The sequence below is a fragment of the Schistocerca cancellata genome, chromosome 3 (assembly GCF_023864275.1).
Source record: "Schistocerca cancellata isolate TAMUIC-IGC-003103 chromosome 3, iqSchCanc2.1, whole genome shotgun sequence".
Taxonomy (NCBI): Eukaryota; Metazoa; Arthropoda; class Insecta; order Orthoptera; family Acrididae; genus Schistocerca; species Schistocerca cancellata.
Window position 1 is genome coordinate 55,783,781 of NC_064628.1, and position 72,089 is coordinate 55,855,869.

Below are 72,089 nucleotides of genomic sequence, written 5' to 3' on the forward strand. Positions count from 1 at the left end.
AAATAGCTGAAATCTGGTGTCTATAAGATCAGCTGCCAAGACTGTGACAGGTTTTATATCCGTCAGACATTCGGGCTTTCAGAAACAATTAATGGTGACCCTCAACTACGTACCCTCAGACTCACAGCTGAAATATTAAAAGGTTTTGACTGGTTTCGTTGTCTAGGGGCTGGGATACGTAGTTGCTGCATTACAAGTCAAATACTGCTCTGCTGAGTCTACAGTATACCATATGAATATACACAAGAATCGAATGGTCGAAGGTTCCTATCACTCGACAATTGCGAATTTTGAATGTAACATAGAAATTTATAAATGAAAGATTGCAATTAAATAAATTCTGCAGGTACTATTTTAACGACTTTAAATGATGAGTGCGATAGCAGAAGTACGTTTAGGAATCCCGTTTACTACTGAAAAACACTTATTGGTGTCGATGGTCCAGCAATTAAATAAAATATAACTTGAATAACAGGGAAACAAAAGATTCCTACTTCACATAATTAGTTATGAACAACAACATAGCTCGTGAGATATTCACTTCTAAACGCATACTAAGTCTTCACTGCAGAAGCCACGGAAATCTCACAAGTGCACAAGTCCGCACTACGAAATATTTCTATCTCCTGCGAGCACTTGCAAACTGCTCAACACTCTCCATGTATTTCCTGCGACCGTCCGTTGCGCCTTCCCATCCAGCACTCCCTGTCCTACGCAACCCGATGCTGCCCCCCCCCCCCCCCCCACTTCCCAGCAGTCACTCCATTGACTTCGGTAGGGTTGGGTTGTTTGGGGGAAGAGACCAGACAGCGAGGTCATCGGTCTCATTGGATTAGGGAAGGATGGGGAAGGAAGTCGGCCGTGCCCTTTCAAAGGATCCATCCCGGCATTTGCCTGGAGCGATTTAGTGAAATCACGGAAAACCTAAATCAGGATGGCCGGACGCCGGATTGAACCGTCGTCCTCCCGAATGCGAGTCCAGTGTGCTAGCCATTGCGCCACCTCGCTCGGTTGACTGACTTCGGTAGTCGCCTACCGTAGTAACGAGCGCTGTGATTGGCTAGAGCGCTCCCAGCAAGTCTCCAAACCAATGCACACTCACTAACAAATTGAAACACATACGAAATACTGGATTTACATTTAAATAAATATTCCTACAGCTGGACCATAAACACGCTCTAACACACATTATTAAATATATAAACAAATCAAATTAACATATCTCAAAGGAATTGAAACAAACGTAGGCCAGCAGCCTAATGACACTGTGCTTTCTAAAACACAGTAAATATTTCACCAATTTCTTCATGAATAGTATATATCGGATATAAACAAAGTCATAGACGAATAAATATATTTATAAGCATGCTGCTACCGTTTTTTTTTGTGTGTGTGTTGTGTGTGTGTGTGTGTGGTGTGTGTGTGTGTGTGTGTATGTAACTGTGGAGTATTTATGGCCTGATGCGATCAATAGTAATTTGCCACTTTGACCTCCAATAACTCATATACTATTCAAGTTACATGCCTGTAATTTATACCAATTTAGGTTAACACTGATAGCTTTTTAAAGACATGTCGATCAACATAATCAGATGAACGGTTTAGATATTGGAAATTCGTTGCTGGGTGTTACTTGTATTATTTACAGTCAGATACTAAACTTTAGCCGGCCACGTCGGCCGAGCGGTTCTAGGCGCCTCAGTCTGGAACCGCGAGACCGCTACGGTCGCAGGTTCGAATCCTGCCTCGGGCATGGATGTGTGTGATGTCCTAAGGTTAGTTAGGTTTAAGTAGTTCTAAGTTCTAGGGGACTAATGACCTCAGATGTTAAGTCCTATAGTGCTCAGAGCCATTTGAACTAAACTTTGAACTACTAAAGATACTGAAAATCTGATTACACCATCAGAATCGTCGTGCAAATAATGGTAGTGTACTTGTTTATTTTTAAGGTATCATGATTCCTCTGGCTATTATTAATTTCTACATGAAGTGTGGAATGTCTGCCAGTATGGTTTCACAAGGTCCGCCATCTTTGGCACTCCCGGCATACAAATCTCCTTCATTGACACAAAGCTTATTCCTCGACACAGCGTCAACATGGAATTCCCAGCCACACGGCCGGCCTGGACCTCACGCTGGGACCGCCCCTCTTGCTCCGGCTAACGTTCGGCACCACGCGGTTGCTGACGAGCTCCAGTTTGCCGAGCGGCCCGTGCGGCCATGCCAACTCCGGAACTTAGAATATTTTCAGGGCGCCACAACTCGCCCGTTACCTCACAGACAGGAAGGAATTTCAAGACTCGTTTTAGAGAATGATGTGTTGGCAGATGTGCCAACACCTTGTAGTTAGAGGAGGCCGAAATGCACGCTATAATCTAACGCAGACTGGCGTGAGGCCTGGAACAGGATACGTAATGAATGCTATAAAGAAAAGTACGTAGCTGCTGGAATACTTAATTTTAATCCATCATTTGTATACAACATTCTGGATGATACAAGTGAGACTCTCTCTAGAAATGGTTAATGGCGCCTTGCTAGGTCGTAGCCATGGACTTAGCTGAAGGCTATTCTAACTATCTCTCGGCAAATGAGAGAAAGGCTTCGTCAGTGTAGTCGCTAGCAAAGTCGTCGTACAACTGGGGGCGAGTGCTCGTAAGTCTCTCTAGACCTGCCGTGTGGTGGCGCTCGGTCTGCGATCACTGACAGTGGCAACACGCGGGTCCGACATGTACTAATGGACCGCGGCCGATTTAAAGCTACCAAGTGTGGTGTCTGGCGGTGACACCACAGAGCATACGTGTAACTAAAATAAGAGCGCTTTCGGCACACTTTTAGACAGTGGAAAACATTCGGTAGGAAATACAGGGTTATTACAAATGATTGAAGCGATTTCACAGCTCTACAATAACTTTATTATTTGAGATATTTTCAAAATGCTTTGCACACGCATACAAAAACTCAAAAAGGTTTTTTTAGGCATTCACAAATGTTCGATATGTGCCCCTTTAGTGATTCGGCAGACATCAAGCCGATAATCAAGTTCCTCCCACACTCGGCGCAGCATGTCCCCATCAATGAGTTCGAAAGCATCGTCGATGCGAGCTCGCAGTTCTGGCACGTTTCTTGGTAGAGGAGGTTTAAACACTGAATCTTTCACATAACCCCACAGAAAGAAATCGCATGGGGTTAAGTCGGGAGAGCGTGGAGGCCATGACATGAATTGCTGATCATGATCTCCACCACGACCGATCCATCGGTTTTCCAATCTCCTGTTTAAGAAATGCCGAACATCATGATGGAAGTGCGGTGGAGCACCATCCTGTTGAAAGATGAAGTCGGCGCTGTCGGTCTCCAGTTGTGGCATGAGCCAATTTTCCGCGGGCTACGCGTGAAACTTGCCCGCACGCGTTCAACATTTCTTCGCTCACTGCAGGCCGACCCGTTGATTTCCCCTTACAGAGGCATCCAGAAGCTTTAAACTGCGCATACCATCGCCGAATGGAGTTAGCAGTTGGTGGATCTTTGTTGAACTTCGTCCTGAAGTGTCGTTGCACTGTTATGACTGACTGATGTGAGTGCATTTCAAGCACGGCATACGCTTTCCCGGCTCCTGTCGCCATTTTGTCTCACTGCGCTCGAGAGAGTGCGGCTTCAGCCGAACAAAACTTTATGAGTTTTTCTACGTATCTGTAGTGTGTCGTGACCATATCTCAATGAATGTAGCTACAGTGAATTGATGAAATCGCTTCAATCATTTGTAATAGGCCTGTACAACGAATTTTGTTTTTTGATGAACGGGAAACTCAAGAAGTTCTTTTTAATACCTTATCTTATGCGTTCAATATGCCATATGCCATATGCACGGCACATGTCAATGCAGTATTCACATTGTTCCCACACTGCAGCGAGCATGTCTTGAGTTACAGCTTCCACAGCTGCTGTTATGTGACGTCTCAGTACCTTCATTGTTGTTAGTAACGGAGTCACATAAACAGAGTCTTTTATAAATCCCACAAGAAATAATCACATGCAATCAGGTCTGGTGACCCTGTAGGCTAGCAATGTAAGGCTGAAACTTTTGGTCCCGTGTGACCGATCCATCGTTCCAGATGCCGGTGTGGTGGTAAATCAAGTGGTTCGAATCAGTCTCCATTTGTGGGAAAATAAAGTTCTCAAGCACATCGAGATATGTGCTTCCTGTAACAGTGTTCTCGACGAAGATAAATGGATCCTTACACCTTTCCCCGTGAAACTGCATAAAACACATTAATTTTTGGAGAGTCCCTCTCATGTTGTACAGCTTCATATGGCTGTTCCCGTACCCCACATTCTCACATTTTAGCGGTTCACCTTTCCATTTAAATGGAATGTTGTCTCGTCACTGAACACTGTTGTTGTTGTGGTCTTCAGTCCTGAGACTGGTTTGATGCAGCTCTCCATGCTACTCTATCCTGTGCAAGCTTCTTCATCTCCCAGTACCTACTGCAACCTACATCCTTCTGAATCTGCTTAGTGTATTCATCTCTTGGTCTCCCTCTACGATTTTTACCCTCCACGCTGCCCTCCAATACTAATTTGGTGATCCCTTTGTGCCTCAGAACATGTCCTACCAACCGATCCCTTCTTCTAGTCAAGTTGTGCCACAAACTTCTCTTCTCCCCAATCCTATTCAATACTTCCTCGTTAGTTATGTGATCTACCCATCTAATCTTCAGCATTCTTCTGTACCACCACCTTTCGAAAGCTTCTATTCTCTTCTTGTCCAAACTATTTACCGTCCATGTTTCACTTCCATACATGGCTACACTCCATACAAATACTTTCAGAAATGACTTCCTGACACTTAAATCTATACTCGATGTTAACAAATTTCTCTTCTTCAGAAACGCTTTCCTTGCCATTGCCAGTCTACATTTTATATCCTCTCTACTTCGACCATCATCAGTTATTTTGCTCCCCAAATAGCAAAACTCCTTTACTACTTTAAGTGTCTCATTACCTAATCTAATTCCCTCAGCATCACCCGACTTAATTCGACTACATTCCATTATCCTTGTTTCGCTTTTGTTGATGTTCATCTTATATCCTCCCTTCAAGACACTGTCCATTCCATTCAACTGTTCTTCCAAGTCCTTTGCTGTCTTTGACAGAATTACAATGTCATCGGCGAACCTCAAAGTTTTTATTTCTTCTCCAAGGATTTTAATACCTACTCCGAACTTTTCTTTTGTTTCCTTTACTGCTTGCTCAATATACAGATTGAATAACATCGGGGAGAGGCTACAACCCTGTCTTACTCCGTTCCCAACCACTGCTTCCCTTTCATGTCCCTCGACTCTTATAACTGCCATCTGGTTTTTGTACAAATTGTAAATAGCCTTTCGCTCCCTGTATTTTACCCCTGCCACCTTCAGAATTTGAAAGAGAGTATTCCAATCAACATTGTCAAAAGCTTTCTCTAAATCTACAAATGCTAGAAACGTAGGTTTGTCTTTTCTTAATGTTTCTTCTAAGATAAGTCGTAAGGTCAGTATTGCCTCACGTGTTCCAGTATTTCTACGGAATCCAAACTGATCTTCCCCGAGGTCGACTTCTACTAGTTTTTCCATTCGTCTGTAAAGAATTCGTGCTAGTATTTTGCAACTGTGGCTTATTAAACTGATTGTTTGGTAATTTTCACATCTGTCAACACCTGCTTTCTTTGGGATTGGAATTATTATATTCTTCTTGAAGTCTGAGGGTATTTCGCCTGTTTCATACATCTTGCTCACCAGATGGTAGAGTTTTGTCAGGACTGGCTCTCCCAAGGCCGTCAGTAGTTCCAATGGAATGTTGTCTACTCCGGGGGCCTTATTTCGACTTAGATCTTTCAGTGCTCTGTCAAACTCTTCACGCAGTATCGTATCTCCCATTTCATCTTCATCTACATCCTCTTCCATTTCCATAATATTGTCCTCAAGTACATCGCCCTTGTATAGACCCTCTATATACTCCTTCCACCTTTCTGCTTTCCCTTCTTTGCTTAGAACTGGGTTTCCATCTGACCTCTTGATATTCATACAAGTGGCTCTCGTTTCTCCAAAAGTCTCTTTAATTTTCCTGTAGGCAGTATCTATCTTACCCCTAGTGAGATAAGCCTCTACATCCTTACATTTGTCCTCTAGCCATCCCTGCTTAGCCATTTTGCACTTCCTGTCGATCTCATTTTTGAGGCGTTTGTATTCCTTTTTGCCTGCTTCATTTACTGCATTTTTATATTTTCTCCTTTCATCAATTAAATTCAATATTTCTTCTGTTACCCAAGAATTTCTACTAGCCCTCGTCTTTTTACCTACTTGATCCTCTGCTGCCTTCACTACTTCGTCCCTCAGAGCTGCCATTCGTCTTCTACTGTATTTGTTTCCCCCATTCCTGTCAATTGTTCCCTTATGCTCTCCCTGAAACTCTGTACAACCTCTGGTTCTTTCAGTTTATCCAGGTCCCATCTCCTTAAATTCTCACCTTTTTGCAGTTTCTTCAGTTTTAATCTACAGGTCGTAACCAACACTAAGCATGGAAAAAAAACTGTCACTCCTCATCTTGTCAAGAACGAAGTTACAGAACTCCACACATTGTTGTCTGTCATCTTCACGAAGAGCTTCTAGTAGCGGAATTTTGTATGGGTTTATTTGTAAATATCGACCCATCAGACGCCAGACGGACATCGGGGGCATGTCGAGCTGTCGAGCTGTCGAGCTGTCGAGCTGCACTGGGAACGGATTTCTGCGGACTCCATGTGAAACTGGCCGGATGCGATGAACGTCTGTGTTAGACACTCGGGGTCGGCCCGGCGATTTGCCTTTACACAAACAACCTGTCTCTCGGAATTGTTCGTGCCATCGCCTAATGCTCTGCGGTGTAGGAGGATCCACACCGTACCTAGTACGAAAGTCACGCTGAACAGCTTTAACTGACCCGCACTGCGCAAAATGTAGAACACAAGACGCTTTCTGTTTTCCCGACCCCATTTTTAGTAGAACTGGGGTGGACGCGCACTGCTGCTTCCTAGCGGCAACCATGTAAAACTCGAGAACAGTACACTGTTCACGCACAAATCTCACATAACATAGTACGAGGGCAGTTCAATAAGTAATGCAACACATTTTTTTTCTGAAACAGGGGTTGTTTTATTCAGCATTGAAATACACCAGGTTATTCCCCAATCTTTTAGCTACACAACACTATTTTTCAACGTAATCTCCATTCAATGCTACGGCCTTACGCCACCTTGAAATGAGGGCCTGTATACCTGCACGGTACCATTCCACTGGTCGATGTCGGAGCCAACGTCGTACTGCATCAATAACTTCTTCATCATCCGCGTAGTGCCTCCCACGGATTGCGTCCTTCATTGGGCCAAACATATGGAAATCCGACGGTGCAAGATCGGGGCTGTAGGGTGCATGAGGAAGAACAGCCCACTGAAGTTTTGTGAGCTCCTCTCGGGTGCGAAGACTTGTGTGAGGTCTTGCGTTGTCATGAAGAAGGAGAAGTTCGTTCAGACTTTTGTGCCTACGAACACGCTGAAGTCGTTTCTTCAATTTCTGAAGAGTAGCACAATACACTTCAGAGTTGATCGTTTGACCATGGGGAAGGACATCGAACAGAATAACCCCTTCAGCGTCCCAGAAGACTGTAACCGTGACTTTACCGGCTGAGGGTATGGCTTTAAACTTTTTCTTGGTAGGGGAGTGGGTGTGGCGCCACTCCATTGATTGCCGTTTTGTTTCAGGTTCGAAGTGATGAACCCATGTTTCAACGCCTGTACCAATCTTTGACAAGAAATTGTCACCCTCAGCCACATGACGAGCAAGCAATTCCGCACAGATGGTTCTCCTTTGCTCTTTATGGTGTTCGGTTAGACAACGAGGGACCCAGCGGGAACAAACCTTTGAATATCCCAACTGGTGACCAATTGTGACAGCACTACCAACAGAGATGTCAAGTTGAGCACTGAGTTGTTTGATGGTGATCCGTGGATCATCTCGAACGAGTGTGTTCGCACGCTCCGCCATTGCAGGAGTCACAGCTGTGCACGGCCGGCCCGCACGCGGGAGATCAGACAGTCTTGCTTGACCTTGCGGCGATGATGACACACGCTTTGCCCAACGACTCACCGTGCTTTTGTCCACTGCCAGATCACCGTAGACATTCTGCAAGCGCCTATGAATATCTGAGATGCCCTGGTTTTCCGCCAAAAGAAACTCGATCACTGCCCGTTGCTTGCAATGCACATCCGTTACAGACGCCATTTTAACAGCTCCGTACAGCGCTGCCACCTGTCGGAAGTCAATGAAACTATACGAGACGAAGCGGGAATGTTTGAAAATATTCCACAAGAAATTTCCTGTTTTTTCAACCAAAATTGGCCGAGAAAAAAAATGTGTTGCATTACTTATTGAACTGCCCTCGTAGTTACGATTTTTTCAAATCAGATGATTCTTTTTGATACACCCTGTACTGCCAGCTGGTATCCTCTGTGGAGTAATTCGTCGCCTGTGCTCCTTGCCGTTGCAAGTGTTGTTTGTGTAACGCTCTAGATATTCCGTCCGCGCTGTCGTTAACGTAGATCCCCCAAATCTGGTCTCCGAGTGATTGTGTTACATTGTCGTGTGTGTGTCAGTCGTATTTTCTATGAATAACGGTCGCAGTATAGAAGAAAGTGTCCAGAGGTCCCCCTGTCTGCACAGTCAAGGAAGAAAAGCAGCAGGAGAGGGACATCGTTCCAGGAAAAATGTTTCAGAATCTTCCATAAAAGTTGATACAAAAAGTTATTTTCGCTGATTAATGTCCGCTGTACAGTTTTATTACATCCACTTATATCATAAGCGTTGTGGAAAAAGTTACTAATGGATAACTGGTCGAACATTATTACTCTCCAACGTTTTGGAGATGTGGGTTGGGTTAACAACTTCCTAATGAGTAAAGACACATTTCTAGTCATGTGCACTGAATTACCAAATATTTTGTAACCAAAAGACACATTTCTAGTCATGTGCACTGAATTACCAAATATTTTGTAACCAATCATTGATCGTGTACGAGAGCCTTTGCAACTGAAAGCGAGAATGGGTTCAGCAGTTTACAAATCGGCCTGCTTAATAGGATGCACTTCGCATCGTTTAAATAAAGAAAATTAATAATTTCCTGGTCATTCCAGCACTTCTGCTTTTCCTTGACTTCACACAAAAACACTTTATCCACATAACCGAACCTTCTAAAAAGCACATGGCAACCAGACAACTTACACGACTGAAGAACGGTAGAACATTTACATGGAGCCAAGACCCGACTGTGGAAGGTGAAATCAGACATCCAGAACTGCTTTTCCACAGTCGTATTTAGGAGTCCCTCACATACGAAATGATAATTAAATTGACACCCTAGCTGCAAGCAGGCGTTGATACACTTCATTGGGGACATGTTGAAAATGTGTGCCCCGACCGGGACTCGAACCCGGGATCTCCTGCTTACATGGCAGACGCTCTATCCATCTGAGCCACCGCGGGCACAGAGGATAGTGCGTCTGCAGGGACTTATCCCTTGCACGCCCCCCGTGAGATCCACATTCCCAACATGTCCACAACACTACATTCGTAGTGCGCCTAATAGATGTTTGCCCATCATACTCATTACTCGTGGCAGATTAATCTACCAAGTCACATATGCAGCAACAGTCGATGATGATGTCTACTGAATGGGAGACCGTTCATCATGACTTATGCAACTGAAGCGATTCCCTTTGGGCTGGAGCTTAGGCACCTTTTCACATGAAAGGCACAAACCTTTGGCTCGAGCCAGGTTAGAGGCTTTATGAGTGGGAGGGGCAGGGGGGAGCGGGGCGGCAGGGAGGAGGGAGGAGGAGGCTCACCACCTGTAGCCGCTGCATTTCGCCCTTCAATTTCATAATAACAGCTGTGTTGTCGCTGTCTGATGATCAGGGTTCATCACTAAAAGTAAATGTCGTCTACGTGTGTCTAACGACGCAGACAGTGTGTAATGGGTACAAGTGCTGGTATTTTTATGTGTGGTACCTTAATATGCACACACATTAGTGTGTTGATTGTTTTTTCTCTGTGTGTTCTCACAGACACGTCACATAGTTTACTACCTGATGTTTTATTTATTTATTTATTTACATGTCAAGTTCCGTAGGATCAAATTGAGGAGAAAATCTCCAAGGTCATGGAACGTGTCAGTATATGAACATACAACATAAAAGTACTAACAGATAAAAATAAATGTTCATGAACCTGAAAGAAAATCAGTCCATAAGTTCAAGCAAACGCTATCAGCATTACAATGAGAATCAGCTTAATTTTTCAAGGAACTCCTCGACAGAGTAGAAGGAGTGACCCATGAGGAAACTCTTCAGTTTCGATTTGAAAGCGCGTGGATTACTGCTAAGATTTTTGAATTCGAGTGGCAGCTTATTGAAAATGGATGCAGCAGTATACTGCACACCTTTTTGCACAAGAGTTAAGGAAGTCCGATCCAAATGGAGGTTTGATTTCTGCCGAGTATTAACCGAGTGAAAGCTGCTTATTCTTGGAAATAAACTAATATTGGTAACAAGAAACGACAATAAGGAATATACATATTGAGAGGCCAGTGTCAAAATACCCAGACTCGTGAACAGAGGTCGACAAGAGGTTCGTGAACTCACACCACTTATTGCCCGAACCGCCCGTTTCTGAGCCAAAAATATCCTTCTAGAATGGGAAGAGTTACCCCAAAACATAATACCATACGACATAAGTGAATCAAAATATGCAAAGTAGACTAATTTACGTGTCGAAGTATCACTCACTTTCCATACCGTTCGAACAGTGAAAACGGCAGTATTAAGTCTTTGAACAAGATCCTGAACGGGGGCTTTCCACGACTGCTTACTATCTATCTGAACACCTAGGAATTTGAACTGTTCAGTTTCATAATCACATGCCCGTTCTGAGAGATTAAAACGTCGGGTTTTGTTGAATTGTGTGTTAGAAACTGTAAAAACTGAGTCTTACTGTGATTTAATGTCAGTTTGTTTTCTACAAGCCATGAACTGAGGTCATGTACTGCACTACTTGAAACCGAGTCAATGTTGCACACAACATCCTTTACTATCAATCTAGTGTCATCAGCAAACAGAAATATTTTAGAGTTACCCATAATACTAGAGGGCATATCATTTATATAAATGAGGAATAGGAGCAGCCCCAACACTGATCCCTGGGGCACACCCCCCCCCCCCCCCCTTGACCATACCCCACTCAGATCCCACATCACAGCCGTTATCAACATTGTGAATAATTACCTTTTGCTGCCTGTTGCTAAAGTAAGAGGTGAACCAGTTGAGAGCTACTCCCCTTATTCCGTAATGATCCAACTTCTGGAGCAATATTGTGAGATCAACACAGTCAAATGCCTTGGTTAAGTCAAAAAACACGCCAAGCGTTCGAAACTTTTTGTTTAGCCCATCCAGTACCTCACAGAGAAAAGAGAATATAGCATTTTCAGTTGTCAAACGACTTCTAAAGCCAAACTGTACATTTGATAGCAAATCGTGTGATATAAAATGATCAATTAACCTTACATACACAGCCTTTTCGATAACTTTTGCAAACACTGATGGCATAGAAATAGGTCTAAAATTATCTACATTATCCCTTTCTCCCTTTTTATAAAGCGGCTTTACTACTGAGTACTTTAATCGCTTAGGAAACTGACCATTCCTAAAGGAAAAATTACAAATATGGCTAAATACAGGGCTAACATGTGCAGCACAGTACTTTAATATTCTACTAGACACTCCATCATAACCATGAGAGTCCTTAGTCTTCAGTGATTTAATTATTGACTCAATCTCCCTCTTATCTGTATCACAGAGGAGTATTTCAGACGTCAATCTCGGAAAGGTATTTGCTAAGAAATTTATATGGTTTCCTGTAGAAACTAAATTTTTATTTAATTCACAGCAATGCTCAGAAAATGGTTGTTAAATACTGTACATATATCTGATTTATCAGTAACAGAAATATTATTACTGCGAACTGACTTTATATCATCAACCTTGTGCTGCCGACCAGACACTTCCTTCACAACTGACCATATGGCTTTAATTTTATCCTGTGAATTAGCTATTCTATTTGCATACCACATACTTTTTGCCTTGCTAATAACATTTTTAAGCACCTTACAATACTGTTTATAATGGGCCACCGTAACTTGATTGTGACTACTTCTAACATCCTCGCTTTGTTCTACATGATATCCTTATCCCACTAGTCAGCCAACCGGGCTGTCCATCACTGCTAGTACCCCGTTTAGAATGTTTTAATGGAAAGCAACTCTCAAAGAGCATGAGAAATGTGTTATGGAAAGCATTGTATTTATCATCTGTATTATCGGCACTATAAACATCTTGCCACTCTTGTTCCTTGACAAGTTTTGAAAAACTCCCTATTGCTGTTGGATTAACTTTCCTACGTAGTTTTTAATTAAATACGACGTTGGTTTGAGTACAAAAACCTTTTAATGTTAAAATTTGTGCATCATGGTCTGAAAGGCCATTGACCCTTTTACTAACAGAATGCCCATCTAGTAATGAAGAATGAATAAAAATATTGTCTATGACTGTGCTACTATTCCCCTGCACCCTAGTTGGAAAAAACACAGTTTGCATGAGATCATATGAATTTAGGAGATCTACCAACATACTTTTCCTTGCACAATCATGTACAAAATTAATATTGAAGTCACCACATATAACTAATTTCTGGTACTTCCTACAAAGTGAATCAAGAACCTTCTCTAGCTTAAGCAAAAATGCTCTGAAGTCGGAGTTAGGGGACCTATAAACAACAGCAATTAGAAGTTTAGTTTCACTAAATTCAACTAATGCTGCACAACTTTCAAATATCTGTTCAGTGCAGTGTCGTGATACGTCTATGTACTCAAATGAAATACTGTTTTTTACGTACAGAGCCACCCCCCCCCCCACCCCGCAAGGAACTCCTTGAGAAACAGCCAGCTAATCTGTAGCCTGGTAAAGGAAGCCTCTGAATTATCAAATTATTTAAGTGGTGCTCTGATACACCAATAATTTCAGAGTTAAAATCTATTAGCAGTTCACTAACTTTATCTCTAATACCTCTTATATTTTGATGAAATATGCTAATTCCTTCTCCAATTGAAAACATTATATCCTCTGAAGGTGAGCCGTTAGTTTGAGGGACTTCCTTTAAGCAGGTATACCTATCAGCTGACTTCAATCTAAAAAAGGTGCAGCTCTAACACTAACTACTACAGGAATTTTTCCATGAGCGACACCACTACCACCACCACCACCACCACCACCACCCACTACACTGTCACCTATAAGCTTAGCCAGCCTGCCCTTCCCATACCTATTGAGGCGCAGGCCATGCCTAGTGAAACCCCATCTACTGGTAGACCCAACTGGCACCACTGAGATGTGATCCATGCCATCCGCCATCAGTGCCCTCCCAAGCCCCACATAACGCGCCTAACAGCCGCAGTAAGGTGAGGCCGATCATGACCCTGAAACAGTTGCACGAAATGCACATTAGTGCCACCAGTTTGATTATCTATCTTAACCAAGTCACCACTGACATCATAGTCCCCGTCCCTATCGAGACTGTTCCCTGCTCCACCCACTATCACTACCTGATCCTCTTTCGTAAAATTCTTACATAACTCCCCTATGGTTTCAGTCACCTGAGCCAATCCTGCACTAGGCTTCACAATGCTGGTGACCTGGTACTCACTCCCCAACACTTCCTGCAACTGCTGGCCCACACCTCTACCGTGGGAACTACCTAGCAGCAGAACCTTCTTTCTGCTAGACTTTGCAACTAACCTAGGCCTCCTAATTACTGAGGACTGCTGCAAGTTACCTACATCTACGGCTACACGAGGCTCCTCTCCACTCAACTCTGATAGTTGGTCGTATCTATTGCATGTATGCAAAGTAAAACTGTCTGAATACCTCCTCTTCCTATCTACCTTCTTACCAACTGCCAGTTCCCATTCCCCACCACTCTTCACCCTCCTCAACCTATCTAGTTCCTCATTTGCGCATTGTAACTGCACCTGAAGGGCACAGATCTTGCGCTCCTGCTCCTCTATTAACTTGTTTCTACTACAGATTCTACATTCCCAGGAGAGGATCTCCCTAAAATGACCACTGGCTTCCCCACTGCATTCCCCCCAATGAAAATACTTTGAACAAATCCCACACCGTAATCCACTACTCACACTTTTCACTCATGGTAAAAATTTTACAGTTACTCAAAAAAACTATACGTGTACGTTACCAAAGTTAGTTACACCAGTAGAACTATTTAAGAACTAACAATAATGGTCTCGAAATTCTCTGCCTACGAAGAAAGCAGCTACTTGTATTAATACTACTACAACACACCCGATACCAATACCAGCAAAACTTCACAAAATTATTAGCTAAAACCAAAAAATTAAAACGACCACTGTAACACTAAGCGAAGTTAAAACACCAAATGAAAATTTTACTGAAATATTTCACTAGAGAGAATAATAAACGTCAGTTGAAAAGTAAAGCACGAAATTTACTAACGACCTCAACACACTGAAAACTATAAAACACAGCGAGCGAACGATTACAAAAGTTTATTAAGTCGTTATTTCGCCACAAACGGCACGCAACACCGCTGAAATCTATTAAATTTAATAACTGTATTACAGAGCACAAATAAGTTTGTCAGTACTTAGCTTATATCCGCTACAGCTGCAGTGCACGCCTCCCCAACTGCTGAGGCACGAGGCTTAGACAAGCGACGAAAGCAGACTCACAAATAATAGACCACTGCATAGTCATAACTGCATCACTAAGTGGACTACGCTTGTCAGTATAGAGTAACCGTTTTGCTTCCTGTGTCCACACTTCAACACCTGACCTGCTGCCCAGGAGAAAATAAGCGTTGAAGGTTTGTTCTTGCAAAATGTAGTTGGAGGTACTAGCCACCTTCAAAACATAATACTACTAACAGCCATAATTATTATTATGCAAATGAAGCAAACACTTATGTAATGTTGTTCAGTACTCTGTTCTTTTCTACAAATCTGTCCAGTACACCCTGTATAACAGATATTGAAGAGTTTTAGCAGTTAAGAGTTCTATAACAGACTAAGCAGTACTGTAAGACAGCTAATCATTCAAACAGTTTATGAAGAATAACTGGTCTTGGAATGAAACATGTAGAACATGTAGCAGAAGGTTTGGCACCTTGACACTTCAGCAGCAGAAAATCATCAACGACTTGCAAAAAAAGTTAATCTGTAGATGTTAAAGAAACAAAGCGTCATATTCAGGGGGAGACTTGATGTGTAGAATCAGCCATCCCTAAATGGGAAGCGTTTTTCTTTTCTTTTCTTTTCTTTTTTTTCACTACACACTATGTTCTCTTTCCTCGTAGTATGTGAGAGCTGTGTCTTACGTTTATCTGTTGGGTGTCAATGACTGTAATGGATGTTTGTTTTCTGTTGCCATGTTTATATGACGTAACGTTGAAGGAAGTGACAGACTGAAATCTGTTAGTCGTTTATAACCTCTAATCTTCAAAATCCAGCAGAGTGACCAGCTAGTTTCGACTCCCCATCCGACGAAAGGCACCTCACCTTTCCTTGCCAGGCAAATACTGATAGTGAAAATTGCTTCCACAAGCAGGATCCGAACTGGCTACTTCCGATTGAAGCGCCGCTGGACATGTATGCGCCTGCGACCTTCTCTGTGGAGGCAAATGTAGTTAGGTATTTACCGTGAAAAAGTCCAATACACTATACTGGAAGTATTTACGTGGCAAGTGTCAACATTGAGATACGTACGAATCACGTTAACTCAAACTACACAATTTTAACTGCACAATACTGAAATTTCATTTTTCCGTTTCTACTGAGGGAATAGTTCGCTAAATTATTATGAATACTTGTTATGCTACTCTGTCTTCAGTTTGCGACCAGGCCTGATTCTCGTCTTGTGAACATTCGCACGGTAGCGTATTTTTAGTATTAACAGCATCTCGAGCGTTGAGAGCATAGAGCAACTTTTTACTCTGTCTTCTGTAAACTTAAGAAGATACTGACAGATCTACGGAAGATGCACCCCTTTATGACCGACATTTTAAATCCTTTGAATAAGTACCGGTAACCTTGATCTAGATAGATAACTTTCACTCTTTTTCTCTAAAGATAAAACTGTTCCATCAAAATGACACGTTGTATTATTGAACATCTCGAATGCTTCATCCGCAATAAATAAAAAGACACATTTGGTTTAACAGAGCAGGCAGTGGGCGTGCGTTAGATAGATTAAATTTTCTATTTATTTTCTCTTCTAGAAAGTCCACGATGACACATATCGCACACCCTTCTACTTGTCCTCCAGTAGTAACGGCAGTTAAGCAGGAGTTATAGCTGCAAACGGCAAAGTAAGGTTGTGCTCGTAATTATACGTCACTGAATCACTATGTTTTGGACAAATAACTCTCACTCCAGTGCTTCAGTGAAATTTGGAAAATAGAGTGCTCCGAGAAACTATCAGCTATCGTACAATTTTGGTAAACATTTTTGGAATACAGTGATCAATAGATTATTATATCTTGACTAAAGTTCAGTCTTGATCACACCATTCATGTTTCAATGACATAGGTAACCGGTTTCGGTTATTTTTACATAACCATCATCAGACCCATGGCTCCCTTAGGATGGAAGGCGGAGCTCTCCTCAGCTGCTACGAAGTCAACCTATATCACTGAAACATAAATGGTGTGATCAAGACTGAACTTTAGTCAAAATATATCAGCTATCGCTTCCCACTTTTCTTCGTTCAGGTCCGGTTTATCGTTTATCACTTCCCACTGTCCACTATTTTCCAGCAAACGTAATGAGCTATTCCATAGATGCAATTTCTATCTGGAACACGTGATGCACATCATTAAGTTACTCTCCCATTCTTGTACATCGGTTAAAATAATACTTTTACCTAAAACATTAATGGTAACTGATATTTTTAGGGAATGATATCAAAAAGAAATAGAAGAACCTTATAGGATCACGGATGAGAGGTGTTAGAATACATTGTGTATAAGATACAGAAGTCCATCAGTTTTAATATCCAATAACCAAAACACACGTACCACACTGACATTATCAGATTTTTAAAAAATCGTCTGTTCGAAGAACTTCGAGTGCAAAAAATCCTAAAAATCCAAGGTCCCTCACAAGGCCTCACAACGGCTTCCATAGACTTACTCACTCCACCTGAGCCACGTACCCCTACCTTCTACCTATTACCCAAAATCCACAAAGAGAACCATCCTGGCCGTCCCATTGTAGCAGGCTTCAAAGCCCCAACCGAACGTATCTCAGCTCTGGTAGACCAGCACCTACAACCTACACCCGCAGACTCCCATCCTACATCAAAGACACAAACCACTTCCTAGAACGCCTCAAATCCATTCCCACTCCTCTCCCACCTGAAACCTTTCTTGTCACCATAGATGCTACATCCCTTTACACAAACATCCCACATACCCATGGTCTCTCTGCCCTTGAGCACTACCTCTCCCAACGCCCACCCGAAGATCTTCCAAAAACCTCGTTCCTTATCACACTTACCAACTTCATCCTCACCCACAATTACTTCACTTTTGAAGGTCAGACCTACAAACAAATCAGGGGAACGACCATGGGAACCAGGGTGGCTCCGTCCTATGCCAACCTCTTCATGGGCCGCATGGAGGAGGCTTTCCTGAAGACCCAACAGCTGCTTCCCCTGGCCTGGTATAGGTTTATAGATGACATCTTTGTGGTCTGGACTCATGGTGAAGAAACACTCCTTAATTTCCTCCATAACCTCAACTCCTTTTCGAATCTGAATTTCACCTGGTTCTTCTCCAAAACCCAAGCCACCTTCCTGGATGTTGACCTTCATCTTGTTGAAGCTCACATCCACACCTCTGTCCATATCAAACCCACAAACAAACAACAGTACCTTCACTTTGATAGCTGCCATCCGTTCCACATCAAACGCTCCCTTCCCTACAGCCTAGGTATTCGTGGCAAACGTATCTGCTCCAGTGACGAATCCCTCAACAATTACACCAATAACCTGACCAGTGCTTTCCTCTCCCGCAACTATCCTGCAGACCTTGTCCACAAACAGATTTCCCGAGCAATACATTCCTCCCCGTCCAACAACATTGTTCCTACCCCCAGACCACACAGAAGCATCCCCCTTGTCACCCAATATTGTCCTGGCCTCGAAAACATCAACAAATTACTCCGCCAGGGATATGACTTTCTCAAGTCAACCCCTGAAATGAGATCATCCCTTCACAAAATTCTCCCCACACCACCCAGAGTTGCCTTTCGTCGCCCCCCTAACCTCCGTAACATCCTTGTTAAACCCTACAATATTCCCAGACTACCTTCTCTACCCAGCGGTTCCTACCCCTGTAACCGACCCCGCTGCAAAACCTGCCCCATTCATCCCCCCACAACCACCTACTCCAGCCCCGCTACTGGTAAAACATACACAATTCAGGGCAGGGCCACGTGTTAAACTACACACGTCATTTATCAACTGACATGCCTGCACTGCACAGCCTTTTACATCGGCATGACAACAACTAAACTGGCTGAGCGCATGAACGGACACAGACGAACTGTCCGCCTAGGAGATGCCCAATACCCAGTAGCGGAGCATGCCCTCCAGCATAATTCTAGGGACCTAGGAACCTGCTACACCGTATGTGCCATTTGGCTTCTCCCACCCAACACCAGTCCCTCTGAACTGCGGAGATGGGAACTTGCACTCCAACACATCCTTTCATCCCGCCATCCCCCTGGACTGAAACTACGTTAAACAACCTCACTCCCATTCACTCTTCAGTCTTCTCCTCTTTCCCTTTCCTCTTTAGCCATTCACGCATCTTTTCATCCTACATAGTTGTGTTTATCTTTATACTATATACCTCTTTACTTCTGTATGCATCCTCTTTGGTTTGAAGCTGGCACAGTACTTACAGTAGAATATCTTTGGCTTACCTCTGACAACCATGCCTCCATCCTTGCTACCCTCCCTATTTTCCTTTACCTGTTGCTTCATAACCTGGGTTGTGAGTAACTGAATCTCCTTTCCCTTCTTCCCTTTCTTTCCCCTCTCTCCTCCCCGATGAAGGAACATTTGTTCCGAAAGCTAGGAACGTAAATTTTAGGTTCTGTTTTATGTGTATCTATCGGCTGTACTGAGCTGAGGTAAGTACTGGCCAGCCCCTCTATATCTTTGTTAAAATTTAATAAGGAAGCAGTATTGGGTGCCTACCACTTTATACACATTTTATATATTATCTACATGAGGCTTATAACACAACATTCAAACATTCACTTTCCAAGGGAAACGTATCCAGTTGAAGCAGCTAAACCAAGTATTCTAAGACAGGTGACTGAACCCATGGAGGGAATCACAGCCATCAACGCCATACGACATTTACATTTACCATTTTTAATCTGCTACGAGATCCTTTCCTGTGTAGAAAATACGGCAGTTCGTAGGCAATAAAATCAGGAACGCCAGGAGAGAGCTTATTACACTTGCGAGTGGTTTCCTGCTACCTGAATCTCCGCACCGGACAAGAAGTGGCTGCGCCCCGAGGTGATAAGTGCAGCCCTGCTCGTTAGCTAGCACCTGCGCGAGCGCCTGCGGGTAATTGAAATCCGCGCCTGCGCACAACGAGCGCCGCCAGCAGGTGTCCGCCGGCACTGGCTTCGCGCATGCGCACACCATCGATTCATCTGGGAACGGCGGGAGCAAATTAATCTCGCAGACAACCGGCCAACAGCTTTGCTGAGTCATTTGCGTTTACACCGAGATACTTCTTATTCTATCTACCTTACTACGTTTGACGATGACGCTTCGTCACGTGCATCTCGATGTCATTGATGAGGTTCCTTTACCTCCGAAACCCTTAGTTCATCGAAGTGCATTTACAGCTGACTATATTTTACTGACTCACCTTGACTGTAGTACAAATGCAATGTTATTGTTTTAGATCGATCAATCATTTCACAGTACCAATAGTATTCTGCTACTCTTCACGCAATGTGCTCATTTTATTGCCTCTATACACTGATGAGCCAAAACATTCTGCTTAATAGCTTGCTTGTCTGTCTTTGGAACGAAATACTTCACTGATTCTGCGTATCAGGGATTCGAAGGTTTCTTCATATGCTTGTGGAGGTATGTAGCATTAGATGTCTGCGCACAGGTAATGTAATTCGCGTAAATAACGGTCTGCTGGTTTGCGGACGCGGTGATGGCGCCCAACGCGACCCAGATCGGTTCTATAGGATTTACATCAGGAGAATCTGGTCGCCGAAACATCAATGTGAGTTCACTACAATGCTTCTCATACCACTGTAGCACGGTTCTGGCTCCGATCAACGGACAATTATACTGCTGAAAGATGACATCGCCGTAGGGGAACACATCAAGACTGAAGGGACCAGTCCCGTACCCAGCCTCTGTGCTGAGTCTGGCGAACCGCCACTTACCATCCGGCGGCAGCTCCTGCTGGTGCGCCAGGCTTGCAAGTTTCTTGCAGCTCCCAGCTCGCCTGCTCACCGTCTTGTTGCCCATCCACCTCTGGACCGCCTTTTCTCCCGCCGTCCCAGGGCTACGTTGCCATTTGGGATCCGTGTGCAACGTGTACTAGAGTCGCTTGATGTGGAGTCTATACAACCCCAAATCCAGGGTTTTAACCGCCTGCCACCCTGGTTACTGAAGAGGCCCAGAGTGATTTTAGATTTATTGCAGTACAAGAGAGATTGCACTCCTGCCACCGTTTGTAATGCAGCATTTTCTGCCATTTTATCTGAGCACCACGACTATGTAGCTGTTTTTACGGATGGGTCGAAACAAGGGGATTCTGTTGGTTGCTCAGTTGTTTTTCCATATCGTGTCCTCAAAGTCCGACTGCCTCAGACTTTTACTGTCTTTGATGCAGAATTGTCTGCGATCTTGCGGGCACTGGAGCACATGAGACATTCTTCCTCTCCTAAATTTATTGTCTGTTCCGATTCACTCAGTGCCCTTCACTCATTGCAACGTTTGTATCCGGCAGACAAAATTGTCCAGACCATCCAGGATGCCCTCCTTCGACTACAGCGACTGGGGAAAGTTGTAGCTTTCTGCTGGGTTTCGGGGCATGTCGGCATTGCTGGGAATGAAAGGGCAGATCTCGCAGCCAAGGAGGCATGTCTCGCCCCACAAGTATCTCAGTGTGCTATCCCCTTGCACGCACTCACCTCGCTGTTGAGCTCACGGGTCATGCGTCGGTGGGAGGATGAGTGGCTGGAAGTGACTGACAATAAGCTCCGTATAGTCAAGCCCACAACGCGTGTGTGGTGTCCTTCCTTTCAGCCCCATCGACGGGACGAGGTTCTCCTCACTCGGCTTCGAATAGGCCACAGCCCTATGACGCATGGCTTCCTTCTCCGGCGAGAGGACCCTCCAATGTGTGGTGCTTGTGACGTCCAGGTCACTGTGCGCCACGTTTTATTGGATTGCGTTTTATTTTCTGACCAGCGGGTCGCGGCTGACTTGCCAGCGGACCTGCCATCTCTTTTAGGCAACACGCGGACGAATGTGGTTAAAGTTTTAAAGTTCTGTGCCGTGTCAAATGTTTTTACAAAGATTTTAGGGAGAGGATTTTAATTTGCTCACTGTGTGAAAGCTCGCCCATATTTTATGTAAGTGGCCAGCCAATAACAATTTCCTGTGACATTCTTGTTGCTATGTTTCCCCTTTCCTTAGGTTTTACTTACTTATGTAGCATTTTTCTTCTTTTCCTGCTTTCTTTGAGTGTGTGCTTTAGTTTTCTTAGGTCTGTCCACATTCGTTCCTTTTAATGTGTGTCAGGGCGCTGATGACCTCGATGTTGAGCGCCCATAAGCCCCAACACACCACCACTACCACCACTGAAGGGATGCAGGTGGTTCGCACCTGCCATAGTGTCTTCAATTACGACCACAGGTCCCATGCAAGCGCATTAGAATGTCTCCCATAACATGATACTGCTCTCACCAATCTGGATCAGTGGCGCGCTGAACGTTTCGAGCCGCCATTCACCTCGATGACGACGTTTGTGGAGACGACCATCGACCTAGTGTAGCAAATTGTGATTCACCCGGAGAGCCGACACGTTTCCATTGATCGACGGTTGAATCCCGACTGTCCCGTGCCCACTGCAATCGTAATTGACGATGTTGTTTGGTCAACATGTGAACACGTAGGGGTGGTCTGCTGCGGAGCTCCATGGTCAACAACGTATAATGAACGGTGTGCTCCGAAACAACTGTGCATGCACCAGCTTTATGCTCTTTCGGCAAAGATGCCACAGATCGCCATCAATCTCACTTTACAGAACAGACAAGCCTCCGAACTCCACGTTCTGTGAAGAGTCGTGGATCTCCAACCGTGTAGCCCCTAGTGGTAGTTTCAATGTCCTTCTGCCTCTTTCTGTAGATTCTCACGACAGTAGCACGTGAACATTCGACAAGCTTCGTTGTTTTCGAGACTTCCGTTCATAGGTTCTGCGTAATAATAATATTCTGCCCTTTGCCTAAGCCGCTTATCTCAATGGATTTCCCAATCTATAGTCCATATCTTCGCTAGGGCGATCCCCTGTCCGTGTTTGCTCCGCTTACTTATTTTTGTTACCGCGTCACTTGCCCGCAACGCCACCAGGCAGCATTCAGCGTCGCGGTGGGAAATAGTCATAATGTTCTGACCTATCAGTGTATACCTTCTGTATCCAGTGTCTACGATAATCTGTTTTATGTTGCCAAACTTCGTTCTGAACCTACATTTTTAAATTCCACTATTCCTCCAGGAGCACTTTAACTATTCTCGAATGTCTATCCCATGGCTCAAATGGCTCTGAGCACTATGGGACTTAACATCTGAGGTCATCAGTCCCCTAGAACTTAGAACTACTCAAACCTAACTAACCTAAGGACATCACCCACATACATGCCCGAGGCAGGATTCGAACCAGAGACCGTAGCGGTCGCGCGGTTCCAGACTGAAGCGCCTAGAACTCTTTGCCACAGCGGCCGGCCGTCTATCCCATGCCTCAGCAACTTGTACATTCTCTTGGCAAATGTTTTGCGTAGATATCTTTTCTTCTCTGTTATATCTAGAAGTTCTTCAGTCCGTTCTTCGTCTGTCCAAGTGATAAGTTACATCCGCTTGTAGGACGACAGTTCAAATGCCTCCATTTTTTTTTTCCTTTTTGGATTCCCAAAGTCAGCATTATACAGGGTGTTCGAAAATTCTCGTTACAAACGTCTAGGACTTGTTGAGGAGAGACAGAGAGAGAGAGAGAGAGAGAGAGAGAGAGAGAGAGAGAGTAGATAACACAGGGTGATTCGAAAGTCCTTTAACATTTCCTTGAAATCGCTAACTAATGTCTCTTATTTATACTCACACTTTCAGGAAGAATAGCCGTTGTTTTGGCTCAACGGAGAGCGATGACCTACCAAGAGGTACAACAGGTTTTCCTGAGGAAGTTTAGATAGCCAAGTTCATACAGGCAACCTATCAGGGATTTAGCGAATAATTTCAAAGGAACAGGAAGTTTTGCTTGTTCTGGGAGGCCATACCCATCACCGGAGACCATAGATACCACACTGAAAGCTATCAAACGCAGTCAAATCGCATGAACACGACAGTTCAGTAGGAGCTAATTGTCCGGCAAACGACTGTGAGGGGAACACTGAGATTCAGGTTGAATAAATGTGCATGCCAAATCCAGACTGTGCACCACCTTGACGCTGAAGACATCGGTGCTCTGGTTGCATGTGTGCAGACCTTCTACAAGCAGTCCAGGACGAAAATCAAAAGGATAGCCAAGTACATACAGGCAGCCTATCAGGGACTTAGCGAATAATTTCAAAAGAACAGGACGTTTTGCTTGTTCTGGGAGGCCATACCCATCACCGGAGACCATAGATACCACACTGAAAGCTATCAAACGCAGTCAAATCGCATGAACACGACAGTTCAGTAGGAGCTAAATGTCCGGCAAACGACTGTGAGGGGAACACTGAGATTCAGGTTGAATAAATGTGCATGCCACATCCAGACTGTGCACCACCTTGACGCTGAAGACTTCGGTGCTCTGGTTGCATGTGTGCAGACCTTCTACAAGCAGTCCAGGACGAAAATCAAAAGGATAGCCAAGTTCATAGAGGCAACCTATCAGGGACTTAGCGAATAATTTCAAAAGAACAGGACGTTTTGCTTGTTCTGGGAGGCCATACCCATCACCGGAGACCATAGATACCACACTGAAAGCTATCAAACGCAGTCAAATCGCATGAACACGACAGTTCAGTAGGAGCTAAATGTCCGGCAAACGACTGTGAGGGGAACACTGAGATTCAGGTTGAATAAATGTGCATGCCAAATCCAGACTGTGCACCACCTTGACGCTGAAGACATCGGTGCTCTGGTTGCATGTGTGCAGACCTTCTACAAGCAGTCCAGGACGAAAATCAAAAGGATAGCCAAGTACATACAGGCAGCCTATCAGGGACTTAGCGAATAATTTCAAAAGAACAGGACGTTTTGCTTGTTCTGGGAGGCCATACCCATCACCGGAGACCATAGATACCACACTGAAAGCTATCAAACGCAGTCAAATCGCATGAACACGACAGTTCAGTAGGAGCTAAATGTCCGGCAAACGACTGTGAGGGGAACACTGAGATTCAGGTTGAATAAATGTGCATGCCACATCCAGACTGTGCACCACCTTGACGCTGAAGACTTCGGTGCTCTGGTTGCATGTGTGCAGACCTTCTACAAGCAGTCCAGGACGAAAATCAAAAGGATAGCCAAGTTCATAGAGGCAACCTATCAGGGACTTAGCGAATAATTTCAAAAGAACAGGACGTTTTGCTTGTTCTGGGAGGCCATACCCATCACCGGAGACCATAGATACCACACTGAAAGCTATCAAACGCAGTCAAATCGCATGAACACGACAGTTCAGTAGGAGCTAAATGTCCGGCAAACGACTGTGAGGGGAACACTGAGATTCAGGTTGAATAAATGTGCATGCCACATCCAGACTGTGCACCACCTTGACGCTGAAGACTTCGGTGCTCTGGTTGCATGTGTGCAGACCTTCTACAAGCAGTCCAGGACGAAAATCAAAAGGATAGCCAAGTTCATAGAGGCAACCTATCAGGGATTTAGCGAATAATTTCAAAAGAACAGGACGTTTTGCTTGTTCTGGGAGGCCATACCCATCACCGGAGACCATAGATACCATACTGAAAGCTATCAAACGCAGTCAAATCGCATGAACACGACAGTTCAGCAGGAGCTAAATGTCCGGCAAACGACTGTGAGGGGAACACTGAGATTCAGGTTGAATAAATGTGCATGCCACATCCAGACTGTGCACCACCTTGACGCTGAAGACATCGGTGCTCTGGTTGCATGTGTGCAGACCTTCTACAAGCAGTCCAGGACGAAAATCAAAAGGATAGCCAAGTACATACAGGCAGCCTATCAGGGACTTAGCGAATAATTTCAAAAGAACAGGACGTTTTGCTTGTTCTGGGAGGCCATACCCATCACCGGAGACCATAGATACCACACTGAAAGCTATCAAATGCAGTCAAATCGCATGAACACGACAGTTCAGTAGGAGCTAAATGTCCGGCAAACGACTGTGAGGGGAACACTGAGATTCAGGTTGAATAAATGTGCATGCCACATCCAGACTATGCACCACCTTGACGCTGAAGACATCGGTGCTCTGGTTGCATGTGTGCAGACCTTCTACAAGCAGTCCAGGACGAAAATCAAAAGGATAGCCAAGTACATACAGGCAGCCTATCAGGGACTTAGCGAATAATTTCAAAAGAACAGGACGTTTTGCTTGTTCTGGGAGGCCATACCCATCACCGGAGACCATAGATACCACACTGAAAGCTATCAAATGCAGTCAAATCGCATGAACACGACAGTTCAGTAGGAGCTAAATGTCCGGCAAACGACTGTGAGGGGAACACTGAGATTCAGGTTGAATAAATGTGCATGCCACATCCAGACTGTGCACCACCTTGACGCTGAAGACATCGGTGCTCTGGTTGCATGTGTGCAGACCTTCTACAAGCAGTCCAGGACGAAAATCAAAAGGATAGCCAAGTACATACAGGCAGCCTATCAGGGACTTAGCGAATAATTTCAAAAGAACAGGACGTTTTGCTTGTTCTGGGAGGCCATACCCATCACCGGAGACCATAGATACCATACTGAAAGCTATCAAACGCAGTCAAATCGCATGAACACGACAGTTCAGCAGGAGCTAAATGTCCGGCAAACGACTGTGAGGGGAACACTGAGATTCAGGTTGAATAAATGTGCATGCCACATCCAGACTGTGCACCACCTTGACGCTGAAGACATCGGTGCTCTTGTTGCATGTGTGCAGACCTTCTACAAGCAGTCCAGGACGAAAATCAAAAGGATAACCAAGTTCATAGAGGCAACCTATCAGGGACTTAGCGAATAATTTCAAAAGAACAGGACGTTTTGCTTGTTCTGGGAGGCCATACCCATCACCGGAGACCATAGATACCATACTGAAAGCTATCAAACGCAGTCAAATCGCATGAACACGACAGTTCAGCAGGAGCTAAATGTCCGGCAAACGACTGTGAGGGGAACACTGAGATTCAGGTTGAATAAATGTGCATGCCACATCCAGACTATGCACCACCTTGACGCTGAAGACATCGGTGCTCTGGTTGCATGTGTGCAGACCTTCTACAAGCAGTCCAGGACGAAAATCAAAAGGATAGCCAAGTACATACAGGCAGCCTATCAGGGACTTAGCGAATAATTTCAAAAGAACAGGACGTTTTGCTTGTTCTGGGAGGCCATACCCATCACCGGAGACCATAGATACCACACTGAAAGCTATCAAACGCAGTCAAATCGCATGAACACGACAGTTCAGCAGGAGCTAAATGTCCGGCAAACGACTGTGAGGGGAACACTGAGATTCAGGTTGAATAAATGTGCATGCCACATCCAGACTGTGCACCACCTTGACGCTGAAGACATCGGTGCTCTGGTTGCATGTGTGCAGACCTTCTACAAGCAGTCCAGGACGAAAATCAAAAGGATAGCCAAGTACATACAGGCAGCCTATCAGGGACTTAGCGAATAATTTCAAAAGAACAGGACGTTTTGCTTGTTCTGGGAGGCCATACCCATCACCGGAGACCATAGATACCACACTGAAAGCTATCAAATGCAGTCAAATCGCATGAACACGACAGTTCAGTAGGAGCTAAATGTCCGGCAAACGACTGTGAGGGGAACACTGAGATTCAGGTTGAATAAATGTGCATGCCACATCCAGACTGTGCACCACCTTGACGCTGAAGACTTCGGTGCTCTGGTTGCATGTGTGCAGACCTTCTACAAGCAGTCCAGGACGAAAATCAAAAGGATAGCCAAGTACATACAGGCAGCCTATCAGGGACTTAGCGAATAATTTCAAAAGAACAGGACGTTTTGCTTGTTCTGGGAGGCCATACCCATCACCGGAGACCATAGATACCATACTGAAAGCTATCAAACGCAGTCAAATCGCATGAACACGACAGTTCAGCAGGAGCTAAATGTCCGGCAAACGACTGTGAGGGGAACACTGAGATTCAGGTTGAATAAATGTGCATGCCACATACAGACTATGCACCACCTTGACGCTGAAGACATCGGTGCTCTGGTTGCATGTGTGCAGACCTTCTACAAGCAGTCCAGGACGAAAATCAAAAGGATAGCCAAGTACATACAGGCAGCCTATCAGGGACTTAGCGAATAATTTCAAAAGAACAGGACGTTTTGCTTGTTCTGGGAGGCCATACCCATCACCGGAGACCATAGATACCACACTGAAAGCTATCAAACGCAGTCAAATCGCATGAACACGACAGTTCAGCAGGAGCTAAATGTCCGGCAAACGACTGTGAGGGGAACACTGAGATTCAGGTTGAATAAATGTGCATGCCACATCCAGACTGTGCACCACCTTGACGCTGAAGACATCGGTGCTCTGGTTGCATGTGTGCAGACCTTCTACAAGCAGTCCAGGACGAAAATCAAAAGGATAGCCAAGTACATACAGGCAGCCTATCAGGGACTTAGCGAATAATTTCAAAAGAACAGGACGTTTTGCTTGTTCTGGGAGGCCATACCCATCACCGGAGACCATAGATACCATACTGAAAGCTATCAAACGCAGTCAAATCGCATGAACACGACAGTTCAGCAGGAGCTAAATGTCCGGCAAACGACTGTGAGGGGAACACTGAGATTCAGGTTGAATAAATGTGCATGCCACATCCAGACTATGCACCACCTTGACGCTGAAGACATCGGTGCTCTGGTTGCATGTGTGCAGACCTTCTACAAGCAGTCCAGGACGAAAATCAAAAGGATAGCCAAGTACATACAGGCAGCCTATCAGGGACTTAGCGAATAATTTCAAAAGAACAGGACGTTTTGCTTGTTCTGGGAGGCCATACCCATCACCGGAGACCATAGATACCACACTGAAAGCTATCAAATGCAGTCAAATCGCATGAACACGACAGTTCAGTAGGAGCTAAATGTCCGGCAAACGACTGTGAGGGGAACACTGAGATTCAGGTTGAATAAATGTGCATGCCACATCCAGACTGTGCACCACCTTGACGCTGAAGACATCGGTGCTCTGGTTGCATGTGTGCAGACCTTCTACAAGCAGTCCAGGACGAAAATCAAAAGGATAGCCAAGTTCATACAGGCAACCTATCAGGGGCTTAGCGAATAATTTCAAAAGAACAGGACGTTTTGCTTGTTCTGGGAGGCCATACCCATCACCGGAGACCATAGATACCATACTGAAAGCTATCAAACGCAGTCAAATCGCATGAACACGACAGTTCAGCAGGAGCTAAATGTCCGGCAAACGACTGTGAGGGGAACACTGAGATTCAGGTTGAATAAATGTGCATGCCACATCCAGACTATGCACCACCTTGACGCTGAAGACATCGGTGCTCTGGTTGCATGTGTGCAGACCTTCTACAAGCAGTCCAGGACGAAAATCAAAAGGATAGCCAAGTACATACAGGCAGCCTATCAGGGACTTAGCGAATAATTTCAAAAGAACAGGACGTTTTGCTTGTTCTGGGAGGCCATACCCATCACCGGAGACCATAGATACCACACTGAAAGCTATCAAACGCAGTCAAATCGCATGAACACGACAGTTCAGCAGGAGCTAAATGTCCGGCAAACGACTGTGAGGGGAACACTGAGATTCAGGTTGAATAAATGTGCATGCCACATCCAGACTGTGCACCACCTTGACGCTGAAGACATCGGTGCTCTGGTTGCATGTGTGCAGACCTTCTACAAGCAGTCCAGGACGAAAATCAAAAGGATAGCCAAGTTCATAGAGGCAACCTATCAGGGATTTAGCGAATAATTTCAAAAGAACAGGACGTTTTGCTTGTTCTGGGAGGCCATACCCATCACCGGAGACCGTAGATACCACACTGAAAGCTATCAAACGCAGTCAAATCGCATGAACACGACAGTTCAGTAGGAGCTAAATGTCCGGCAAACGACTGTGAGGGGAACACTGAGATTCAGGTTGAATAAATGTGCATGCCACATCCAGACTGTGCACCACCTTGACGCTGAAGACATCGGTGCTCTGGTTGCATGTGTGCAGACCTTCTACAAGCAGTCCTGGACGAAAATCAAAAGGATAGCCAAGTTCATAGAGGCAACCTATCAGGGATTTAGCGAATAATTTCAAAAGAACAGGACGTTTTGCTTGTTCTGGGAGGCCATACCCATCACCGGAGACCATAGATACCACACTGAAAGCTATCAAACGCAGTCAAATCGCATGAACACGACAGTTCAGTAGGAGCTAAATGTCCGGCAAACGACTGTGAGGGGAACACTGAGATTCAGGTTGAATAAATGTGCATGCCACATCCAGACTGTGCACCACCTTGACGCTGAAGACATCGGTGCTCTGGTTGCATGTGTGCAGACCTTCTACAAGCAGTCCAGGACGAAAATCAAAAGGATAGCCAAGTACATACAGGCAGCCTATCAGGGACTTAGCGAATAATTTCAAAAGAACAGGACGTTTTGCTTGTTCTGGGAGGCCATACCCATCACCGGAGACCATAGATACCACACTGAAAGCTATCAAACGCAGTCAAATCGCATGAACACGACAGTTCAGTAGGAGCTAAATGTCCGGCAAACGACTGTGAGGGGAACACTGAGATTCAGGTTGAATAAATGTGCATGCCACATCCAGACTGTGCACCACCTTGACGCTGAAGACATCGGTGCTCTGGTTGCATGTGTGCAGACCTTCTACAAGCAGTCCAGGACGAAAATCAAAAGGATAGCCAAGTTCATAGAGGCAACCTATCAGGGATTTAGCGAATAATTTCAAAAGAACAGGACGTTTTGCTTGTTCTGGGAGGCCATACCCATCACCGGAGACCGTAGATACCACACTGAAAGCTATCAAACGCAGTCAAATCGCATGAACACGACAGTTCAGTAGGAGCTAAATGTCCGGCAAACGACTGTGAGGGGAACACTGAGATTCAGGTTGAATAAATGTGCATGCCACATCCAGACTGTGCACCACCTTGACGCTGAAGACATCGGTGCTCTGGTTGCATGTGTGCAGACCTTCTACAAGCAGTCCTGGACGAAAATCAAAAGGATAGCCAAGTTCATACAGGCAACCTATCAGGGACTTAGCGAATAATTTCAAAAGAACAGGACGTTTTGCTTGTTCTGGGAGGCCATACCCATCACCGGAGACCATAGATACCATACTGAAAGCTATCAAACGCAGTCAAATCGCATGAACACGACAGTTCAGTAGGAGCTAAATGTCCGGCAAACGACTGTGAGGGGAACACTGAGATTCAGGTTGAATAAATGTGCATGCCACATCCAGACTATGCACCACCTTGACGCTGAAGACATCGGTGCTCTGGTTGCATGTGTGCAGACCTTCTACAAGCAGTCCAGGACGAAAATCAAAAGGATAGCCAAGTACATACAGGCAGCCTATCAGGGACTTAGCGAATAATTTCAAAAGAACAGGACGGTTTGCTTGTTCTGGGAGGCCATACCCATCACCGGAGACCATAGATACCACACTGAAAGCTATCAAACGCAGTCAAATCGCATGAACACGACAGTTCAGTAGGAGCTAAATGTCCGGCAAACGACTGTGAGGGGAACACTGAGATTCAGGTTGAATAAATGTGCATGCCACATCCAGACTATGCACCACCTTGACGCTGAAGACATCGGTGCTCTGGTTGCATGTGTGCAGACCTTCTACAAGCAGTCCAGGACGAAAATCAAAAGGATAGCCAAGTTCATAGAGGCAACCTATCAGGGATTTAGCGAATAATTTCAAAAGAACAGGACGTTTTGCTTGTTCTGGGAGGCCATACCCATCACCGGAGACCATAGATACCACACTGAAAGCTATCAAACGCAGTCAAATCGCATGAACACGACAGTTCAGTAGGAGCTAAATGTCCGGCAAACGACTGTGAGGGGAACACTGAGATTCAGGTTGAATAAATGTGCATGCCACATCCAGACTATGCACCACCTTGACGCTGAAGACATCGGTGCTCTGGTTGCATGTGTGCAGACCTTCTACAAGCAGTCCAGGACGAAAATCAAAAGGATAGCCAAGTACATACAGGCAGCCTATCAGGGACTTAGCGAATAATTTCAAAAGAACAGGACGTTTTGCTTGTTCTGGGAGGCCATACCCATCACCGGAGACCATAGATACCACACTGAAAGCTATCAAACGCAGTCAAATCGCATGAACACGACAGTTCAGCAGGAGCTAAATGTCCGGCAAACGACTGTGAGGGGAACACTGAGATTCAGGTTGAATAAATGTGCATGCCACATCCAGACTGTGCACCACCTTGACGCTGAAGACATCGGTGCTCTGGTTGCATGTGTGCAGACCTTCTACAAGCAGTCCAGGACGAAAATCAAAAGGATAGCCAAGTTCATAGAGGCAACCTATCAGGGATTTAGCGAATAATTTCAAAAGAACAGGACGTTTTGCTTGTTCTGGGAGGCCATACCCATCACCGGAGACCGTAGATACCACACTGAAAGCTATCAAACGCAGTCAAATCGCATGAACACGACAGTTCAGTAGGAGCTAAATGTCCGGCAAACGACTGTGAGGGGAACACTGAGATTCAGGTTGAATAAATGTGCATGCCACATCCAGACTGTGCACCACCTTGACGCTGAAGACATCGGTGCTCTGGTTGCATGTGTGCAGACCTTCTACAAGCAGTCCTGGACGAAAATCAAAAGGATAGCCAAGTTCATACAGGCAACCTATCAGGGACTTAGCGAATAATTTCAAAAGAACAGGACGTTTTGCTTGTTCTGGGAGGCCATACCCATCACCGGAGACCATAGATACCATACTGAAAGCTATCAAACGCAGTCAAATCGCATGAACACGACAGTTCAGTAGGAGCTAAATGTCCGGCAAACGACTGTGAGGGGAACACTGAGATTCAGGTTGAATAAATGTGCATGCCACATCCAGACTATGCACCACCTTGACGCTGAAGACATCGGTGCTCTGGTTGCATGTGTGCAGACCTTCTACAAGCAGTCCAGGACGAAAATCAAAAGGATAGCCAAGTACATACAGGCAGCCTATCAGGGACTTAGCGAATAATTTCAAAAGAACAGGACGTTTTGCTTGTTCTGGGAGGCCATACCCATCACCGGAGACCATAGATACCACACTGAAAGCTATCAAACGCAGTCAAATCGCATGAACACGACAGTTCAGTAGGAGCTAAATGTCCGGCAAACGACTGTGAGGGGAACACTGAGATTCAGGTTGAATAAATGTGCATGCCACATCCAGACTATGCACCACCTTGACGCTGAAGACATCGGTGCTCTGGTTGCATGTGTGCAGACCTTCTACAAGCAGTCCAGGACGAAAATCAAAAGGATAGCCAAGTTCATACAGGCAACCTATCAGGGGCTTAGCGAATAATTTCAAAAGAACAGGACGTTTTGCTTGTTCTGGGAGGCCATACCCATCACCGGAGACCATAGATACCATACTGAAAGCTATCAAACGCAGTCAAATCGCATGAACACGACAGTTCAGCAGGAGCTAAATGTCCGGCAAACGACTGTGAGGGGAACACTGAGATTCAGGTTGAATAAATGTGCATGCCACATCCAGACTATGCACCACCTTGACGCTGAAGACATCGGTGCTCTGGTTGCATGTGTGCAGACCTTCTACAAGCAGTCCAGGACGAAAATCAAAAGGATAGCCAAGTACATACAGGCAGCCTATCAGGGACTTAGCGAATAATTTCAAAAGAACAGGACGTTTTGCTTGTTCTGGGAGGCCATACCCATCACCGGAGACCATAGATACCACACTGAAAGCTATCAAACGCAGTCAAATCGCATGAACACGACAGTTCAGCAGGAGCTAAATGTCCGGCAAACGACTGTGAGGGGAACACTGAGATTCAGGTTGAATAAATGTGCATGCCACATCCAGACTGTGCACCACCTTGACGCTGAAGACATCGGTGCTCTGGTTGCATGTGTGCAGACCTTCTACAAGCAGTCCAGGACGAAAATCAAAAGGATAGCCAAGTTCATAGAGGCAACCTATCAGGGATTTAGCGAATAATTTCAAAAGAACAGGACGTTTTGCTTGTTCTGGGAGGCCATACCCATCACCGGAGACCGTAGATACCACACTGAAAGCTATCAAACGCAGTCAAATCGCATGAACACGACAGTTCAGTAGGAGCTAAATGTCCGGCAAACGACTGTGAGGGGAACACTGAGATTCAGGTTGAATAAATGTGCATGCCACATCCAGACTGTGCACCACCTTGACGCTGAAGACATCGGTGCTCTGGTTGCATGTGTGCAGACCTTCTACAAGCAGTCCTGGACGAAAATCAAAAGGATAGCCAAGTTCATAGAGGCAACCTATCAGGGATTTAGCGAATAATTTCAAAAGAACAGGACGTTTTGCTTGTTCTGGGAGGCCATACCCATCACCGGAGACCATAGATACCATACTGAAAGCTATCAAACGCAGTCAAATCGCATGAACACGACAGTTCAGCAGGAGCTAAATGTCCGGCAAACGACTGTGAGGGGAACACTGAGATTCAGGTTGAATAAATGTGCATGCCACATCCAGACTATGCACCACCTTGACGCTGAAGACATCGGTGCTCTGGTTGCATGTGTGCAGACCTTCTACAAGCAGTCCAGGACGAAAATCAAAAGGATAGCCAAGTACATACAGGCAGCCTATCAGGGACTTAGCGAATAATTTCAAAAGAACAGGACGTTTTGCTTGTTCTGGGAGGCCATACCCATCACCGGAGACCATAGATACCACACTGAAAGCTATCAAACGCAGTCAAATCGCATGAACACGACAGTTCAGTAGGAGCTAAATGTCCGGCAAACGACTGTGAGGGGAACACTGAGATTCAGGTTGAATAAATGTGCATGCCACATCCAGACTGTGCACCACCTTGACGCTGAAGACATCGGTGCTCTGGTTGCATGTGTGCAGACCTTCTACAAGCAGTCCAGGACGAAAATCAAAAGGATAGCCAAGTTCATAGAGGCAACCTATCAGGGATTTAGCGAATAATTTCAAAAGAACAGGACGTTTTGCTTGTTCTGGGAGGCCATACCCATCACCGGAGACCGTAGATACCACACTGAAAGCTATCAAACGCAGTCAAATCGCATGAACACGACAGTTCAGTAGGAGCTAAATGTCCGGCAAACGACTGTGAGGGGAACACTGAGATTCAGGTTGAATAAATGTGCATGCCACATCCAGACTGTGCACCACCTTGACGCTGAAGACATCGGTGCTCTGGTTGCATGTGTGCAGACCTTCTACAAGCAGTCCTGGACGAAAATCAAAAGGATAGCCAAGTTCATACAGGCAACCTATCAGGGACTTAGCGAATAATTTCAAAAGAACAGGACGTTTTGCTTGTTCTGGGAGGCCATACCCATCACCGGAGACCATAGATACCATACTGAAAGCTATCAAACGCAGTCAAATCGCATGAACACGACAGTTCAGTAGGAGCTAAATGTCCGGCAAACGACTGTGAGGGGAACACTGAGATTCAGGTTGAATAAATGTGCATGCCACATCCAGACTATGCACCACCTTGACGCTGAAGACATCGGTGCTCTGGTTGCATGTGTGCAGACCTTCTACAAGCAGTCCAGGACGAAAATCAAAAGGATAGCCAAGTACATACAGGCAGCCTATCAGGGACTTAGCGAATAATTTCAAAAGAACAGGACGGTTTGCTTGTTCTGGGAGGCCATACCCATCACCGGAGACCATAGATACCACACTGAAAGCTATCAAACGCAGTCAAATCGCATGAACACGACAGTTCAGTAGGAGCTAAATGTCCGGCAAACGACTGTGAGGGGAACACTGAGATTCAGGTTGAATAAATGTGCATGCCACATCCAGACTATGCACCACCTTGACGCTGAAGACATCGGTGCTCTGGTTGCATGTGTGCAGACCTTCTACAAGCAGTCCAGGACGAAAATCAAAAGGATAGCCAAGTTCATAGAGGCAACCTATCAGGGATTTAGCGAATAATTTCAAAAGAACAGGACGTTTTGCTTGTTCTGGGAGGCCATACCCATCACCGGAGACCGTAGATACCACACTGAAAGCTATCAAACGCAGTCAAATCGCATGAACACGACAGTTCAGTAGGAGCTAAATGTCCGGCAAACGACTGTGAGGGGAACACTGAGATTCAGGTTGAATAAATGTGCATGCCACATCCAGACTGTGCACCACCTTGACGCTGAAGACTTCGGTGCTCTGGTTGCATGTGTGCAGACCTTCTACAAGCAGTCCAGGACGAAAATCAAAAGGATAGCCAAGTTCATAGAGGCAACCTATCAGGGATTTAGCGAATAATTTCAAAAGAACAGGACGTTTTGCTTGTTCTGGGAGGCCATACCTATCACCGGAGACCGTAGATACCACACTGAAAGCTATCAAACGCAGTCAAATCGCATGAACACGACAGTTCAGTAGGAGCTAAATGTCCGGCAAACGACTGTGAGGGGAACACTGAGATTCAGGTTGAATAAATGTGCATGCCACATCCAGACTGTGCACCACCTTGACGCTGAAGACATCGGTGCTCTGGTTGCATGTGTGCAGACCTTCTACAACAGGACGAAAATCAAAAGGATAGCCAAGTTCATACAGGCAACCTATCAGGGAATTAGCGAATAATTTCAAAAGAACAGGACGTTTTGCTTGTTCTGGGAGGCCATACCCATCACCGGAGACCGTAGATACCACACTGAAAGCTTTCAAACGCAGTCAAATCGCATGAACACGACAGTTCAGTAGGAGCTAATTGTCCGGCAAACGACTGTGAGGGGAACACTGAGATTCAGGTTGAATAAATGTGCATGCCACATCCAGACTGTGCACCACCTTGACGCTGAAGACATCGGTGCTCTGGTTGTCATGTGTGCAGACCTTCTACAAGCAGTCCAGGACGAAAATCAAAAGGAAAACGTTCTCTTCGGTGATGAAACCACGTTTCATCCCCGTCGCAAGGTGAAAAGGCACAACTTCCGCATTTTGGCGGATGGACAGCCAAATGCAGTCCAGGATTGGGAACGTGACACACCTAAAGGTAACGTGTGGATGGGAGTGACCAAAACGAAGCTACACGGACCTCACAATTACAGGATCAGTTTACCTAGACAAGCTTCAGCAGTATCTGGAACCACAACTGGAACAGCAAGGGATAAAAGACTCTTTTGTTTTCCAACAAGATGGCACATCTTTGCAATCATCGATCGGGGTTACTTGGAGGAAATATTTTCTGGTAGACGGGTTGGCTACGCGTCACCTAGACTATGGGCTGCCTGCTGTCCTGCCCTGATGCCCTTGGACTTTATTGTTCGGGGTTTTATAAAGCCAAAGGTGTACCAGGTATAGATTAATAGCCTAGACCAGCTGATACAGCGAATAACCGATGCAGCAGGAGCAATAACACAATACATATTGGCGACCATGTTTAGTTGCACACAAGAGAGATGGGAGCTGTGCTTACATTTGCAGGGTCACCACATTGAAATGTATTGATGTGTATCCCCCATGTGGTGTGCAATGAACATTAAACTTCTATTTTGTTAATAAGCACTGTTTCCCCAAAATGTCAAGGGAGTTTTTAATCATCCTGTAATTGGAATTGGAAATCATGTCCGGAAAAGTACCGTTCTTGTGCTACAACTTTTGAAAACATGCCGGTAAATCGACCATTTTTACATGTAATTCATTAGACATGACCCAGTAAATGATTTGTTTTACAGTTCCACTGATTAATAGGTAAAGAAATTGCTTGTGTTCGGTGATGGGACTTTCCACCGTGATCCAGTACGGCCTCTTCCAATTCTACATCTACATCTACATTTATACTCCGCAAGCCACCCAACGGTGTGTGGCGGAGGGCACTTTACGTGCCACTGTCATTATCTCCCTTTCCTGTTCCAGTCGCGTATGGTTCGCGGGAAGAACGACTGTCTGAAAGCCTCTGTGCGCGCTCTAATCTCTCTAATTTTACATTCGTGATCTCCTCGGGAGGTATAAGTAGGGGGAAGCAATATATTCGATACCTCATCCAGAAACGCACCCTCTCGAAACCTGGCGAGCAAGCTACACCGCGATGCAGAGCGCCTCTCTTGCAGAGTCTGCCACTTGAGTTTGTTAAACATCTCCGTAACGCTATCACGGTTACCAAATAACCCTGTGACGAAACGCGCCGCTCTTCTTTGGATCTTCTCTATCTCCTCCGTCAACCCGATCTGGTACGGATCCCACACTGATGAGCAATACTCAAGTATAGGTCGAACGAGTGTTTTGTAAGCCACCTCCTTTGTTGATGGACTACATTTCAGGTGTGTGGCGTCTCTTTGAGGCACAAGCCACTCCTGCTGACATTGAAAGTATCCTTTCTCGAAGCCGTTACGTAACTGTGGCAAAAAGGGTTAGCGATGGACTCGGACGTCGTGGAGAACGATCTTGATAAAGGCGACGAGTAGCTCTTCTACTATCTTGAGCTTCGACATTCAGAATGATCATGTCGGTGTATTCTGCAAACACGTATTCGACCAAATTGGTCTAACACTCACTGACGCGTAAATGAGGCTCGAACCAGGTCAGAGAGCTGGGAAAGATGTCAAATGACATCAGCCAATCCGACGTTAGCACCCCTAACCGTGACTTCCCTGTTGCATACCTACGTATCGAACACGTTTTCAAACGACTGTATCACGGGAATGGTACATTTCCGGACATGGGTTCCTATTGAAAGTAATATGTACTCACTACCCCTACAAGTCTGTAACAGGAATCTCGAACACTCTGTATGTCCATAAAGTGCTGCACCTAGACAGTCTCAAGTGATGTCTCCCAGACTATAATGCCGTAGAATCATTTCATTCATGTGCAGTTCACTGGAGTGCTTAATATCTCCAATCGTAAACGGGAGAGTGCGGTTTGTGTCCAGTGTTCCGTGTATCGATATCTGTAGAAGGGTCGTGGGTCATTTCAAGCTTAGACAGTGTATGCATTGGTACTTCATAGCAAATAGAGTTGTCATCACGGGAAATTTCCCGCAGAAGTACACCATAGCGACGTCACTCTAACATTCAACACAACATATTAATATCAGTCTCGTCGTAGTCACTCGCGTTAAACAACACAAGCTGAGGCCGCCGCCTACAAATTACGGTATACCTGGTAGGTATCCCGAGGAGAATGCAAGAGAATTATTTGCGGTCTTTCTCGAGGTAACATGGAGGGCTGTGTCGACCCAGAGATTGCACTATTGTCCCCACACAATCAGTTTGATCCCTAGGCGTTCATTACAAACAACGGCACGAGTCCATACAGTCTGGTGTGCAAAGAGTGCGGACAAGCGAACACATGGCATGGAACCTGGATAGTGGCATCAGTTTCTGTTCATTCATCGATGTGCGTGTCTTTTTTTTTCTGACGCCTTTTGGCTGTGGAGGAACCCAGATATGCAGTTGTCAGAACAGCAGGGAGGTAGGTCACTCATGTTTCAGGCCGGGATCACATACATCGACGTAATTTGAGAGCTGTTCAGTATCTAGAGGGGATCTGCGAACCTGCTGTTCGCCAACAGTCAATAGTTCGATGATGGGTTCATCTACCTGTTCGATTACGCCAGAGCGCGCCGTCATCACCTCTTGAACATCTTTCTTCAGGTGGCAGGAGTCACTGAATGTAATCGACTGAGGTATCGGCTGATAGACATCTGAGCTTACTCGGGAACATTTCGAAATGCAGTACGTAGTCGCAGGAACTCTCCTCACACAGTGGATAGCATCAGGACCGAAGTCGAAGAGTGGGACAGCCTTCAGCAGAAACATTTCCACTATCTTGTGGACAGCATGCCAAAGAGCAACCAAGCGTTATTACAGTGGATGTGGCGGAGCAACACAATATCAAATTTCTATAAGCAGACTGAAGCGACGGATGAAAATTTGTACCAAGCCCAGGATTCGAACGCGGGTCTCCCGCTCGCTAGGCAGACGCTCTAACTACTACGCCGCCTTGGCACAGTGGCTTTGAACAATTGCACGGACTACCTTAGCGCACCTTGTAACGCCGGAAATGGATATCCTCCTATTTCCATCTATTGTACTATAATTTTTTTACTGATTTTGTTACCTGAATATATGATATTTCTGTGCCTTATATATATTGTAATTGTTTTACTATTTGTATATATATTTATGCATCTATGTCGACGTATAATTGGTTTGTTTGTAAATATTATTTGTATTTTTACGCTGGGTCTTGCCTAGGGAAAACTATGCTATCGAACCATTACATCGATAGGTCGTGTGGAGAACCAAAGTGTTAAGGATCTTTGGTAGGGTTAACTCGGTCGCGTGGAGCGCGGGCAGAGGGAGAGTCTGGCTGGGGTAGTGCAGTGGAGCAGGTGTGTTGTGTGAAGCTCCCGCGAGTTGCCGCGCTTTCGGGGTTTGGCAGCATGTAATTGCGCTCGACTTGCTATGATAGTTTCTGACTTGGTGTCGCGGACGGGTAGCATTAGCTGGCGCACATCAAGAGCCCGTTTCGTCTGGTGGCCGTGTCGAGAAGAAGGCGCGCCAACATCCAGCTTCTGCAACAGCGACGGCCGACAATGAGTGACTGTCGCCACCTCCTCGATCGACGGCTTCAAACCTTCAATCAACCAACAAGGAAGACTGCAAGCACGTAAAGTTTTAGAACTGTATGGCAGACCTCAGTTTTTAAAATTGTTGCATCACAAAATTACAGCAACTTAGCATGAACCTTTGTTGCTCATTGTCCTAATTGCAATTACCTAGCAGGGTCCCTTCCTTTTCCGAAATGAACCCGAGTGTCGTTGAAATTCAGACGCCAGCATTAAAGCAATATCATTCCATTTCACTACTTTAATTTCAAAGTTCAGTTAAGGTATTCATAGCTGGCCACAATATTTAGATTACACAAGTACAAATTAAGAGTGCGAGTTTTGTTACCGTATTTTAGCTTACCTGTGACTGCAGCTCAGCTTGGTACGTACTAAAATTTACTATTGTTAGTTGTTCAGAATCATTTAATTCAAGTTCAAAGTTAAATCTCTTATTTCTAAATTGCGTAGATTCAAGTAGTTTTTGAAATGATTGTTGAGGTAGCCCAAGACTAACCGTATTTTACTGAATTTCGATGTGCTTCAGAAAGAAAGCTCACTATTAAGTTCAGTCACTAAATTAACTTTCGATTTTCCAGTTTTATTAATTCTTTTGCTAAATTAAGTCAGAGTGTAGCGATATTTATTACTTCTGACATACTTTCAGTTTTCACACTACACGTGTCAACCTTCAGTTGCCACGCTTCTTAGTGCTAATTATATGTGTAATAACCTTTCTTTTTCAGTTACTGTAGTAATTGTCCTTAGGACTGGCAACCGTAATTTCCCCCAAATCTCAAATATCTAATTACCGCTAGTTAATTGTTAATGTAACGACCGCACATTTACTTTCTTTATTAACCTTTTAATTGTTAACGTAACGGCCGCACATTTACTTTCTTTATTAACTTTACCCCTTTTCAAAATTAATTTCCACCAGTTTCATTTGCATTTTTCCTTTCATTTAGATGTAACCCTTTCCTCCCTCTTTACTGACAAATTAACTCCGGTAACGATTGCTTTTCCAAAATTTCCATTAGGTACACGCGGTTTAATTTTTCACTGTCACTAAGGTCGATAAGTGAGGGGGAGGTTACAACCTCCCTCCTAAATCCAAATCCTCATTCCTGTCTCAGTCCCCCTTGGTAGTCCCCCTAAACACTAACAGCATTGAAGAAGCTTTCCGACTGTATTGGTATAATACCTCAGTATCGAATGAAATGGGGAATCCTTCCTAAAACCCAGGCTTAGGTGCTTTCAATCAGATCAAACCATACGGTTCCAGAGACCATTTCAGTTATCAGACGTCTATGATGTATATGCGGACTGAACTGACGAACGAAAATTTGTACCAAGGCCGGGATTCGAACCTAGGTCTCTTGCGCAGTACCCAGATGCACTAAACAATTCGCAGATTTTGATCTCATATATGGTAAAGATGTACTTATTCGGACAGATTGTCTTTATTCTCTTCATTTTTTTCTTTTATTACGCAGAAGAGTTAGTTATTTCGTTTCATACGCCACATTCTTTCATTCTCTTCTCCCCTTGAATGTGAGCCCACACTCCCTCACAGAGTCAGGAAACGCTTTTCGTAAGGGACCATTAACCACCTATGGTAAGCTTAAATCAACACAATTTCGGCGAACGCTTGTATCACAGAAAATATCGCCGGCACTGCCATATGCACTCATACAGCGTACGAAACTGCAGCGACGCGGAAGCTGAACACACAAAAACGCAAATAAAAGTACCCGACTTTCTACACCGGGCGACCGGCTCTGCGATGACGACTCCCACATGCTCCAGGTACGCTGGCGCTGGTGTTGGTCCGGGAGACATCGCCGGTGGCCGGCAACAACGGTAACATATCCGCTGATAACATTTCGTCACACGCACGTACAAACTGTCACTGTGGGCTGCAAAAATCCGCCACCGTCCCTACCATCCATCCATAACGTCGCAGAGGGTTTTTCCCCCACTGTGCTTGCCGTGGCACTTTGTCGCTGTGCCCTAAAACCGCTATTCTTCAACCGATGTCTGTCTGCTATCTCATGGGGATGGGGGACGACAGTATTAGCGAATCATCGCACCCTGACAACTTCACAGTCCCTCATTTTGTGACTCTTCGATAAAATTACCAACCCTTTCGCAGAAGTGACAGAAGAACTTTTTGTAGCGGTCACCTGTGCGGTGCGAGCTCCATGTGCGCAGATATACATATGATGTTAAACTGTTTTTTTTCGGCGTTCAAGTTTTGGTCAGATGACCCAATGCAAACCAGTACAGATAAGAAATCACTGAGACCGCTGAAACTGTCTTTTTGCGTTTAATTTTTTTTTCACGCAACCAGTTTCGGTGTTCCGTTAAACCCTTGACCAAAGTAAATTGGGTGGAATCCAGTCTCGAGTACAGACGTAACAGGAACCAATATTAAATAACAGTTGTCCGTAGGTCTCTCGTTTACAAGACACTATTCTCTTCATTCTTCAACTGACGCCAGTTGATGAACGAAGACATTGTGCCGTGTAATACAGAGGTCCACAGACAACTGTTACGTAACACTGGGTTCTGTTATAACTGCACACGATACTGGATTCCTCCGAATATACCTTCATCAAGGGGCCTGAAGATGATGTAATGGAACACCGAAACTGGTTGTGTAAATATATTAAACGTAAAAAGACGGCTACAGGTGTTTTAATTTTCACTTCGCACTGAACATCCGAAGTCCTGGTAACCATCTATTATAAGTATGAACATACAGAGACTTGATGTACAGATAAGAGTTAGTGCATAGCGACACATTTGCATTCTCGTACACGTGTCATCTGAGTTTCATTAATTGCTGTACAAATTACAGCAGTGGCCGCTACGTGAGTCTGCATTGTCGTGTACGTTTTATTTGACTCTCAGCAATTGCAGTACAAATGATAGTACTGGCTCCTGAAAGCGTTTACATTTTACTGTAGTTGTTATTTGAGTCTTCGTAACTGCAGTACAAATTATGGTACTAGCAGCTACATGCGTTTATATTTCTCCGCCCGAGTAATTTCACTCTCAGTACTTACAGTACAAATTGCACTACTTACCATTTTCAAAAAATATAAAAGAGTTAATTTTCTTTAGTATCAAATAACTGATTTTTGAGTGCGACAAAGGAATTTTCGCCTTGTACATGTGAAGTATTTACGTAATCGTAACCGCAATTGTATTTCTAAGTTACAAAAGAGCTACTGGGGTAACAAATTATACAATGGAATTATGCACAGTGGTCTGGCGACCGTATTTTTTTTCTTTAATAATTACTCTTATTCTTTCTGTTTTTCGCAGACAGTGAGTGCGTCTACTGTTTCAGCTTCAGACTCGTTTGCACAACAGTTTCTCAAAACTACCACGAACTTTTTTTACCTAAGGGGAGAGTGTAATTTTTGACAGTAGATGCACATTTCCCCATCCAGTTTCGCCTGTATTTTACAACCGATTGCCTGTTTAGTCTTGTGTCGTTTAACAGATCGGGACATGGGGGCGAGCTACAATAGTAGTCAACGAGTAAGTTTCGAACTCCAGAATGAGATTTTCACTCTGCAGCGAAGTGTGCGCTGATATGAAACTTCCTGGCAGATAAAACTGTGTGCCCGACCGAGACTCGAACTCGAGACCTTTGCCTTTCGCGGGAAAGTGCTCTGCCATCTGAGCTACCGAAGCACGACTCACGCCCGGTCCTCACAGCTTTACTTCTGCCAGTATCTCGTAAGTAAAGCTGTGAGGACCGGGCGTGAGTCGTGCTTCGGTAGCTCAGATGGCAGAGCACTTTCCCGCGAAAGGCAAAGGTCCAGAGTTCGAGTCTCGGTCGGGCACACAGTTTTAATCTGCCAGCAAGTTTCATATCAGCGCACACTCCGCCGCAGAGTGAAAATCTCATTCTGGAAACATCCCCCAGGCTGTGGCTAAGCCATGTCTCCGTAATATCCTTTCTTTCAGGAGTGCTAGTTCTGCAAGGTTCGCAGGAGAGTTTCTGTAAAGTTTGGAAGGTAGGAGACGAGATACTGGCAGAAGTAAAGCTGTGAAGACCGGGCGTGAGTCGTGCTTCGGTAGCTCAGATGGCAGAGCACTTGCCCGCGAAAGGCAATGGTCCCGAGTTCGAGTCTCGGTCGGGCACACAGATTTAATCTGCCAGGAAGTTTCAAGTTTCTAACTGGTTAATATTGGCACGAAATCAGGTTTCTCTTCCACTATTGCACAAAGAGGTAAAAACTGTAGATGAAGACAGGGATAGGAATACATCCAGCAAATAACTGAGGACGCATCAAACCAGTCAGAAGACCAATTACTGAAAAAAACTACAAAAGTCGCCTGTGTACCATTCAGGCTAAAGCAAAGAGGCTTCGGTTTCGACGGTCTAGCCAGTGTAGGCGTTGGCAAGGTTGGCTACAAATCGTCCTTCATGTCAAGTCCCACTTAAGTAGCGATTATTGGGGTTGGCAAGTACACATGAGGTTCTACTTGAACGTTGAACGAATCTCCACGATTGCTTTAACCTGCTTCGTGCCGGATGAAACGGCTGTTATGGTGATCAGGAAAGCCGGTGCATATCATAGGCGACTCCTGCTATTCAAACTACGTATAACTTAAACAGAAAACAAATCAGGGAAAATGGTTCAAATGGCTCTGAGCACTATGGGACTTAACTTCTGAGGACCTCAGTCCCCTAGAACTTAGAACTACTTAAACGTAACTAACCTGAGGACATCACACACATCCATGACCGAAGCAGGATTCGAACCTGTGACCGTAGCGGTCGCGCGGTTCCAGACTGTAGCGCCTAGAACCGCTCGGCCACCTCGGCCGACAAACCAGGGAAATGTACATACAATTGGGTAACATATATACAGTAAATGATTGCACCTTAGTATGTACAAATGAATGGCTTCACGATTGTAGAAAAAAAGTTTGCTATTAAAAAATACTTAAGATTGAAATTTTACTTTTTATGCAGTTAATAAGCTATAATTTCCTGCTGCGTTGTGACCGACATTCAACCAGCTCTTAATAAAGAGAATCGTGGAGCTGTACATTTGACTAAACGTAAAACTATAGTATCCGTTGCCTACAGCAAAACTGTATCACAACTGGAAACAGTCACGTCATTGAAATATCTGAGAGTTACAATGTGCCATGATCTGAATTTGAACAAGCACATAAACCTAGTTATAGGTAAAGGAAAAAGCAGTCTGCCATTTGATAGCAGGGCACTGAAAATATGAGATGTGACTACGAAATAATCTGTTTACAGAACTCTTTTGCGGCCTACCCTGGAATACGGAAAAATCGTGTTCGGACCATATCATATCGGAATTACGAGCTTATATAGGGGTCGATAAGAAGTTTCCATTTGAGGGCGCTGTTGCAGCGTATACGCAACGTAGCACGACTCCGATGTGGGTATGTATACAGAGTGCTCTGAAACTCCCGTTACAGACTTCCAGGACATGTAGAGGGGACTGGGTAGTTAACATTTTGAATTGGAACCCACGTCTGGGAAAGTACCATTTCCATGCTACAACCATCTGAAAACATGTTGGTAACGCGACACCTCCTACAAATAATTTACACTGAAGCGCCAAAGAAACTGGTATAGGCATACGTATTCAAATACAGAGATATGTAACCAGGCAGAATACTGCGTTGCTGTCGGCAATGCCTATACAGGGTTATTACAAATGATTGAAGCGATTTCACAGCTCTACAATAACTTTATTATTTGAGATATTTTCACAATGCTTTGCACACACATACAAAAACTCAAAAAGTTTTTTTAGTCATTCACAAATGTTCGATATGTGCCCCTGTAGTGATTCGGCAGACATCAAGCCGATAATCAAGTTCCTCCCACACTCGGCGCAGAATGTCCCCATCAATGAGTTCGAAAGCATCGTTGATGCGAGCTCGCAGTTCTGGCACGTTTCTTGGTAGAGGAGGTTTAAACACTGAATCTTTCACATAACCCCACAGAAAGAAATCGCATGGGGTTAAGTCGTGAGAGCGTGGAGGCCATGACATGAATTGCTGATCATGATCTCCACCACGACCGATCCATCGGTTTTCCAATCTCCTGTTTAAGAAATGGCGAACATCATGATGGAAGTGCGGTGGAGCACCATCCTGTCGAAAGCTGAAGTCGGCACTGTCGGTCTCCAGTTGTGGCATGAGCCAATTTTCCAACATGTCCAGATACACGTGTCCAGTAACGTTTTTTTCGCAGAAGAAAAAGGGGCCGTAAACGTTAAACCGTGAGATTGCACAAAACACGTTAACTTTTGGTGAATTGCGAATTTGCTGCACGAATGCGTGAGGATTCTCTACCGCCCAGATTCGCACATTGTGTCTGTTCACTTCACCATTAAGAAAAAAATGTTGCTTCATCACTGATAACAAGTTTCGCACTGAATGCATCCTCTTCCATGAGCTGTTGAAACCGCGCCGAAAATTCAAAGCGTTTGACTTTGTCATCCGGTGTCAGGGCTTGTAGCAACTGTAAACGGCAAGGCTTCTGCTTTAGCCTTTTCTGTAAGATTTTCCAAACCGTCGGCTGTGGTACGTTTAGCTCCCTGCTTGCTTTATTCGTCGACTTCCGCGGGCTACGCGTGAAACTTGCCCGCACGCGTTCAACCGTTTCTTCGCTCACTGCAGGCCGACCCGTTGATTTCCCCTTACAGAGGCATCCAGAAGCTTTAAACTGCGCATACCGTCGCCGAATGGAGTTAGCAGTTGGTGGATATTTCTTGAACTTCGTCCTGAAGTGTCGTTGCACTGTTATGACTGACTGATGTGAGTGCATTTCAAGCACGACATACGCTTTCTCGGCTCCTGTCGCCATTTTTCTCACTCGAGCGCTCTGGCGGCAGAAACCTGACGTGCGGCTTCAGCCGAACAAAACTTTATAAGTTTTTCTACGTATCTGTAGTGTATCGTGACCATATATCAATGAATGTAGCTACAGTGAATTTATGAAATCGCTTCAATCATTTGTAATAGCCCTGTATAAGACAATAAGTGTCAGGCGCAGTTGTTACTGCTGCTACAATGGCAGGTTACCAAGAGTTTTAACGTACTGTTACAGTCGGCGCACGAGCGATGGGACACAGCATCTTCGAGGTAACGACGAAATGGGGATTTTACCGTACGGGGTTTCACGAGTGTACCGTGAATATCAGGTATCCAGTAAAATATCAAATCTCAGACATCGATGCGGCCGGAAAAACATCCTGCAAGAACGGGACCGACGACGGCTGAAGAGAATCGTTCAACGTAACAGAAGTGATGCACGTCCTCAAATTGCTGTAGATTTCAATGGTGGGCCATCAACAAGTGTCAGCGTGCTAATCATTCAACGAAACATCATCGATATGGGCTTTCGGAGACGAAGGCCTACTCGTGTACCCTTGATGACTGCACGACACAAAGCTTTCCGTCTCGCCTGGGCCCGTCTCGTTTCAAACTGTATCGAGCGGATGGACGTGTACGGACATGGAGACAACCTCGTGAATCCATGGACCCTGCATGACAGCAGGGGACTGTTCAGGCTGGTCGAAGCTCTGTAATGTTGCGGGGCGTGTGCAGTTGGTGTGGTATGGGATCCCTGATACGCCTAGATGCGTCTCTGACAGGTTACACGTACGTATGCATCCTGCCTGATCACCCGCATCCGTTCATGCCCATTGTGCTTTCCGACGTGCTTGGGTAATTCCAGTAGGACAATGTGACTTCCCCACACGTCCAGAAATGCTACAGGAGCACTCTTGCGAGGTTAAACAATTTCGCTGGCCACCAAACGCACCAGACAAGAACATTATCGAGCATATCTGGGATGCCTTGTAAGGTGCTGTTCAGAAGAGATCTCCATCCCCTCGTACTCTTACGGATTTATGGACAGCCCTGCAGGATTCATGGTGTCACTTCCCTGCAGCACTACTCCAGACATTCCTCGAGTCCAGGCCACGTGTGTGTACACGGAGCCCCTACTCGATATTAGACAGGTGCACTATTTTCTTTGACTCTTCAGTGTATTAGGCGTGACCCAGTAAATTGCTTGTTTTACAATTCCAGTCATTAATAACTAAAGAAACAAAAAAGAGACTTAATCAATTTTCACAGACACTGTTGTTAGTAGTTAAATCGTTTTTGTCCTTTTCAAAGGAGTGTTAACATTCTGATCCACTACAAGTAAGGCTCGCTGTGACGACCACCAAGTTCGGTGCACATACTGTAAATGCGAACGATGTGGTACACACGCTGTGGTGTCTCTCCAGTCTACCCTGCAGCGACCACAACTCCTGTATCTACAGGATTCTCACAAGCCAAACTCTTCATTCGACACGATAGGAAAAAGTCTAATGGATTCAAACCCGGTGATCGCGTAGGCAAAGCGGCTGGACCACCTTCGCATATCCATCTGTGTTCGAATCGCCGATCAGGAGAATCATATAGGTGTATTCTGCAAACACATACGCAGCGACGTTGCTCTGACATTCGCAGACACATGAATGAGGCTCGAACCACGTCAGTGAGGTGGGACAGACTTCAAATGACATCTGCCAATGAGATTTAAGCACCCCCAACCATGAATACCCTGTTATATCTACCTGCCAAACATGTTTTCAAACGAATGAAATTTTCACTCTATAGAGGAGTGTACGCTGATATAAAACTTCCTGGCAGATTAAAACTGTGTGCCGGACCAAGACCCGAACTCGAGTTCGAGTCTCGGTCCGGTACACAGTTTTAATCTGCCAGGAAGTTTCGTATCAGCGCACACTCCGCTGTAGAGTGAAAATTTCATTCTAGAAACATCCCCCAGGCTGTGGCTAAGCCATGTCTCCGCAATATCCTTTCTTTCAGGAGTGCTAGTCCTGCATGGTTCGCAGGAGAGCTTCTGTAAAGTTTGGAAGGTAGGAGACGAGGTACTAGCAGAAGTAAAGCTATGAGGACGGGGCGTGAGTCGTGCTTGGGTAGCTCAGTTGGTAGAGCACTTGCCCGCGAAAGGTAATAGGTCCCGAGTTGAAGTCTCGGTCCGGCACACAGTTTTAATCTGCCAGGAAGTTTCATATCAGCGCACACTCCACTGTAGAGTGAAAATTTCATTCTAGAAACATCCCCCAGGCTGTGGCTAAGCCATGTCTCCGCAGTATCCTTTCTTTCAGGAGTGCTAGTTCGCAGGAGAGCTTCTGCAAAGTTTGGAAGGTAGGAGACGAGGTACTGGCAGAAGTAAAGCTGTGAGGACGGGGCGTGAGTCGTGCTTGGGTAGCTCAGTTGGTAGAGCACTTGCCCGCTAAAGGAATAGGTCCGACTTCGAGTCTCGGTCCTGCATACAGTTTTAATCTATCAGGAAGTTTCATGTTTTCAAACGCCTGTAGCGCGGAGACGGTACGTATCCGGACGTAGTTCCCATTCAGAATCTTGTCTACTCAGCCACCTCTACCAGTCGCAGAAGTTTGCATCAGCAGTTTCAGAGCTTCCCTGTACAAGCACCGACATGCAGGCAGGAATCAGTGCGGCAAATGCGGAAAAATGAACTACGAACGTTATTACCAAATGCGTCCGAACAAGATCAACGTGCTGTTATTTCTTTTTTGGCTGTCGTAAGCCAAACACCCGTGGACAACCACCAGAGAATGTAGAATGTGCATGGGGCAGTACGTCTGTCGAAAATCACCGCTGTGGAATGGTGCTGCTGCTTCACGATAACACGCGTTTCTACATCGCAAAATTCGCTAACACAAAAGTTACGTCTACTCAAGTAGGAGACACTGGAGCCACCAGCCTGTAGGCCAGATCTCTCCCAAAGTGATTACCACGCCATCGGCTCCTTAAAAAGGCGTTGAAAGTTCAAGTTTTTGATCGTCACTTGTACAGGAGAAGGGAGAGGGAGGATCAAAAGATAGCGGGCAACTTCCAAGAATGTGTTTCTCAAGAACTCGCACAGTGGGGTACAAACAAAACATTTTCCCACGTGCATTCAGCGAACAGAACAGGAAGAAAACAGTAATACGTGGTACAAAACGTGCCCTCTGGCTTGATACTCATAGCCATCAGTGGTTCGTGGACCACAGACGTGCTGTTACGGTGTTTAGAAAATAGCCTCCATGTTCTGTCGCGGCATTAGCGCCGGGAAAACCATCAAGGCGGCAGCATCTCGTGCCAAGTGATGAAGGGTCCGCGACTGTTCCCAGGAACGCCTGAAGGGTCTACAAGCCAGTTACCTATGTCCACTAATACACAGCACACTAGAATGCGGTACGCGTGACCGGTGGATAAGAGTTCAGAGCAACACGCGAGGGGCAGAAGTTGGGGAACGGCAGCACAATTACACAACAGCAGTCCTGCCGTTCTGCACACGCATCCACCCACGCACACACGCGCACACACACACACACACACACACACACACACACACACACACACACACAAACTGCTCGATATCCTCCCACACTCCTGTCCTGCCTGTGACGTTATGCCCCTGACTAACAGGTAAGTGGGGTCAATCCACCTTCACACCTCCAACCAACAGACAGATCACCGTCGAAAATGTCAGACGCGCTCTCGATCTATTAAACACTGCGGAAACTTGCTGCATTAAATGAGGACGTTGGCTCACCAGCGCCGCTGCTTCCCTTGCTGCGTAAATACTGGCGGTGAAAATTTGTTCCATATACAGTGTTCGAGAAACCTGCTGCATGATCAAGTGTTACCGCGTTACCGATCTCAGCTACACCGTCCCATTTGCATTTACATTTGCATCTACATCTACGACTGTATTCCGCAATACATCGTACAGTCTGTAGCGGAAGTTATATACACTGGCTGACAAAAAAGGTGAAGCACCGAGAAGTTGTGGTCGCATGCCAATGTAACTCCGTGCATGCACATACCTTTGGTGTGTAAATGATTACAGCTGCAGTTCTATGTGACAGGTCGAACGCCAACTATAGTGGATTAGTGGTGTTCTTTTATAGTGTTGTTACCAGGCCTGCTGGCGCATAGAGTGTCTTTGCCTTAATGTCAGACAACCAAATATCTCGAAAACGACCCATCGAACGGAAAAAAAATGTTCTTGACGAAAATTTAATATTAGTAAAAGGGACATGTGACTTTGCTACAGCTGTCCATCTCCAAACCACCCCTCCTGCATGGGAGGGGTCAACTTTGTATTTTGAAATGGCAAACCCCCATTTTTACTACATACTCGGTTTCTGCGTAAAAAAAATACGATTTACTCAAATCATTGTTTTTAATTCGTGGTAGTTGGCGCGTAACGTGTGCCTATTCTTGCAATTAACAAGCGACGCATTAGATTCTACATTTCATTTACGATGTAAATGTAAGCCTTTGTATTCTATGGGTCGACGCCGATGGTCGAAAGTTACTTCAGTGTTGCAAATGTGATTGTACACCACAAATACTACGGATGGATACTGACATTTCAGCCAAATGAGGTACTTTTATGGTAACGTACTTTTCTGCTCTCTGTGGTGTTGATTGTGGTGAATTCCCAAACCTTTGGAATGTTTGGTTTCCGTGGCCGCCCTCGAACCACGTCATCAGGATGGCTAATTTCGCTGCGTGTTTCCATCCAGCTGCCGTAACTCTTGCGCGGCTACCGGTAGAATACAAGCCGCAACCATTGTAAAGCGGTAAAATGTCCATGATGTGATAGTGAGAGGCGTGTCTGCCACTGATACTCACCGAAGTCACCCCACTGGTGAGAGACACGGGGGACTCACCGATATCAGGCATATCGATGGGAACAGAAAACTACCATTTCCACGTCGTTGTTTCTGGATCACGCTAAATGCGGTCTCTAACCAGACACGGAAACTGCTAACGATATTGTACCATACAATCTAATTTGCAACACTAAAATAAATTTCGAACATAAATACTGTAATATCCTACCCACTCGTGTAATATAGGGTGCCTAGGAAGCTGTTTTCCCGGATCGTTAGACAACAGTTCAAGCAGATCATATTAATGGATGTGAATCTTCATATTTTCGCAGCGAAAAGACTGATCCATAAATTTTTGGGAGTGCAGGCGCATAAATTCGACTTATTGTAATCTGAGCCTCGGCTCACTCTGAAGATGGCTGGAAGGTATTCAGCCGAAATATTAGAAGAAGAAGTCGAATTTATGCGGCTGCACGGCCGAAATTTTATGGATCATACTAATGTAGTTTATTACAGTAAGTTAAATTGGCAATACTTAACTTTGCGTATTCACAAAGGTGTGTTGCAAGCAAATGGCGGCATGCAAATAATCAGTGTCCTTCGGTATATACCATTTTATTGCAAGCAGAACAACACAATTCATAATCACAGCTGTTGCAGTTGTATGACGGCTGCTCTTTCACTCCGGCCATAGCTGGGCGGCGCGGCGCTTATGTTCTCTTCGTGTTTAGACGCCGCTCATGTCTTGATGTCGTCCTAGTCGGCGTACTACTGGCTGACGTCACCTCACAGCCCTCTCTGCTGTAACGTTCCAGGCCGACGCGCCGGCGCTTGATGTTACGCCGGAACAAATATCAACCGTTAGAATACAAAGGTTCACATTTCCATCATAAATGAAACGTAGGATCTAAAGCGTCGGTCCTTAATAGAAGAAAAAAAAACACACTCGATATTTGTCGATTATAGGGCCATCTACCACGAATGGAAAACGATAGTCTGATTAAACCGTACCTATTTTTTGGCACTGAGTCCGAACATGTAATAAAAATGCGCGTCTCCCATTTGAAAATACAAAGCTGACCCCTCCCGCGAAGGGAGGTGGTTAGGAGGTGGCCAGTTATAGCACAGATAGACGTCTCCTTTATTAATATTAACCTTTCGTCTATAAATTTTTTTTCGTATGATAAGCCGTTTTCGAGATGTTTAGTTGTCTCAAGTTACAACAAACACACTATACAAGGGCCATGAAGAGCGTCAAACGTCGAGTGATCACTGTGAAAGACACGGAGATAACGCGTACTGGTGTGAGACAACATTATCAGCACCTAACAGAATTTGAAGGAGCCTCATTGTGGGCCTCCATTTGGCTGGCTGCTCCAATCCCGCAGTATCAATATATGTGATGCACAAAGATGTGACAGTGGGCCGATGTCGATATGCATGGGTACGTAAGGCCATGCATACATGTTAACGTTGCGATGGGCCAAGTCTGACCACCACAAGGGAAGATCGCCACATTGTGCGCCAAACTATCGTAATCCTTCCACTTCCACGCCGTTCATCCGAGATCAAGTAATCACCGAGCGGGGTGGCGCAGTGGTTAGACACTGGACTCGCATTCGGGAGGACGACGGTTCAATCCCGCGTCCGGCCATCCTGATTTAGGTTTTCCGTGATTTCCCTAAATCACTCCAGGCAAATGCCGGGATGGTTCCTCTGAAAGGGCACGGCCGCCTTCCTTCCCAATCCTTCCCTAATCCGTTGAGACCGATGACCACGCTGTCTGGTCTCCTTCCCCAACCCAACCAACCAACCATCAAGTAATGGTTTCCCTGAAGCATTCTCTGCCATCCTGCAGCATCGGTTGGAGGCAAGCAGCAGCCAGATTAGGGAATCACCGCCGCATGCGCTCTCTACCATTAACATCACAGTACAAAAAAATGGTTCAGATAGCTCTGAGCACTATGGCACTTATCATCTGGGGTCATCAGTCCCCTAGAGCTTAGAATTACTTAAACCTATCTAACCTAAGGAAATCACCCACATCCATGCCCGAGGCAGGATTCGAACATGCGACCGTAGCGGTGCCAGACTGAAGCGCCTAGAACCGCTCGGCCACAACGGCCGGCCATCACAGTACAAATGGCTGCGTTTGTAGTGGTCTCATTACCGGGAAGCATGGCCTGCTCATGAATGGCGTCGCATTGTGTTCAGCGATGAAACTCTTCTCCCTTCTCCTTCCTCTTTAGTAGCTCTTCATTTCTTACTTTTTCTGTCTACATTCATTAACATTCTACGGTGGCTGCCATTCCAAATGTTTCCGCTTTCTTCTTCTTCGGATTTCCGTCACTCTTCCATAGCACGCTGTGCTCCAGATGCACCGTTCAGGAACTTCTTCCTCACTTCCGTGCCAATATTTAATGTCAGTAGAACTCTTTTATTGAAGAAAGCTTTCATAGCATGTGTCAATCTACTTCTCACAGTTTCCTTCTTCGGCGCTCCCTGATAACCCTACTTGCTGGGTAAGACAATCCTCTCACTTCTTCTACTAATTCCACTAATTCGTCATCGGTTTTTATATCATTAAGCCGCATTATTACGAGTGCCTATCATTCCTCCCAAGTCTTCCTTACCCAGCCAGATCGGCTACATGAATCTCTCTATCGGCATCTGTTCTTCTTGCACATAATTCAATAGTTTTTGTTAGAGATGGGCAAACTGAAACACGTAAATGTTTCGAAACAAATGAAACAGTACAATGTAATGTTTCGATACGGTGTTTCGAAACAGTGAAACAGTTTGTTTTGTAATCTAATAAACCTACACATTTTATCATCTTGAATGTCTACTGTATAAGTATGTCCATATAAGCACAAATGAGGTGCGAGAGCGCCAATCATATCGCATAAAGTATGAAACTATCACTTAGGCGTCTTGGCAGTTTCGTATTTCCTGCAGCAAATGCGCTGCTTTTGTGTCATGTGACTTTCATACTTTGCAATTGGCTGAGGAAAGCCTTAGCTGAAGACAGAAGAACCACCACGAACGTAACTGGAGGTGGGAGCAAACTGCAGAAACAGATATGCTACTGGGATTCCCGCATTCCATTAGTATGGCTAATATACCCATCCTGCTAATTTCCATGCACACAAAGGGAATCATTGTGGAAAATAGACACAGTGACTATAGACTCACAAATAACGCCAAATAATTCGAATAAATAACAAAATATAACAGAAAAAAAATGTGTTTCAAGATGTTTCGAACCGTTACTATGAATTTACGATGCTTCCCGTTCACCAGTACACTATCAGTGATATGTCAAACAGATTGCTTGCAATTATACCTACATCAAATTTATATACATGTCTAATAACTGTCACTCTACGCCTTTTTTTATTTAAAATGTTGTAGTCTTACTTGCGTTTCTTAATATGATTACTGTACATGAACAGAGAAGCGTATGTTATAAAAAAAGTGTAATTTAACTGAATGATTTTCACATATGTATTGTTTTGAATGCGAATAGTATGCGTTGTTTTATTGTTTGGTTAGTGTTTATAAAGCAGATGTTACGCCATTTCGGAATAGGACAGTCAGCTAGAAACGAAGCTTTATTTTCGGATATCTTGAGCTTCATGCTATTGCTTGTCAAAAGATTTCGATACTCTTGAAACTGTTTCATGAAGTGGTATGTTGTGTTTCAGTACCTGTACCGAGCCCGAATCTCGTCCGACACAGAGCGGAATGAAACATCACTGTTTCGATACAATTAGTCCGTCCCAGGCGCAGGTAGACTGAAACAGTCTTATTTTGAAACAACGATACAGTTTCTGTGTCTGGCTCGAGATCCGAGACAAGGGCGGAATGAAACACCACTGTTTCGAAACAGTGAACCATAGCCGTTCCGTAATACTGAAACAGTTCCAGGTATCGATACACTGTATCGAAACATAGAAACAGTGGCCAAGTCTAGTTTTTGTTGAACAACTGTAGTGATATGCTGCAACCGTCTCTCCGCGCCCCATTTCTATTACACTCAATAATGACAAGCAGGGAGACAGACTGCCTGTATCCCTTCGCATAATTAAGAATTTCACCGATTTCACCGCCGTAATAATAACAGGAGATGTAAGCTCGAGAAAATAATACACTGAATCCCCAAAGAAACTGGTATAGGCACCCGTATTAAAAAACATGTATACAGGCAGAATACGTCGCTGTGGTCGGCAACACCTATATAAAACAACTGTATGGCGCAGCTTATCAAGATTTAAATGAGTTTGAACATGGTGTTATAGTCGGCGCACTAGCAATGGGACGCAGCATCTCCGAGCTAGCGATGAAGTGGGTATTTTCCCGTACGACCATTTCATGAGTGGAATCCAGTAGAACATCAAATCTCCGACATCGCTGCAGCCAGAAAAAGATCCTGAAAAAACTGGAACAATGACGACTGAAGAGAATCGCTCAACGTGACAAAAGTGCAACCTTTCCGCAAATTGCTGCAGATTTCAATGCTGGGCCATCAACAAGTGTCAGCGTGCGAACCATTCAACAAAATTATAATCGCCAATATGGGGTTTCCGAGACGAAGGCCTACTCGTGTACCCTTGATGACTGAACGACACAAAGCTTTACGCCATGTCTTTGCCCGTCAACACCGACACTAGAGTGATAATGACTGGAAAGATGTTGCCTGGTCTGACGAGTCTCGTTTTAAATTGTATCGAACGGATGGAGGTGTACGGGTTCGGAGACAACCTAATGAATCCATGGACCTTGCAGGTCAGCACAGGACTATTCAAGCTAGTGGAGGCTATGTAATTATGTGGGGCGTGTGCAGTTGGAATGATATGGGACCCCTGACACGTCTAGATACGACTCTCACAAGTGACACGTACGAAAGCGTCCCCTCTGATCACCTACATCCATTCACGTCCATTGTGAATTCCGACGGACTTGGGCAATTCCAGCAGGACAATGCGACACCCCACACGTCCAGGCTTTCAACAGAGTGGCTCAAGGAACACTCTTCCGAGTTTAAACAGTTACGCTGGCCACCAGACTCCTCAAACATGAACATTATTGAGCATATCTGGGATGCCTTGCACGGTGCTGTTCAGAAGAGATCTCCATCACCTCGCATTCTTACGGATTTATGGGCAGCCCTGCAGTATTGATGGTGTCAATTCTCTCCAGCACTACGTCAGACATTAGTCGAGTCCATGCCAAGCGTCCGCAGCTCGTGGTCTCGCGGTCGTGTTCTCGCTTGCCGAGCACGGGGTCCCGGGTTCGATTCCCGGTGGGACCAGGGATTTTCACCCACCTCGAGATGACTGGGTGTTTGTGTTGTTCTCATCATTTAATCATCATTCATTAAAGTGGCGAGATTGGACTGAACAAAGTTTGTGAATTTGTACGGGCGCTGATAACCGCGCTGAATGAGAGCTCCACAAATCAAATATCATCATCCATGCCAAGCCATGTTGCGGCACTTCCGCGTGCTCGCGGGGTCTCTACACGATGTTAGGCAGATGTACCAGTTTCTTTGCCTCTTCAGTACACATTATCCGAGTAAAAGTATCCGGACATCTATAAGTGCACACAATGAGGGGTGTTCCCACTCTTCACCTTTATGACGGCTTAATCTCTGCAGCGGGCGCTTTCAATGACGTGTCCAAATGTTTGTGGAGGAATGGATACCCATTCTTCCTCAAGAGACGAAGCCAGAGAAGCTGGTAAAATCGGACGTTGGGGTCCGGAGTGAAGTGGACGTTCTGACTCAGCGAAAAAGTGTTCCACTGGGTTCAGTTCGTGATTTGGACCAGGCCAGACCATTTTCGGAATGTTACTGTTCACAAACCCTTGCTTCATACAGGGTGTTTCAAAAATGACCGGTATATTTGAAACGGCAATAAAAACTAAACGAGCAGCGATAGAAATACACCGTTTGTTGCAATATGCTTGGGACAACAGTACATTTTCAGGCGGACAAACTTTCGAAATTACAGTAGTTACAATTTTCAACAACAGATGGCGCTGCAAGTGATGTGAAAGATATAGAAGACAACGCAGTCTGTGGGTGCGCCATTCTGTACGTCGTCTTTCTGCTGTAAGCGTGTGCTGTTCACAACGTGCAAGTGTGCTGTAGACAACATGGTTTATTCCTTAGAACAGAGGATTTTTCTGGTGTTGGAATTCCACCGCCTAGAACACAGTGTTGTTGCAACAAGACGAAGTTTTCAACAGAGGTTTAATGTAACCAAAGGACCGAAACAATAAAGGATCTGTTTGAAAAATTTCAACGGACTGGGAACGTGACGGATGAACGTGCTGGAAAGGTAGGGCGACCGCGTACGGCAACCACAGAGGGCAACGCGCAGCTAGTGCAGCAGGTGATCCGACAGCGGCCACGGGTTTCCGTTCGCCGTGTTGCAGCTGCGGTCCAAATGACGCCAATGTCCACGTATCGTCTCATGCGCCAGAGTTTACACCTCTATCCTTACAAAATTCAAACGCGGCAACCCCTCAGCGCCGCTACCATTGCTGCACGAGAGACATTCGCTAACGATATAGTGCACAGGATTGATGACGGCGATATGCATGTGGGCAGCATTTGGTTTACTGACGAAGCTTATTTTTACCTGGACGGCTTCGTCAATAAACAGAACTGGCGCATATGGGGAACCGGAAAGCCCCATGTTGCAGTCCCATCGCCCCTGCATCCTCAAAAAGTACTGGTCTGGGCCGCCATTTCTTCCAAAGGAATCATTGGCCCATTTTTCAGATCCGAAACGATTACTGCATCACGCTATCTGGACATTCTTCGTGAATTTGTGGCGGTACAGACTGCCTTAGACGACACTGCGAACACCTCGTGGTTTATGCAAGATGGTGCCCGGCCACATCGCACGGCCGACGTCTTTAATTTCCTGAATGAATATTTCGATGATCGTGTGATTGCTTTGGGCTATCCGAAACATGCAGGAGGCGGCGTGGATTGGCCTCCCTATTCGCCAGACATGAACCCCTGTGATTTCTTTCTGTGGGGACACTTGAAAGACCAGGTGTACCGCCAGAATCCAGAAACAATTGAACAGCTGAAGCAGTACATCTCATCTGCATGTGAAGCCATTCCGCCAGACACGTTGTCAAAGGTTTCGGGTAATTTCATTCAGAGACTACGCCATATTATTGCTACGCATGGTGGATATGTGGAAAATATCGTACTATAGAGTTTCCCAGACCGCAGCGCCATCTGTTGTTGAAAATTGTAACTACTGTAATTTCGAAAGTTTGTCTGCCTGAAAATGTACTGTTGTCCCAAGCATATTGCAACAAACGGTGTATTTCTATCGCTGCTCGTTTAGTTTTTATTGCCGTTTCAAATATACCGGTCATTTTTGAAACACCCTGTAGATGCTGCTTTATGACAGGGCAGATTTTTATGATGATACAATCATCGTCACCCAACAGTTTCTCTACTGCATGCAGCACACAGTGCTGCAAAATAAGGGGGACCACACACTAACCAAGAAAAAAAAACCCGTAACGTAACACTACCTTCTTCGCACTTCACTGCTGGCGCTATGCGTAATGGCATTCGACAGACACAAACCCTTGCAACCTATTGCCACAGGGTCCAGCGTCACTGACCATCCAAACCACTCGTTTCCAGCCACCCACTCTGCAGTGGCGTCTCTGTCGTACACCACCTCAGCCGACGCGTAGCATTGACTGCAGAAGTGTTCAGCTTATGAGGAACCGCTGGACAGCGTAGAGTGGCTGTGCTAACCGGACCGCTCGTGGCACTTTGCAACTCACGAGTGATTCCTTCCGCTAATTTCATGCGATTTTCTGCAACCACCTCCGCTAGTTTTGACGTTCCCTGCCTGTCAGTACAAGAGGACTGTATGGTCTTGATTTTGCTACGGTTGTTCCTTGGCATTCTCACTTCACAGTCACATCACCAACAGTCAAATTGGGCAGCCTTAGAAATTGCGACGTCCGTTTCGAACGTCGCTCACTGACAATCAGTTTATACACGAGAGCTATTCAGAAAGAAGGGAAGCTTTTCGCATTAAAAAACCACCTAAGTAGTACAAGAAATACATTTTATTATGTACATCTGAAAGAGCGAGAGACATACTACTGCCGGCCGCGGTGGCCGTGCGGTTCTAGGCGCTTCAGTCCGGAACCGCGCGACTGCTACGGTCGCAGGTTCGAATCCTGCCTAGGGCATGGATGTGTGTGATGTCCTTAGGCTAGTTAGGTTTAAGTAGTTATAAGTTCTAGGAGACTTATGACCTCAGATGTTAAGTCCCATAGTGCTCAGAGCCATTTTCTTGACATACTACTTTTCCACATAGTCACCAAACACACTGAGGCACTTATCATAGCGGAGTACAACCTTTGAAAGACTCTCGCCGTAAAATTCTGCCGCCTGAGACTTCAGCCATTGAGTCATGCCCGCCTGGAGTTCCGCGTCGTCATCAAAGCGCTGCGTTGCAAGCCAGTTCTACGTCTTGCAAAAGAAGTGGAAGTCGCTTGGCTGTAGGGCGGATGAGGGAAAATTTCCCAATGGAATGAATTAAGGAGTTATTTAGTGCGGTTTGCCGTGTGAGGTCGGGCATTGTCGTGCAAAAAGAAAATTTTGGACGTCAGCTTTCCTCGGCGTTTGTTTTGAACTGCTCATCTAAGGCTGTGTGAAATTTGACAGTACCAGGCAGAATTTATGGTTGCTCCACGTTCGAGAAAATCAATAAGAAGCACACCTTGCCTATCCCAAAACACTATCGCCATCAACTTCCTTGCTGTCAAGGTTTGCAAACATTTCCTTTGTTTTTGGGGGGGGGGGGGGGAGGGGACTGTAATTTTGTCTCGCAATTGACGTGTTTCACCCAAGTCTCGTCACCGGTTACGATTCGATCCAGTAATGAACCACCATGTTTGTGGTAGGTCTCCAGAAACGTCAACGTTGCCCCCATTCGCTGTTCTGTATGGTGCTCTGTAAGCATTTTGGGCACCCATCGTGCACAAAATTTGTGGTTGCCTAGCTTTTGAGTGACAGTTTCAAACAACAAAGTCCGTGAAACTTGTGGAAAAGAAAGCGAAAGCTCTGTTATTGTGAAGTACGGTTTTCACGAACCGTTTTATCAATTTAACCGTCAGACACAATGCTCGGGCGTCCACCCTTTTCTTCATCATGAACGTTGGTTCGGCCATTTTTAAACCGAATGCACCATTTTCGGACGGAACATTCACTCATTACGTTATTTTTTTCGTACACTTCGCACAGTTCACGATAAATTTCTATAGGTTTTAGGTTTTTTGCCAAAAAAACCTTATCACAGACCGCACCACACAACTGGCGGGATTTTCGATTGCAGCGCACATTTCAAATTCGAATACCGAAACAACCAGACGCGCAGAGACGTTCCCGCTGTCACGGATGGATGCCGACTGAGCTGCCGAGCAGGCAAATACCAAAATATACGCGATCGACGCGCGCCTAGAGGCGTCAGACGGAAACGTTCCCTAATTTCTGAATAGCCCTCGAACTTTTAGCAATATTTTGTGAATTTAAAAGGTTGTACACCAGAACGTAAATATGGCATTCGGTCTGTCATTTATGGTTTATAAGAACGAAATAACCGCGGTTTTAAGAATAATCAGTTGTGTATCTGTCATCCTAGTACACGGCGTTGTTATTGTCTTAGTTGCGTTTTACTCTAAACAAGTTCTGAAGTTAAGAAATGCCTGAATGTAAACTTAGTTGCGGAATCGCATCCACGGTACGTTCGTGAATCGAATCATCACGTAGTAATTTCTCATCTCTGTTATTCTGTATGATCATTTTCCAGTATGGCTTTAAGTTTCATTCCTTCCTGTCCTTTCTTAGAATAGTTTAAAGAGACTATATATGGTTTACTGTAAATCGAATTAAAGTGGCTCTGAGCACTATGGGACTCAACATCTATGGTCATCAGTCCCCTAGAACTTAGTACTACTTAAACCTAACTAATCTAAAGACATCACACAACACCCAGTTATCACGAGGCAGAGAAAATCCCTGACCCCGCCGGGAATCGAACCCGGGAACCCGGGCGCGGGAAGCGAGACGCACGACCACGAGCTGCGGACGAATTAAAGTCGAATCAAAGTTATATTCTTCAATTACTTGTTTTAACAGATATACCATTTGTTATCCAGGTAATCAACTGTGTTATAATACTTATATTTCTGACTGTCATGTCTTCCATTAATTGGTAATATTGTTTCTGTATTATTGTGGCCATCAAATGGGACAGATTAAAGTTCTTGTTGAAAGTGGGAACAAATCATTATGCATCTACGACATTTGTTCATAATCGTACCACTATTAAGGAACATCGCAGTATTGCTTATGAGTGTTATCTTTGTCGGTATATACTACGATCTGAATTTTACTTGTCCAGAATAATATGGGAGTAGCCAGTGCTCAAGAACACGCAAAAAAAAATGGTTCAAATGGCTCTGAGCACTATGGGACTTAACTGTGGGCATCAGTCCCCTAGAACATAGAAATACTTAAACCTAACTAACCTAAGGACATCACACACATCCATGCCCGAGGCAGGATTCGAACCTGCGACCGTATCGGTCACGCGGTTCCAGACTGTAGCGCCTAGAACCGCACGGCCACAACGGTCGGCAACAAGAACACACACTCCAGCAATAAATCATAACTTATTTTTTGTAAGATTCAATAGCTGGATTAAGATTAGGATTTGACAATCATTTTTCGTCACGCTGGTTCCGACACTGGCTTTAATGTTAGTTTCCGTCTACGATTCCGAGGAATAATGAATGTTGCTGTTGTCGTGGTCTTCAGTTCAGAGACAGGTTTGATGCAGCTCTCCATGCTAATTTACCCTGTGCAAGCTTCTTCATCTCCCAGTATTTAGTGCAGCGTACATCCTTCTGGATCTGCTTAGTGTATTCATCTCTTGGTCTCCCTCTACGATTTCTACCCTCCACGCTTCCCTCCAATACTAAATTGCTGATCCCTTGCTGTCTTAGAATATGTCCTACCAACCGATCCCTTCTTCTAGTCAAATTGTGCCACAAATTCCTCTTCTCCCCAATTCTGTTCAGTACCTCCTCATTAGTTTCGTGATCTACCTACCTAATCTTCAGCATTCTTCTCTGGTACGACATCTCAAAAGCTTCCACACTCTTCTTGTCTAAACTGTTTATCGTCCACGTTTTGCTTACATACATGGCTATATTCCATACAAACACTTTCAAAAAGGACTTTCTAACACTTAAGTCTTTACTCAGTGTTAACAAATTTGTCTTCTTCAGAAACGCTTTTCTTGCCATTGCCATTCCACATTTTATATCCTCTCTACTTCGAACATTGCCGGCCAATGTGGCCGTGCGGTTCTAGACGCTTCAGTCTGGAACCGCGTGACCGCTACAGTCGCAGGTTCGAATCCTGCCTCGGGCATGGATGTGTGTGATGTCCTTAGGTTAGTTAGGTTTAAGTAGTTCTAAGTTCTAGGGGACTGATGACCTCAGATGTTAAGTCCCATTGTGCTCAGAGCCATTTGAACTTCGAACATCACCAGTTATTTGGCTTCCCAAATAGCGAGACTCAATTACTAAATTAAGTGTCTCATTTCCTAATCTAATTCCTTCAGCATTGCCAGATTTAATTCGACTGCATTCCACATCATCGTTTTGCTTTTGTTGATATTCATCTGATATCCTCCTTTCAAGACACTGTCCATTCCGTTCAGCTCCTCTTCAAGCTCCTTTGCTGTCTCTGACAGAATTACAATGTCATCGGCAAGCCACAAAGTTTTTATTTCTTCTCCATGAATTGTAATTGCTAATCCTTTACTGCTTGCTCAATATACAGATTGAACAACATTGGGGATAGCTACAACCCTGTCTCACTCCCTTCCCAACCGCTGCTCCCCTCTCATGCCCCTCGACTCTTTATTAACTTCCATCCGGTTTCTGTACAAATTGTAAATAGCCTTTGGCTCCCCGAATTTTACCCCTGCAGCCTTCACAATTTGAAAGAGAGTATTCCAGTCAACATCGTCAAAAGCTTTCTCTTAAGTCTACAAATGCTATAAACGTAGGTTTGCCTTTCCTTAATCTATGTTCTAAGATAAGTCGTAGGGTCTGTATTGCCTCGCGTGTTCCACCATTTCAACGGAATCCAAAGTGTTCTTCCCCAAGGTCGGCTTCTACCAGTAAAGTATTCGTGTTAGTATTTTGCAGCCGTGACTAGTTAAACTGATAGTTCGGTAATTTTCACACTTGTCAACACCTGCTTTCTTTGGGATTGGAATTATTACATTCTTCTTCAAGTCTGAGGCCATTTCGGCTGTCTCATACGTCTCGCTCAGCAGATGGAAGAGTTTTGTTATGACTGGCTCTCCCAAGGCTGTCAGTAGTTCCAGTGTCATATCTCCGATTTCATCTTCGTCTACAACCTCTTGAATTTCCACAATATTGCCCTCAAGTACATCTCCCCGGTATAGAGGCTCTAGTGCATATATTGACGTAAATGTCATTTGTATTCAATATGATGTCGTAAATGTCGGGTGACTTGGGCTTCCCGTCGGGTAAACCGTTCGCCGGGTGCTAGTCTTTCGATTTGACGGCACTTCGGCGACTTGCGTCTCGATGGGGATGAAATGATGATGATTAGGACAACACAAAACCCAGTCCCTGAGCGAAGAAAATCTCCGACCCAGCCGGGAATTGAAGCCGGGCCTTTAGGATTGACATTCTGTCGCGCTGACCTCTTTTTGTTCTATATTGATCTTTGAATTTGTTCGGTGCGGACGTTCGATTACGCCCGTATAGGTTCTTCATTTATCTATTCACTCAGTTCTTCATTACAGAGGGTAGCTAATCCTCTGACTGGACACGCTGAGCTCCCGTGCCGGCGACATTCAGCTACCGGGGGCGGACATTCAGTATGGTTATAACTACCGACTAAGACATCACAAAACACAACATTTAAGGCTGGTTCATCCCTACTGATGATACGCATAAAACAGTACCCATAGAACAAAGAATATGTTTCATTTAATTACCTATCGCTTTTAAAGGGTTGAGATGCAGCTGATGGATTTGTTACGCCGGAAATATCCAATCATTAGTCACTGAACGCTCCTGTGCGAACCATTCTGCTGTTACTAGTTCAGTACTGACAGACAACACAGTACTCCGCATGTCCTTTTGTACTGGAGGCGCCGGCCGCTGTGGCCGAGCGGTTCTACACGCTTCAGTCAGGAACCGCGCGACCGCTGCGGTCGCAGGTTCGAATCCTGCCTCGGGCATGGATGTGTGTGATGTCCTTAGGTTAGTTAGGTTTAGGTAGTTCTAAGCTCTAGCGGACTGATGACCTCAGAGGGTAAGTCCCATAGAGCCCAGAGCCATTTGAACCATTTGTACTGGCGGCCTCGACTTCCGTGGTAGCTAGCGGTCAGTCCTGCGTTACTGCCTTTGATCGAATAGTGCATAAACACTACTACACAGCCCTGACGTACAGCTGCGGTTAAATGTCACATAGGCGCCTGGTGCCACCTGTAGACCACCTATAGCGCTCCAAGGTGATTAGTGTGCCCTTCTGGGAGGATGAGTAACATTTTGCCCCGTGAGCTTATGGAGTAGTAGCTCACGCAGTGTGTGGACAACACCTGCTCGCGGAGAGTGGCCACGGAGAAGAGAGCTGGCCGCGGCTGCCCGGCGGCGAGTATCAGGCGCGAGCATCGCGGCTAGAGATGGGCAAAGCTGTTCTTTTCAGAGATCGGATCAGAACTGTTCACTCCCTGAAATGAACTAGCTCTTTTTCATGACTCACCACTCATTCACAATTGAAAATAAATGGAAGGCACATTGCCCTTTAAACTTGGTTTATTCCAGTACTATACCTGTATTTTGATCTTATTTGATCCTATTTTGAAGTAACACAGATAATGAGTAAGAATTTTGTATTGTTTATTGAAATTTCCACGATATGACAAAGTTTTTGATTATTGATTTATTTTGCACTATCGTGGTTTTTTGGGTGATCGGAAAATGTTGTAACTTGAGATTTACATTAAGAATATATTTGGCTATAATGTATTAAAATTTCATTAACCTCATACAAATACATCGCAAGCCATATATTTTTAAAGTGAACGTTTCCTTGGGAAGACGCCTAAAATCGCAAAATCCGTACCAGAATAAGGAAAAAAATATATAAATTTGACTGTAAGACTAAAGTGCTGCATATAGCCTTACGCAGAATAAAACTAGGAAAATATTGGTGTATCACATTTTGCGATACGTTTATCGGTTCGCTCATAATTAAAGCATAAATTCGAGTGTCCATAATAAAAATCCTATAATACGAGGAGTCGTCAGGAACCTAATCTGATCAGTTTAAACAAATAAAAATAAAATAAAAACAAATGATGTGTACATAACATAATAATGTAATATACATAGCGGTATTACTACGAAGAACAATATCCAGTAGAGACGAACTCCAATGCAGAAGCGCTGAGTCAAGCAGGTCGAGCCGCGAGCTGTATTACTGCGTGAGCTAACACCACCGCAGAGACCAGAGTGACACCTGAGTTGCTTTGCTCAACGCTCTGGCTAGAGTCGAGAACGGTGGTGTGAGCGTTGAGCGGGCGAGTTCCGAGGGTGGGGGGAGCGGTGAACGGCCACCAGTTACCCGCTCCGAGACAAATCGTCCGTTCCCTTGCGAGCAGGTTGTTGCAAGTAGTTCTCATGTTCTCCGCTAGGAGGCTCTCTATCCTGTTGCTCGCATCAACTACCCAGAGGGCAGGACGTGCGACTGAAACCATAGCCGACAGAGTGCGATGCTAAGTTAAGCTGCGCCAGACACTGCACGCGGCAGAGGACGCACAGAGACGGCACGGCATATGTGAAACACACAATCCAATGGGGCACTGCACAATGCAGGCAGCCAAGGTAGAAGCAGGGCAGAGGCCGGCGCCAGCTGTGTTGTGTGGCGTGCACTGTGCTCTGACCAGCAGAGGCGCCGCTGATATGCTCCGTCTCTCTCTCTCTCTCTCTCTCTCTCTCTCTCTCTGCCGTGGGAAACGTTTGGAGCTACCGTTCTTTTTTTCTGAATCACTGATTGTTCACTCCTTTGAAAGATTCAACTCTATGAATTAGTTCAGGAGCGGATCCCCCATCTGGTGCGACCTGTAGACCACCTATAGCGCTCCAAGGTGATTAGTGTGCACTTCTGGGAGGATGAGTAACATTTTGCCCCGTGAGCTTACGGAGTAGTAGCTGACATAGTGTGTGGAGAACACCTGCTCGCGGAGAGCGGCCACGATTCGGAGAAGAGAGCTGGCCGCGGCTGCCCGGCCGCGAGTATCAGGCCGCGCGCATCGCGGCCGCGCCGTCGTCTGCCGAGCGTGACCCGCGCCGCTGGAGCAGAAAACGCCGCGCCAGATAGCGGCTGGAGTCGCCCGGAGCCGCCTGGAGCCGCGCTCTGGTGGCGCTATTAATTCGCCCCGCCTCGCCGCGGTCGCCCTAGGCGCTCGCCGCCGTCGCTTATCAGCCAGCAGGGTTCAGCAGCTCCCGGCAGGCACAGCTTTCGCTACGCAAACACACACACACACACACACACACACACACACACACACACACCTGCTACAGCTATCGTCTCTCTCTAAACAAGCAAACTCCATGCACACAGTGCCTTGCCTTCACAATACAGCGTACCGCGCCTAAACTACACCACGCGTTGTACATAATGTGAACTACGTCACTCACACACAGGCTGACAAAAAATATGAAGCACTCAGAAAACATGGCCTCATTTCAATTTAACTTCGTCTGCCTCGGGCATGGATGTGTGTGATGTCCTTAGGTTAGTTAGGTTTAAGTAGTTCTAGGTTCTAGGGGACTGATGACCACAGATGTTAAGTCCCGTAGTGCTCAGAGCCAATTTAACTTCGTACACATACACATCATCGGTGAGTATGTAAATCATAAGAGCTGCAACAGACTATTTGATAGTGATGTGGAAATTGTTTTAAATGACGACTTATGTCATTTTATACTCCCAACATCCATTTTTCCCCACTTGCATTTCAATATTCCTTTATAAAAACGGAAATGCTATTCGAATAATTTGAAAGCCCGTCAAAACGCTCCATTCGAGTCATGTGATGCCAGTGACGTCACTGGCTAGTTCGCTCCTCCTACTGTCATAATGCTAATTCACAGTGATACCTTGTTTCGGAATTTAGGTTTCGAAAAATGGGCTACATATGGTTAGTACACTACTGGCCATTAAAATTGCTACACTAAGAAGAAATGCAGATGATAAACGGGCATTCATTGGACAAATATATTATACTAGAACTGACATTTGATTACATTTTCACGCAATTTGGGTCCATAGATCCTGAGAAATCAGTACCCAGAACAACCACCTCTGGCCGTAATAACGGCCTTGATACTTCTGGGCATTGAGTCAAACAGAGCTTGGATGGCGTGTACAGGTACAGCTGCCCACGCAGCTTCAACACGATACCACAGTTCATCAAGAGAACTGACTGGCGTATTGTAAAGAGTCAGTTGATCGGCTACCATTGACCAGACGTTTTCAATTGGTGAGAGATCTGGAGAATGTGCTGTCCAGGGCAGCAGTCAAACATTTTCTGCATCCAGAAAGGCCCGTACAGGACCTGCAACATGCGGTTGTGCATTATCCTGCTGAAATTTAGCGTTTCGCAGGGATCGAATGAAGGGTAGAGCCACGGGTCGTAACACATCTGAAATGTAACGTCCACTGTTCAAAGTACCGTCAATGCGAACTAGAGTTGACCGAGACGTGTAACCAATGGCACCCCGTACCATCACGCTGGGTGATACGCCAGTATGGCGATGACGAATACACGCTTCCAATGTGCGTTCACCGCGATGTCGCCAAACACGGATGCGACCATCATGATGCTGTAAACAGAACCTGGATTCTTCCGAAAAAATGGCGTTTTGCCATTCGACCACCGAGGAGTACGCCATCGCAGGCGCTCCTGTCTGTGATGCAGGGTCAAGGGTAACCGCAGCCACGGTCTCCGAGCTGATAGTCCATGCTGCTGCAAACGTCATCGAACTGTTCGTGCCGATGGTTGTTGCAAACGTCCCCATCTGTTGACTCAGGGATCGAGACGTGGCTGCACGATCCGTTACAGCCATGCGGATAAGATGCCTGTCATCTCGACTGCTAGTGATACGAGGCCGTTGGGATCCAGCACGACGTTCCGTATTACACTCCTGAACCCACCGATTCCATATTCTGCTAACAGTCATTGGATCTCGACCAACGCGAGCAGCAATGTCGCGATACTATAAACCGCAATAGCGATAGGCTACAATCCGACCTTTATCAAAGTTGGAAACGTGATGGTAAGCATTTCTCCTCCTTACACGAGGCATCACAACAACGTTTCACCAGGAAACGCCGGTCCAACTGCTGTTTGTGTATGAGAAATCGGTTGGAAACTTTCCTCATGTCAGCACGTTGTAGGTGTCGCCACCGGCGCCAACCTTGTGTGAATGGTTTGAAAAGCTAATCATTTGCATATCACAGCATCTTCTTCCTGTCGGTTAAATTTCGCGTCTGTAGCACGTCATCGTCGTAGTGTAGCAATTTTAATGGCCAGTAGTGTAGTACCACACTGTAGGAAATACATCTAGAAAAACTCTTGAAAAGTGCTTCAGAGTGATCCAGAGAATAAGAAGATACGTAAAACGTGACTGCACTGTACCGGCAAGTTGCCACCAAGTCGACGCTCGAGTTCGCTGACTTAATTAAAAATGTGTTGCGACCGCAGCTCGTGGTCGTGCGGTAGCGTTCTCGCTTCGCGCGCCGGGGTTCCCGGGTTCGATTCCCGGCGGGGTCAGGGATTTTCTTTGCCTCGTGATGACTGGGTGTTGTGTGATGTCCTTAAGTTAGTTAGGTTTAAGTAATTCTAAGTTCTAGGGGACTGATGACCATAGATATTAAGTTCCATAGTGCTCAGAGCCAAAAATGTGTTGCACTATGAAGTTAAGAGTAACTTACGTCCCAGATACGATTTCCTATCGTTACATCGAAGGAGAGCATCATTCAACTAAGTTAATCTCCGAGTGAAAATTGTCATTTTACCCAGCTACACCAAGTTATTCGGTACCTCAGGTATTACAGTGGTAGACCGTCGAATTTTAAAGATGATGTACATAGAGCGCTGGAATCTAACAACAACGAACATTTTAACTTATTTGTAAAACGACTCGACAGTTCTCTCATATGAAAACCAAATAATAATTAGAAAACTACACGATACTGACCACAAACAGAATTATATTGTGTTTTACTTACTGTTTACATGCGCTTACATTTGCAACCGCTGTTCACAAACGTCACGCACGCTGAAAAAGATATTTTCTAGTTAATGTGACCATACACTTTTCACTGTATTACAAACGATGTTTTTATCTTGGTACATAGCCGGCCGCGGTGGCCGTGCGGTTCTAGGCGCTGCTGTCCGGAACCGTTGGACTGCTACGGTCGCAGGTTCGAATCCTGCCTCGGGCATGGATGTGTGTGATGTCCTTAGGTTACTTAGGTTTAAGTAGTTCTAAGTTCTAGGGGACTGATGACCTCAGATGTTAAGTCCCATAGTGCTCAGAGCCATTTTATCTTGGTACTGTCCATCTAGGATCCTTATTGTCCAGCTAGGATCATTATTGTTTAAACTTCTGCACTTTCACCATCTTCCATAAAGATGATGTATGTCTGTTTCAGACGCCAGCATTAGTTTACACTCACAAACATCACAGCTCTTACGTTTGTCTCACCTGTATGTTCTACACGTTTTATATCTCTGTATAACCTCATCGTGCAACATCTGGTTGTACTGTGGGTGTATGTCTTCACTACTAGAAATTATTTCCAAAAAAAGTGAATTACTTCTTCGCGAAGTAAATGCATTTTTCCTCTGTTGTACATTTCTCAGACTTATACTAAAGTGAACCCACATACACTGAAGCGCCAAAGAAACTGGTATAAGCATGCATATTCAAATACAGAGATATCTAGCAGGCAGAATACGGCGCTCCTGTTGACAACGTCTATATAAGACAAGTGTCTGGCGCAGTTACTGCTGCTACAATGGCAGGTTATCAAGATTTAAGTGAGATTGAACGTGGTGTTATAGTCAGCGTACGAGCAATGGGACACTATCTCAGACCTAGCGATGAAGTGGGGATTTTCCCATACGACCATTTCACGAGTGTACCGTGAACTTCAGGAATCCGGTAAAACATCAAATCTCCGACATCTCTGCCGCCGGAAAAGGATCCTGCAAGAACGGGACCAACTACGACTGAAGAGAATCGTTCAGCGTGACAGAAGTTCAACCCTTCCACAAATTGCTGCAGATTACAATACTGGGCCGTTAACAAGTGTCAGCATTCGAACCATTCAACGAAACCTTGTCGATGTGGGCTTTCGAATCCGAAAGCCCACTCGTGTACCCTTGATGTCTGCACGACACAAAGCTTTACGTCTCGCCTGCGCCTGTCAGCACCGACAATGCACTGTCGATGACTGGAAACATGTTGCCTGGTCGGAAGAGTCTCTTTTCAAACTGTATCGAGCGGAGACGACCTCATGAATCCATGGACGTTGCGCGTCAACAGGGGACTGTTCAAGCTCGTGGACGCTATGTAATTCCGTGGTGCGTGGAGAGATTGGGACCATCTGATACATCTAGATACGACTTTGACAGG

At 45.2% G+C, this 72,089-nt stretch overlaps 1 non-coding gene across 1 annotated transcript; it reads right to left on the reverse strand.

Annotated features, from left to right (window-relative positions):
• Nucleotides 1-9,474: 9,474 nt before the first annotated feature.
• On the reverse strand, nucleotides 9,475-9,549 carry Trnat-ugu (transfer RNA threonine (anticodon UGU)). Its single transcript has one exon. It is a non-coding gene; the product is annotated as a tRNA-Thr (tRNA).
• Between the last annotated feature and the right edge of the window lie 62,540 nt (nucleotides 9,550-72,089).